The sequence below is a fragment of the Antechinus flavipes genome, chromosome 6 (genome assembly GCF_016432865.1).
Source record: "Antechinus flavipes isolate AdamAnt ecotype Samford, QLD, Australia chromosome 6, AdamAnt_v2, whole genome shotgun sequence".
In the NCBI taxonomy this organism is placed as follows: domain Eukaryota; kingdom Metazoa; phylum Chordata; class Mammalia; order Dasyuromorphia; family Dasyuridae; genus Antechinus; species Antechinus flavipes.
The window spans coordinates 156374278-156446366 of record NC_067403.1 but is presented as its reverse complement, the minus strand read 5'-3'; the positions used below and the strand labels follow the sequence as shown (position 1 = coordinate 156446366).

Below are 72089 nucleotides of genomic sequence, written 5' to 3'. Positions count from 1 at the left end.
CATCTAGATATCCAAATATAGGATGGCTTAAAGAAGAGTAAAAGGAGTATAGATACATCTCTCACTGATATGGAAGATGCAAATGGAGGGGGGTGGGTCACCTGGCCCCTGAAAGGATAATCTAGACACTCGGGCCCAGGATGAACCAGTTAATAAGATCACAAGCTGTAATAGAAAACTAATCAAATTGTCAAAGCAGACCAAGCCAGTCAATCTAGGAAGCTGTAGTATAACAAAGCTAGATTATCTCCTAGCAGAAGAAGATAGGGTCCGTGGGAAATTCAATCTGTCAACTTGCTGTATGAAAATTTATGATAATGGGAAAATAGTAAAGGAAATCACCAAAGATAGTAGAAAATAAGCTCATGTCCTTGTATAGAATTTGTTTTCCCCCTCTGATCCTGGTTTGTTGAGAGTTGGTGGAAGCATATCCTTTGGTTTTTGCTTATTGTTCTACCTGTCATTATTGTCCTACCTGCTTGTTTGCCTTGTATGATACAACTAATACTAGGATAGTAAAAAATTCTTTAGCTAAAATGGTCTCAGTAAAGACTTCTGCTGAAATAAGGGTGCTAGTCCTGAATGAATGGACAAGGGTAGATTCTCATAGATACTGAAGAAACAAATAAACTGGAAAGTGGGGATAACATGGACATCTTAGCAGAAGAAATGCATCAGGATTGGTATGAAAAATCTTCAGGTGAATATTAATAAGAGGAAAAATTGAATGAAATGAATGAATATTTCTTTTTTTTTTTTTTTAAATAACTTTTTCTTGATAGAACCCATGCCAGGGTAATTTTTTACAACATTATCCCTTGCATTCACTTCTGTTCTGATTTTTCCCCTCCCTCCCTCCACCCCCTCCCCCAGATGGCAAGCAGTCCTTTACATGTTGAATGGGTTGTAGTATATCCTAGATACAATATATGTGTGCAGAACCGAACAGTTTTCTTGTTGCACAGGGAGAATTGGATTCAGAAGGTATAAATAACCCAGGAAGAAAAACAAAAATGCAAGCAGTTTATATTCATTTCCCAGTGTTCTTTCTTTGGGTGTAGCTGCTTCTGTCATCTTTGATCAATTAAAGCTCTCTGTAACGAAGAGATCTACTTCCATCAGAATACATCCTCAAACAGTATCGTTGTTGAGGTATATAATGATCTCCTGGTTCTGCTCATTTCACTCAGCATCAGTTCATGTAAGTCTCGCTGGTCCTCTCTGTATTCATCCTGCTGGTATGAATGAATATTTCTCAAAAGTAGGATATATCTTAGGTCTGAGCCTTAGGAAGTCACATGAACCACAGGAAGTAAACAGCATCATTGACCATTGGTCAATAGTTACTTCCTTTTCAGTCCATCCAATGAATTTAAAAATCAACAGGAAGGGGGAGTGTACTTCCATCTTGGTGCTATATAAGTAATTTCCAGCCCTCCTCACCATGCTCCACTCTATTCTGGATTGTCTGGATAGCATGTTGGCTCTCTTGCAAGAACTGAATTAAAACTTTCTGTTGTATCTAGAGATGTCTCTTGAGTAGTCAAATTGGGTAAGAGGGTTTAATACTCCACCCCCCACACAACTGACTAATTTGGAAATATGTTTAAAATTATTGTACATGTATAACCTTTATCAGATTGCTTAGTGTCTTGGGGACAGGAGTAGTGGGGTAAGAAAGGAGAAAAAAAGAAGAAAAAAAATCTTATAAAAAGAAAACCTAAAAACTATCTTTACATGCAATTGGAAAAATAAAATGCTATTGAAATAAAATTTTAAAATAAAAGAATTTTCTTGTTCTTGACTTTTTTTCCCTGTGAAGTCCACAAAGAATGCCTGATTATCAATCTTAGTAAACTCTTTGCCTTCCAAGGCCTTGTCCACATATGCTTCTATCTTAAATTCATATAGGCAATATATGTTTGGGTTTCTCATGCTTGGTGCAGACCAGTCTTTCTTCAATATCACTTTCAAATGCTTCCTTGAAATCCTTCTGAGTTAGTTGATAAAGCAAATTTTTGATGAAAAGAATCTTTTAATTTCAGTATTTTGGTTTTCTTTTATCTTTTCCATTTTCATTTAAGAGCCAGTATTATGACTGAAATTAAGGTAAATTGAGCACAAATTTCAAAGCACCTTCAATTCGTTGGTAATGTTAGCAATTACCAAGTACAAGAGAACAAAAAACAGGAAACATAAAACAATATGATTGGTTACAAAATCTGAAGTAGCATGGATTATTGAAAACAATGTGATTAGATCAAAGGAAAGCAGGACCAGCAATAACCTTTCCTTTTCTCTTATTGCTACAGAAAGCTAATTAACGGTGTCTACTTGCATGAACCTACCTGCATATTTAGAGTTACAGTGATAACAGTCCAGGTTTTGTTAAAAGTCAGCCAGTATTGCAGAGAAAACAGACTACCTGGTGCCCACCTGCATCTAGTTAGCAAAATTTCCCTTAATTGTACATGGCCACTAAGATGTGTAAAACAAAATATTTTGGTTCAGAGAGGAATTTAGCTCAGAAAGGAAAGCTAAATTTTGCACTTAATTGAGAGACAAAGAAACATGGCTTAGGTAATTTTATAACATATTGGAGGTAATACAGAATAGAATCAATTACAAAATAGAATCACAACCAATTTGTTTTTCTCACCAAAGACTTTAGAGCCACTGGGTTTCAGAGCATTTCCATTTCTTTTAGGATCTAGATCCAAATTCCACATAGCCAAAGGTCTTGGTGGTATCAATAGGGATGTACACAATTATAAGATCTCTTTTTTTTTTCCCAAAGAAGGCCATGATACTAGTTTTTGGCTCAGAAGTGGTTTAGTTGAATACAAAAGACCAGCAAAGAGATTAAAATTTGTTGCTGTTTCAGCTTCCAATTTCTATTTCTTAGCTTCAGGGACTTCATTCATTTCCTGTTCCCTCTTCCTTGGTGCTTCTTTAATGGGTCTTCCTCCTCACCCTCCTTACATTCCTCTCATCTTCCTTCTCTTCATCTTTTCTTTTTCTTTGATTCTTTGTTTTTCCCAACTTTTCAAGGAGCAGCTTTCATAGAAGTAGCCTTCCCTTTGGTAGATATAATATCTATAGCTTCTTCTATAGGGTATTTGTCATTGACTTCATCTTCATCATTTTCCTTTGTCTTCAAAGTATGGAACATTTTTAATATTGTTTGCTATTGGCTATTGTTAGAAGTAGGTCTTTGGCTGGGGAGGGGGAGAGGGAGGGATAGTCAAGAAGGTAGAAAAAAGAGGGATTTATCTGAGCTCTCCCAAATTCTTTTCCAAACATGTTTGAATAATACCTCAAAACAAATTCTGGAATGGCAGAATCCACAAAATGGCAGGGTAAAACAATTTTCTAGCGCAAGATAACTTAGAAGGTTTGTATCACCTGGGTGAGAGAGGAATGCAGGCTGATTCCCCAGCAAACTAATTGCAGACTTTGGAAGCTATTGAATCAACAATGGTAGTGGCTGTTTCTGGAGCTCTTGGTCCATGGATGGTAAGGGGCTTGGACAACTTGTCAGAAGGAGATTACAGGGAAGGAGATTCCTTTGCTGACATTGGGTACAAGATTCTATTGCTTTGCCCATACTTGGATGCAATTCATAGTCCTATTTAACACTCTTAGGATGAGAAGGAGCCCTAGGCATTTGCTGCTCCAGGTACCCTAATCACAGTTCCAGGACAGAAAAAGAATGCTTATGGTCACTCGACCAGAGCAAAGGCAAAGAGTACTTTTTAGTAAACATATCTCTTCTTAGAATATATCACCTTGGAAGAACTGAAAGCTTTTCGATAGCCCTTCTTTCCCCTTTGAATAGCTTTGAAAACAGCTGCACAAAAACCTGTAGTTTGAGACAGTGTCCTCTCCACCTTAGGAGCAAAATCCAACTTTAATATAAAATTCAGTCAAGAAATTGGTAGGGAAAATGAGCAAACAAAAAAAAGATCCTGACTGTAGAAAGTTACTCTGGTGATAGGGAAAATTAAAACACAAACTCAGGAGAAGACAATCAGGAAGTAGGCCTTTCCTTGTACCCAAGAAAAATTTGGGAGACCATCTTGGAGAAGTTGTTCCATAGTTATCCCATTTGGACACAGATTTGCAACAACATAGCAACTCTTTCTCTTCTCTAGTGGGATGTAAAGAATATCCTCTAAGTAATTTCTTTCTCATATGCATGAAACTATTGTCCCCTTTCTCCTTCTCCAGAATGGATTTTGATTTGCCAAATTCACATAGAAATGTTAGATGGCTTGTAAAAGTCTCATCTTATTTTAGCCCCAACCCTAAAACCCTGTCATAGCTGGAATCATTTGAGTGTAGTTAACAATAACCATAAAAGTATTGATGGACACCAAAATCAATTACCAAAAAAAATTACCAAATTATTACAAATAAGCAAGAATATACCCAAGAAGAAAGGGACCCACATGTGCAAAAATATTTGTGGCAGCCCTTTTTGTAGTGGCAAGAAACTGGAAACTGAGGGGGTGCCCATCAATTGGAGAAAGGCTGAATAAGTTATGATATTTGAATGCTATGGAATATTATTGTTCTGTAAGAAATGACCAACAGGATGATTTCAGAGAGACCTGGAGAGACTTACATGAACTGATGCTAAGTGAAGTGAGAAGAACTAGGAGATCATTGTACATGGCAAAAAGATTATATGATGATCAATTCTGATGGATACTTGGCACAAAAACATTTGTTGTTCATTCTTTTTGTCTGATTTTTTGTGATCGTATTTTTGTTGTTGTTGTTGTTGTTGTTGTTTTTGACAAAGATACTAGTTTTCTATTTCTTTCTCCAGGTCATTTTACAGATGAGGTAACTGAGGTAAACAGTGACTTGCCTGGGTCACATAGATTTGAACTCAGGAAAATCAGTCTGACTTCAGAGTAGCACTATGCCTCCTAGAATAAGAGTTTGATTAAGACATATATTGTACTTTGATCTACAAATTGTTGTATTTTGATGGATGTGGCTATTTTTTTTGATGGACATGGCTTTCTTCAACAATGAGATGATTCAAACCAGTTCCAATTGTTCAGTGATGAAGGAGCCATCTACAATCACAGAGAGGACTGTGGGAGCTGAATGTGCTAACAGCATAACATTTTTGCTTTTTTGTTGCTTGTTTGCATTTTATTTTGCTTTTTTTTTTGTTTTGATTTGATTTTTCTTGTGCAGCACAACAATTGTATAAATATATATGCAAAACATTAGATTTAAGATATTTCTACCATGTTTAACATATATTGGACTACTTGCCATCTAGGGGAGGAAGTGGGGGAAGGGAGGGAAAATTGGAACACAAGGTTTTGCAAGAGCTAATGTTGAAGAATTGCCCAAGCATATATTTTAAAAAATAAAAGGCCTTAATAATAAAAAAAAGAATATACCCAACAAAATCCACCAGAATGTGATGTACCAAATCAAGGGCTCAATTAATGTCAGCTAGAATATTTGTTATAATGTTGATATATAGCGTTAATGTATAATGTTCAGAAGAACATCGTGATGAATTTTCTTGTGAGGAATGACATATTGCTAGGCCCTGGCTGACAGAAGTCATGTTATAGACTCCTGGTTGTTCTGCCTATGTAATTTGATGTTCCTATGTGCCCAGTAGCTGAAGTCAGCTAGCTTCATTTAGACAAAATGTGCAAGATTCTCCTAAGTGTAATCAATTTAATTAACTTCTTTAATCACCATCACCTTGTAGTTGATAAGGGGGTTGCAATACAGGCCATCCATTTCTAAGGTCTCCCTTTCTCATTGTTCCCTGTGAACCTCTCTAGTAATAACAATCAGATGAAAGGATAGAAACCCTGAGCTTAAGATATACACACACACCATAGCTGGAGTTTGTACTTGTCCATGCATCTGGAGAGCTGTAACCATTCATATAAAAGACTTTCTGATGTGTGGTGTTTGATTGCTGTACTCCTTTTGTGTTCTGCATCCATGATTTCCCACCCTTCTGAGAGTCTTCATTTTACCCACCTAGGTCCTTATAGAGACCAAACTTGTGAAAGAATGATGAGTATATAGAATATAAATTTTTCTTTTATTGTTGATACTATATATATATTTTTGGAAAATACAAGCGAAAACAACATTTATTAAAAGATGGTATATTTTTTTTAAATCTAAAGTTATGTAATAGATATTTGATACTTGGCACAAAAACATTTATTGTTCAGTCTTTTTGTCTGACTTTTTGTGATCTTTTTTGTTTTTTTGTTATTGTTTTTTTTTTTTTTTTTTGGCAAAGATACTGGAGTGGTTTTCCATTTCTTTCTCCAGGTCATTTTACAGATGAAGTAACTGAGGAAAACAGTGATTTGCTTTGGGTCACACAGATTTGAACTCAGGAAAATCAGCTAGATTTCAGACTAGCACTATACCTCCAATTGCTCACAAAAACATAACTGTTTTGAAAGGAAGTAATTAGGAATAAGAGTTTCATTAAAACATATATTGTACTTTGGTCTACAAATTGTTGTTGTTGTTGTTGTTTTTTAATTCCCTCAAGGTAAAACTTCCCAGATATGTTGTAAGAGTCTTGAGAATTCTGATTCATTTTTCTGGTCAGCTTTCATTCTCAAATATTTGTTGTGGCTAAATATTCCTGGGAGTAGGATTAGAGAGAAATCTTGGTTGTCTAAATAGAGTTGGGGTTAGATTTCCAAATTAAATGATGCTTTTATAATTGATTCTCTCCCCTCTTTTCTGAAATCAAGGGATTTATGGAAGTAGAAGGGAAGGAGAGTGATAGAGGCAGGATGATATTGGTTGTAAGATAGAAATCTTGGATATTAAAATGTCACAGAGAGGGTGAGGTGAGGTATTCTGATTTCAACTAAATCATGTGGGAGGGAGAAGATAATAACATTGTCACCTGAGAAAGAAAACCTTAATTTATTAGTATAATGTCCCCTAACTGCAAAATTTATTTATTTAAGAGTTGTGCTTTTTATGATCTGCTTGCCTGTTTAAACTTCATTTAAGATTTCCAGTACTCAATAATGGAATCATAGAATTAGAGCTGGAAGTGACCTGGGAGACCATTTAGTCTTTTAGAGGAAACTACAGCCCATCAGAGGTGAGAACTTGCCATTTTGTCTATATTATACAACTCACTGGGAGACAGCTGATCTAACGGAAAGAATCTTGGATATCTAGGAACTGAATTTAAATCCTACTTTTGATGATCCTATCTGTGTGACAAAGCACTTAATATTCCCGAGACTCAAGTTTCTACATCTTTCAAATGGGGATTGGACTAAGTGATCTTCAAAGCCCTTCCCACTCTAATTCCACAATTCTTCTGTGAGACTTAACAGAAAAAATATTTTTGTTCATTGTGGTATGGAAAGGACAAAAGTAGAATAAAAATGATTGCATGAAATAGAAATGTAATAAAATTTTGAAATCTTAGATTTTATCTCAAAAATAAAGATAAAGATATCAATCCTATATGCATAATCACTCATTGTTCTTCTATTTTTATAAAACTTCCTAAGATTTATTGCTGGAAAGCATCATACAGCTACTTGAATCCAGTGTCTTAATTTTTTGTGTGTTTGTAGCTAACCACTGCTTCAAACTGAATGTTTTGTACGCGGTTTATCGCTGCTAATGCACGCTCAGGAAGAAATCTGTGGGGGGAAAAAAATGAAAGCTTTTCAAATTAACAGTGTTTTAGAATACAGACAATAGGGCAATATGAAATGGGTAAAAGTAATAGATACACAGAATATTAATCTAAGGATTAGTAGCCCTGCCAATAGTTTTTTCATTGTCAAATTTTGTTTTTCTGATGATTGCCTAGCCTGGATATAGTTTCTTTTCTTAATTAATCAATTAATCAACAAGCATTTATTAATCATCAGCTTATTCTTGGTGTTGTGCTAAGTGTTGGAGATATAAAAAAAAACAAAAAAACAAAAATGAAATACTCTCTACCTTAAAGAAGATTGTATTCTACTGGGAAAGAAAATATTAATGGACTTCCTTCCCCCACTTCTTTTGATATTTATGTTCAGAATCTCCAATATGTCAGTCCTATATTTTAGAAGACTTTCAAATAAATAGCACATTTAGCTTTATTGAAAATTGTGCATAGTAGATTTGCAGTTTCATGTGCAATTGTCTTTTTTTATTGTCCTATATTATAGAAATGCTTGTTTTATCCCATTAGTTAAAAAAAAAAGAAAAAGAAAGAAAAAACGATTATTAAATGTGAATCAAAGTAAAAAATAACTTCCTTCATTAGTCAGGGAAAGTCTACAGAGTAAGCAAGATGATTATATCAGAATAAACCACAAAAGAAAACTTGTAATATCAAAAATGCTTAAAAATAAAAAGCAACATGTAGTATTTGATTCTGAAAATAAACATTTCCCCATTTTGTGATAGTTTGTAATATTTTCAATGGCTATTCAATGTTTTTCTAATGAACAAATTGTATGTGCTTGTTAAAACCTTCATGGAACTAAACATACGCAGCAGAGTGAATGCCTTATTTAAATAGACATCTGCACTTGAGAGAGAAACTTCACTTTAATTGTCAATGAAAAAGGCCAATCTGATTTTCCTTTGAATAATCATAAAAGAGATACCTGGAAATATTTGGTAACCATTTTTGTGTTCTTTGCATCTCTAGCACTTGGCAAAGATAGTTATATTTCAGACTATAAAACACTATGTTCTATTAATATTATGCATAATATATTATATATGTTATATATAATGTAACATCATATATGTTATATATATAATATAATAATAAGATATAAAATAAGTATAAAACTTAGATATAGGGTTAAATTATCACTTTGGACACCATGGCTTCCTTTCATCATGGCTTAAGACTCAAGAAAGAAAACATTTATTTGTGCAATATAATATCAGCTCTAAATGTTTTTTGTTGAGTATTTTCCCATAGCGGAAGGGACCATAAGGCTTATTGAGTCTAATCCTATCCCAATCTTCTACTTTATAGACAAGGAAACAGACCCAGAGAAGTTAAATAATTTGGCCCAAACTACACTTTTCCAAGTGTAGTTAATGGGGATGGTTTAATAAAATTGTCTAACTATATTCTTTATTTGTCTAAATTATCAAATGAGAATAAATACATTAGAATCCAGTATTTTCTTGATTAAACTGAAGTTTTCTTGCTTGAAAAAAAAAAAACCACAAAAAAACCACAGTTTTTTTTTAAGACACAATTTAAGAGTATAACAGTGAGATTATTTTACAAGTAAATCTTTTTACTTCCTGTCCCTAGTTTGTGGGGCTTAATCTGCACTCATTTGGCTCTGAACTGAATGTCTGCCTCTTTAAGATCTACTACATAGTATTGATACTATCTTTGTCTTAGATTCTCCTTTGCCAGTATCACTCAACAAATCTTTTCTCCTTGAAGATTCACTCCATGTATATAAAATAAACATACTATTCAGATTTTTATTGTGGCTTACTAGAATCCATTGATTACCTCCCCTTCTTGTCTGGTTCATAGTTTTGGTCTAGCTGAATCCTTGGTCTCATTCTTAAAGATACCGAATATACATAATGTCCCTTCAAATTTTGACCTGATTTTCTTAACACATTAGCTTGTCCGTGTCACTCCTTAACTCAATAAACTCCAGTGCTCCCCATTATTTTTAGGATCAAATGCAAAATTCTCTGTTTGGGATTTTAAAGTCCTACATAATCTGACCCTTTCCCTTTCCATGATATTTCCAGGCTCATTGAAATTACTAGACTCCCTTTTCCACGCTCTGTGATCCCGCCAAATTGGCCATGTCTCAGTTTCTCATACATGGACTTCCATCTTCCATCTCCATGCTTTTGCACTGGCTGCCCCACATGCTTGAAATGCCTTTCTTCCTTACTCTATCTCACAGAGTTTTCTTTAAGAAGATTGAACACTCTATTCTATGTGAAAGTTTTCCTGATTTCCTTGACTGCCAATATTCTCTCTCCCAAACTACTTTGCAATGAACTCTTTTGTATTCAGCTTACATTTATGCTGTTTATATTTATATATCTAACTTCTTATCTTCCTCCTTAGAAAGTATAAAGTATTATGTATTATAGTTTCTTATGCTTTTATTTTCAGACCTAGCACAGTGTCTGGAATATAGGAGGCACTTAATAAATACATGCTGAGTGATAACTCTATCTCCACCAGCCTACTTGTAGTTTTTTCCACATAGCTTTCCATTTTTCATTTCCAAGCTTTTAAATTAGCTGTTTTCCATGCATGGAAAGTCTTTTCGTGAGTCTTCCAGCTGTAATGGCATCCCCCATGAGACTATCTTCCTTGTGCTATCTCTGTATCTTGTTATTTGCATGTTATTTCCCCTTTTAGAATGTGAACTCCTTGAAAGCAGGGACTGTGCTTTTGCCTTTCTTTGTATCCCTAGTGCTTAGCACTGTTTGGTGTATAGTAAAGAGTTAAATACTTGTTGCCTGACTTGATGACTAAGATGAGAGTGGATGCTAATTATAGAAAGGGATCATTACTATTCTCATGAAAGGATCATGGCCACAGACTGTTTCCCCCCAGGACTAGAGTACATCATTGACAAAATGTATAGTTGTATAGTGTTGATGACTTCTAAAGTATATATTGTAGAGCACTGGACCTGGAGTTAGGAGAGCCTGAGTTCAAATATGTCCTCAGATACTTACCAGCTGTGTGACCTTGGGCTATTCACTTAATCCCAATTGCTTCCCTCCCTCCAAAATATATGTATATTCTACCATACTTACTTTTCCAATATCAAACAGAGATTTAAATATGATGGAACAAAAATCATTTTCTTGTCAGTTAGAATGCCTTCCATCAGTTTCCTCACAACATCATCTGTCTCCAAAACAGGCCATAATCTTAAAAAAATGAACTTTTATTGGTTAAAACAGAAATCAAGAAAACCTTATACAAATAAGCTCCCTTATTTATTTTCAATATTAACAGTTTGCTTTGTGTCCCAACTATACAAGGATCACAATTTGTTTCTATGTACTTACTCTTTTATATGGAAAAAAAAATATGAAAAGAGTTAGACTTGTTCTGCTTGGTTCTAGAAGATAAGATTTAGCCAAAGGGTAGACCATTGTGAAGCTAATCATATTGCAAACATGTGTTTTGCTTCATCCAGCCTGGCACTTTGCATGATGTATTATACATATAAATTAACTAAATAAGATGATAATATATAGCCTTGTTGCACTCCTTTTCCAATTTTAAACCTATCGGCGGTTCCCTGTTGAGTTCTAACTGTTGCTTCTTGGCCAGCATATCAGAGTAGAGGATCTCTGAGGTCTTCTCTGTTTTGATTCTAGACTTTCAGTAACCTATAGAAGAAACCTTAACATAAATATGGGAAAGTGTAAAAGACTTCATTTACTGTTCCTTTTGGAAATATTTTCATTATAAAGGCCTTCAGGACAATGATTCCCTTTCAATTCAATCAATCAACCAACATTTTAAAGTTCATACTATGTGCTAGACACTGTGATGGGTGATATGAGACCAGACAAAAATGAAACAGTTTTTGCCCTTACAGGGCTTGTTTCTTATCAGTAAGTCTTTATATAGTTATCAGTACTGAAAGTGAAATGGTCCACAGAACCACAGAATTTTAGCGGTAAAAGAAACCTAAGTGGCCATTGGGTCTACCATTATATAGACTCATCCTTGTTCTTAGGGAGTTGAGTTGATAGTGTTAATAGAGGAACTTGAATCATAAAATTGCCTGTCAGACATTTGGTGAGGATAATTTGCTTATTTTTGGAAGCTGAATATTGCCATGGATATATAGGACCTCATTTTTCCTTAATTCATTAGAAGCTGATTGCTCACTCCTGACAGTTTTGTAGTGCTCTCTAGCTTCTTACTACTACTTTTATCAGAAGGGCCAAGGGTTACACTTATTTGAAACTTTATAAATTGGAAACTCAAACTTTTGATGCAAGAAAGAAGCTGATTTTCTTTAAAGGGAAAGTAAGAAACACCCAGGGCCTAGAAAGCATTTTGTTTGGGTTTTTCATTTAAAACCCTGAAGATTCACCATGAAACTGAATGCAAAGGCCACACAGTTGGGAATTTGAAAACAACAGTTCCGACAGATGGGGGAAGTTGTAAAGCTGTCCAGCTGCAGAAAGGGACCTTTTAGGGTCAACTTTTCAATGTGTATTCCAGGCCAAAAATGAGCTGTGTGTATAGTGGCTAGCCTCAGGGATAGTTCCATTCCAGAAAACCAAAGAATTAAGTTGGAACAAGTGATCCATTATCTCTTTACAACTGCTCTTTGACCTTTCCTTTTATTCCAGAGTTGTCTGTATTTGATACTCATTTCTGATTTCTTACTTTGCTATATTATTCTTTCATATTTACATTGTTTTATGTTTTTTTAAAAAGTTGTTTATTTTTCACAAATATCTGTAGTTGAACCTGAATGTTATTTGTTTGCATTTTCTGAAATAGTCCTAAGGTAAGAAGAAGCACATTGCCTAATGGAGATTTTTGCAGTTTGTAAGATGATTCAGGGAGATTCATTCCAGTGTCTGTCCAATGGTTACAAGATATTTCTACTCCAATCTCTAAAATTTTTATTATTCATTATTTTACTTATAGGTATTTTGTTATTAAATTGTTCCATTAATGATAAATAGTCCATATTTTGTAAACTTTCCAAGTAAGCAGGGGAAAAGATCTTTGTGAATCTGGAACATGTTTCCAGCAAAAATTCTGACAAAATCTCTTTGTTCCCTTGTAGCTTATGCTGCTTTGAACAGGTGGGGCAGTCTCCACCTCTTAGCTTTGATCCACATGAAAACCAGAATTCTTTAGCCCTGTGCCATACTCTTCTGTTATCCTTACCTTGTGCTTGGATTCTTGGTAAATCCAGTATTCACAAAAACAGGACAGAGACAAGAGGTCTTGATACCACTTTTTCCCATGGCAGCAAGTTCTGATGTTAGGGCTCTGTGAAACCCAACAGCAGCAAATTTACTGGAACTACAAAAGATTTATGAATAATTATCATCAATAGAAAATATGAGGTTCCTTTCTTTATCAGAGTTCTACAGTGTAGAACTTTGTTTGTTTGAATGGAAAATAAACAGAAGATGCTATCCAACTTAAATTCTTCTACATTGAATTTTCTTAGGTTATGAAAAAAAAAAACAATTTAGATCCCTTACATGCTTAAATAGAGTGCCTATATAAAAGAAAAAGTTTAAATTGGCAATTTCCCAGGGACAAATCATGACCATTATTCACAAATCTCAACTATAGCAATTTTTAGGCAGTCGCAAATTGTCTTCACAAGATCTATGAATACAGTCTCTATAGCTTTAGTTATTTTCTCTTACGTAGGAAAAAAAATAAATGTTGAATGCAAAAAAGCTATAAAGACAATCGTTCTGAAATATATGTACTATATAACGAAAAGTATCCTGGCTTTGGAGTCAGCAGATCTTAGTTTTAATCCTGGATCCTGACTTAGTAGCTGGATGGCCTCAGGAAAATCTCTTCATTTCTCTGGGACTCAGTTTCCTCAGATATAAAATAAAGAAATGGGATTAGATGGTCTCTAGCTTTTAGAGGTCTTTTAGCTCTATAATTGCTGTATACATTTTCCCTTTTACCATTTGCACTTCAATTTCTTAATTTTGTTTTTAATATTCTGTAATAATAAAAAGAAAAACATTAGCTACTTCTATCACAGGAGGTAAGGGAGAGTAGCTAAAATGCTGGACCTAAAATCAGATCTAGTTCTGATCTCTGAAGTTCTTTAAGATTCAATTTCCTCAAGTGCAAAGTATAGATGATATTACATATATTACTTATTTCCCAGCGTTGTTGTGAGGAAAATATATTATAGACTTTAAAGTTTTATATAAGAATATTGTTCTTTAGAGGAGAAGAGAGGAAATTCCTACAAGTTTGGATTTTTTTCAAATATTGAAATAGTAGCTGTGTTTTAAGTTGTCTAATTCCTATATATATGTCTTAAAGACAGAAAGGAGCTTGAGCTTAACCACATGTACATATTCCTTTGCCTGCACAGTCTTTTCCTCTTTCTTTGGGAATATTTATGTTATCAAGGAGAGCACAGAAAATAGCCAAGAGTATGGAACCCAGCTCCCCTACTGCAGCTCCTTACAAAGTCACTGACATATGCTTCCATTATTACAACATAATGCAAGTGAGTAAAAATCTTGTCAAAATATTGATAAACTGATGCTATTTATGGTATAAGGCAGAGGGAAGAAATTGGTATAACTTTTGACAGAATTTACTATGTGGCGTTTCATATAAGTGATATGATACTATAAGCTGGTTTTCAATGTTTTCTTCCACAGTTAGGCATTGGCAACATGCTTATTGATCTAATGTCTACCTGGCTTAACATTATTGTGTAAAGAGATGATAGAAAAATAAACAACTGTCCACACACCAAGTCATTTAAAAATCTCATGACAGAAGTACAAACACAAATATTCTGATGTAAGACATTTCCACAATGGCTAGGCACTGACCCTGAAGCTATCACATGTATTTACATGTGATAGTGGCCTATTTCTGCTTCTGGTGTTCTTTATTTTATGGTCAAGAGCATTGTTGATTTTCCTATGGTTATCTCTGACTGACACCTATAATTCAAGTCTATACTGTTTCCAAATTTAAACATAGTCCAAATATACATAAAAATATCTTTTCTGGTACAGGTAAAGACATTACAAACTGTATTTGCTCTAGAGTTCTGAAATTACTAGGAAGAAGATGGAAGAATACTTCAAAATAAGAAAGTAGGAAAGTACCTTCATAGAAATCAATACATACCAGTAAGGAATAAGATAAGGAATCACTCCATGACCACATATGGATGCCACAGTGATGATATGACCATGGTTTCTTTTCATCATGGGAGGCAGGAGTGCTTTAATAATCTTAATAATAGTTCAATAGGGAGAGATAGAGAAATTGCTTTCAATACAAGTTTTTAATTTTATTCTTTGGATAATCCAGTCAATATTAGCAAAGAAAAATGTCAACATAAATGAAGTAAACTTTTCACAGGCCCATATTTGTGATTTGTACTTACCCAGAAGTGACCTAGGATGTTGACTTCAAATGTTTTGGTAATTTCCTCATCTTTGGTACTCAGAAGATCTGCTGGATAAATTGTCCCGGCATTATTTACCACGATGGTCACATCACCAATTTCCTTCTTTATCTTTTAAAATTTAAAGAACAGATTAATATTGTGTATCACAGTATCTTGAAGGTTTCAGGTAAAGGTAAGCAAGGACTAAATTATTTCTTCAGTTTACATTGTGAAGAAGTACCTCTTCTGGCCCCTGACACTCTCATCCCCCCCACCCAGCATAAGCATGAAGTATATTAAATGCAAACATTCATTCATATATTATTTATTTAATTTCTAATGTCTACCAGGTATTATACCAGGCATTGGAAATACAAAGGAAAAAAATTAATCCCTGCCCTCAAGAAGCTTGAAGGGAAACAAAAGAAATTTATTTGGCGGGGAAGATAGGATAAGATATAGGCCTTGAAGAAACTTAAGAAAACTATGGGGTTGAAATAAGGAGGGAATATATAAGAATTATCCCAGACAAAGGCATGGAGCTAGAAGACAGAATGATGTACACCAAAAACAACAAATTGGGAACTATAAGGAAGATCTATAAAAGAATCTATAGGGAGCAGAAGACAGGCTGAAGCCATCAGCTTTTAATGGACTAAGGGAAAAGGTCTTTATTCTTAAAGTTAAGTACCCAATGCCTGTTTATCCACATACACTGCTCAGTAATTTGAATTTTAACTTAATCACAAAGAGGGCAGAGGTTAGTAAGAGAAAGATTTAAATAGAATTAAGGCAGAAAATCCATCTTCTGCCTAAATAAGTTTCCTAACTGGGGGGTTGGAAGAATTTTGGTTGAACTTAAAACTTTTCATTGAAAAGAAATTTCTTCATTATACAGAGAAAGGAACCATATTATTATATTGCCCTTATACTTAAAAATGAACTTATCACTATAACAGTATTACATCTATCCAAATTTATTTTATAAAATACTTATCACCAAAATTCAAAAGAGCTTTTTTTTACAGAGTAGCAGACATGAAAAATATTATGTCATTAACCGTACTTTTATCACAGTATCTTATAATGTGAAGTTAGAGAGACCTGGGTTCAAACCTACCCAAAGCACTCTGGGCAAGACATTTAGTTTCAATACGCTAGATAATCCTTTAAGTATTTTGACTCACATTTGACAAGGTAATTTCCTCTTCCACAAGTTCCCTATATAAGTGAAATTAAAGATCCAGTCTCTATCTGTAGACAATATTATATGTAATGCTTTAAACTTCCAAAGAAATTTACATATATTATTTCTTATGATCCTCATAACAGCCCTGTGAAGTAGGTCCTATTAATATCCTCATTTTTCAATTGAATAAACTAAGACTGAGTAAGTTAAGTGACTTGTCCAGGGTTACCAGTTAGTAAGTGTTTGAGGCAAGAATCAAAGTTGGATAGTAAATATTTAACAACCAGCTCCCTTCTCCCCCCAATGTACACAAGACACACTTTTATGTATAACCAGCATTATTAACATTTTCTCTTTCATTTTCTCAAATCTAGACAGTCAACAAATAAATAAATCTGATTTGTATTATTTGCCAGTTTTTAAGTTGTAATGGTTCACTCTGAAAACATAACAATGCAGTTCATCCCTGTACCCCCCCAGCCAATACAATGCAAAACAGGAGTTCCTAAAAACAAACAAACAAAAAAACTAATGGACTCAATAAAAAAAAAAAAAAAAAGGATTGTTTTTGTTGGAATATAATCTTGTCTTCAGTCAAGCTCCTGTGCATATTTAAGGTCAATAGTGAGAGCCAGATCAGATAGTGTTAGATTGCATATATATGTGTGAATGTGAGAATGTGTATATGTACGTATATGTGTATTTTTGAGCTACCTCTACCGACTGGCAAATTGCTTGACCTTTTGATGTACCAGGAAATTCACTAAAATCTAGAAGAATAGCTGCATTAATAGATAGAGTTTCCTCATTCTCCTCTTGCCCATGAAAATCACAGTTCCAATAAAAACACAACAAAACAAAACAACAATGTTTGGATAAGATATGTAGCTAAAGAGAAAATCTTATCACAGAACATGATTTCAAGGTTAAGAATAATGCAAAAAAAAAAAAAAAGGCATTGGAATAAGTTTTTTTTTTTTTTTTTTTTTTTTAAGATCAGTTCTTTCATGTCTTCTGGATCTCCTGTAATTGATTCATTAAGAATTTGTGCAAAGATGTACTTAGTCCTTACCTTGTCTATCATGCTATAAATTTCCTCTTTTTTACTGCAGTCAACCACAAAAGCATGAGTTGGGGCTCCTAGTTTTCTGCATTCAGCAGCTGTTTCTTCAATACCATGCTGCAAATAGAAAATGAGATGGAAGGGGGAAAGTAATAAACACTTATATAGCCATACTTTATAAACATAATCTTATGAATCTTATTTTATCCTCACAATAACCATATTGATAAGGACAATACAGCCTCGTCCAGAAGAGCATCTGCATTCCCTGGGAAAGACTCTGTTCCCACACATTATGCACCTTTTGGATGCAAAACCTACATTCCCAGGGAAAGATTCCTTTCCCACACCCTATCTCAAGTATGTTCCTTTTGGATGCAAAACCCAAATTGTTTTGTTTCTGTATAAGAGTAAGCCCTGAGAAAATGTCTTTGGGCAATTCTTTGACATTGCCCACTAAGAGAACATCTTGGTATCTCTCTCTTTAATAAAAGCCTTTTCTTATCACGGCCTTTTGTGTAGCATTTCTGACTGCCAACCCGACCTAACTTAGTGTTCTGGAGAACTAGGAGACCCACCCATTTTCCTGCCACGATCCATTACTCATTATTTGGTGGCCCTGTACGGGGATGTCTTATTACTGAGGTAAGAAGCCCACTATAATTTCTTTTATAGCTGGGGGCAGCTGTGGTTCCCCGGGATTATAACCTAATCTGCTGACAGACTCGGAGTCTGGTCGAGGAAATTAGTTGCCCATAGGACGCTGTGGGGACGAAATCCTGTTGTGTTTTTTTTGGATGAATTGTCTTCTTATGAGAGGGCCTTTTGTTGACACCTTTCTTGAGATGTCTAGAAAGGTTACGCTATAAATATAAACTGCCTGCATTTTTGTTTTTCTTCCCCGGTTATTTATACCTTCTGAATCCAATTCTCCCTGTGCAACAAAAGAACTGTTCGGTTCTGCAAACATATATTGTATCTAGGATATACTGTAACCTATTTAACATGTAAAGGACTGCTTGCCATCTGCGGGAGGGGATGGAGGCAGGGAGGGGAAAAATCAGAACAGAAGTGAGTGCAAGGGATAATGCTGTAAAAAAATTACCCTGGCATGGGTTCTGTCAATAAAAAGTTATTAAAAAAAAAAAAAAAAGAAAGGTTACGCTATAGAATTGTAAGGTTGTTCAGGCTTGTGGCAAAAATGGGTCAGTTTTTCTCTTCCATCCCTAGAGATTCTCCATTGGGCTATCTCCTGAGAAACAAGAGCAAACTGGGCTTAAAAGACTTAAAGTCGAAAAGCTCATCCATTTTTGTAATACTGTCTGGCCTCATTATGAGTTAGACAACCACGAGGCATGGCCAGTTCATGGCTCCATCAGTTTTACCACTATTAGAGAATTGGACTTATTTTGCAAGAAACGAGAGAAATGGATGGAAATTCCTTATGTCCAGGTCTTCATGGCCCTTTCCCAGAACCCTGAATCACAGTTAACTTGCAGGATGCTGCTGGCTAAGTCTATTGTGGAGGAAATGGAGAAAGAAGCTGATCCTCTGACTTTCTCCTTCCTGCTCCTTTGGAGGTGCAGGGAGCATCTGCCCCTCCTTGAGGCCCTCCTCAGGCCGCTCCTAATTCGCCTCCAAAGCCACCTCCTTACCAGATGGAGGACGCTATCTGACCTCTCCCTCCTTCCCCTCCCCCAGAGTGGGACTCTTAGCCCTTCTCAGACAAGAAGCAGCACTCCCTTTTCTTCCTGCTCCCTCCCTCCTCCTCCTCCTCCTTCTTCTCCTCTTCCTCCTCCTCTTCCTGGCCCTGGCCCCAAGCCTCCCCCCTCCTGCCCCTCCCCCAGAGCCTGATCACCTCACAGCTGTGGCTCGGGACTCTGTGTCGGGGATCTCTTCTAGACTTTGCCCCCTAAGGGAAGTGGCCATACCTGGGGTGGGGGGAACGCTTAGAGTGCAGGTGCCCTTCTCCATGTTGGATCTTTGCCAGATTAAGGAGAAACTGGGCAGGTATTCTGAGGATCCCACTAAGTTCACTGAGGGGTTTAGAGCTCTTGCTCTCCAGTACGATCTGTCCTGGGGAGATGTTAACATCCTTCTCTCTGCTTGTTGTACCATAGAGGAGAAAGAGGACCTGGGACCTGGCCCAGAAGTGTGGAGACCAGTTGGCCTTCACCTCCCCTGTAAATATCAGGCAAGGGCTGCAGCAGTGCCTGTCGCAGACCCCGGGTGGGACTGTCAGGAGGGGAGCAGGGATAGAGAGAAAAGGGACCATTTCCTAACCTGCCTCGTTGAGGGTATGAAAAAGGGGACTAAAAAGCAGGTGAATTACGATAAGCTGAGAGAAGTTACCCAAGCAGCTGACGAGAATCCCGCTTTATTTCAGGGGTGCCTGGTGGAAGCCATTAGGAAATATACTAACCTAGATCCCACTTCCTCAGAGGGGACTGCTGTCCTCAGCATGCATTTTATCAGTCAGTCCTCCTCAGATATCAGACGGAAGCTGCAGAAATTGGAACTAGGGCCCCAGACTCCCATGAATCAATTAGTGGGAATCGCCTTTGGGGTATTTAACAACAGGGATCGGGAGGAGGACCGAAAAGTCAGAGCAAGGAACAGAGGGCGCAGCACGCCCAGTCTCTGGCTTTTGCCATTTCCAAGGGTCCCCAAAGCTTGTGTTTCAGGGGCAATCAGCCAGGTCATTGGGCAAGAAATTGCCCTCAGAAGAGCCAGCCTCCAGGCCTTTACCCCAGATACAGACGGGAAGGTCACCAGAAGAGTGACCTCCCGGAGAAGGGGAGGACCATGGCCCCCAGTCTTGCCCTCCAGGCCTCTCCAGGCCGGGACTGATGGGCCCCTGGGCTTGGCTATGGTCCCCCTACCTCCATCAGCGAAGCTGAGCCCAGGGTGACCTTGGACATAGGAGGTATGCCAGTCTCTTTCCTCTTTGACACGGGGGCTTCTTTCTCTGTTCTGCTCGAGCACTCGGGTCTGCCTCCCCCATAAGGTGATGGGCATTGAAGGGAAACTTAGACATTGTTTGGAAACCCTCCCCCTGCCTTGCTGGTTCGAGGACCTATTGTTTCCACATTCATTTTTAATTATCCCTTCCTGCCCCAGCCCATTGATGGGTAGGGACTTGATGATGAAACTGGGAGCCCAATTCTCTCTGATGAGGCCTCCAGATAATCTCTGTGCACTCTTCTCCAGACCCCCCCCCCCCACATTCCCTGTGAAATCTGGGGGGAAATAGACTCTTCCATGTGGGACTCAGGGCATCCCTGGGAGAGCCACGCAGGTCAGTCCAGCCCTTGTCAGATTAAGGGATCCTAGTGTATTTCCTCACAGGCACCTATACCCAATTAAGCGGGAAGATAGGATAGGGCTGCGGCCTTTGATTGACAAATTCCTCAAATTCAAACTCCTGATTCCCTGCCACTCCCTTGTAATACTCCAATCCTTCCTGTCAGAAAGCCCAACAGAGCTTACTGGCTAGTGCAGGATCTTAGGCGATTAATGAAGAGGTTGTCCCAATCCATCCCATAGTGGCCAACCCATATACGATTCTCGCACAAATTCCAGGGAATACACAATGGTTTTCCACCCTGGACCTTAAAGATGCCTTTTTCTACATCCCTCTACATGAGGACTCGAGATTCCTTTTTGCCTTTGAATGGGCTGAGCATGGGGTACTTCCCCATCAGCTCACTTGGACTGTTTTGCCCCAGGGCTTTCAGGACAGCCCACATTTATTCGGCCAAGCCCTAGCTAAAGATCTGCGGGACCTTAATCTGTCTGGCAGCAGTCTTATACAGTATGTGGATGATACATTACTTTGCAGCCCCACCAGAGAGGAGTCTCTAACAGCGGCCACAAAGACCTTAAACTTTCTAGCCTCGAGGGGGTACAGGGTCTCCCCACCAAAGGCCCATATTACCCACCAGTCAGTCAAATACTTGGGTCACAATCTCACCTCCACCTCTCGATCTCTAACTGAGGAGAGGAAACAGGTTATTTTAAGTCTCCCAGAACCTGCCTCAAAAAAAGCAGTTGAGAACCTTTCTCGGCATGGCCGGTTTTCTGCAGGATCTGGATTCCTAATTTGGGGATTATTGCCAGACCCTTTTATGATTCTATTCAAGGTCCTGATAACCTCCCTCTTGAATGGGGACTGGAGCAGGTCAAAGCTTTTAAAACCCTGAAAGCCAAACTGACCTCTGCTCCTGCTCTTGCCCTGCCTAACTTACAGAAACCTTTCACTCTGTATGTCGATGAGAGGCGTGGACAAGCGTTGGGAGTCCTTACTCAGCTTCTAGGGCCCCACCATAGACCCGGGGCTTATTTTTCAAAGAAGCTGGACTCAGTTTCCCTAGGATGGCCTTCCTGTCTTGGAGCAGTGGCTGCCACAGCCCTGTTAATTGAGGAAGCCTCCAAACTGACCCTGGGTCAGCCATTAGAGATTTTGACCCCACACGGAGTCCAAAGCATTTTAGAAGCCAAGGGGCATCAGTGGCTCTCGAGTGGGAGGCTCACTAGGTACCAGGTTCTCCTGCTGGATACCCCTGACCTGTCCCTCCAAGTCTGTTGCACTTTAAATCCTGCCACTCTCCTCCCTGAGGTCTCTCAATTGGAAGAGATTGTCCATAATTGTGAGGAAGTTATAGACTCTGTCCATTCCAGCAGACCTGACTTAAAGGACACCCCCTTGAGAACCCCGATGGGGAGTAGGTCACAGATGGGTCGAGCTTTCTTGAGAATGGGGAGAGAAAGGCCAGCTATGATGTGGTGTCTCTTCACAGCACCCTGGAGGCCAAGCCATTGCCTCCTGGCACCTCTGCACAGAAATCAGAACTCATAGCATTAACCAGAGAGTTAGAACTTGGGAAGGGGATGAGAGGCAACATCTACACTGACTCCAAATATGCTTTCCATATTTTACATGCTTACGGAGCTATTTGGAAAGAAGGGGGCTTGTTGACAGCAAAAAACTTCCCATTAAACATGCGGAAGAAATTATGCACCTATTGCAAGCTGTTGGGAACCTAGAGAGGTCTCAGTCATATTCTGTAACGGGCACCAGAGGGGAGATTCATTTCAGGCCAAGGCAAACAGGCTGGCAGACCTAGCTGCTAAGTCTGCTGCCCTTTCACCACTGACTGTGGCCCCTTTAATCCTCCAACTGCCTGAGTCTTTTGTTCCTTCCTATAGCCCACAGGAAAAGGCTCTTGCAGAGGAAAAGGGGTTCACCCTTTCTCCCTCCGGTTGGTTTCAGATGCCTTCAGACCACCTCTTAATCCCGGAGGCAAGTCAGTGGAAACTGATCTCTGGTCTCCACCAGGCCAAGCTCCTGGGGAGAAATGCATTCCCTGGTGAAGCGCGTTTTCACAGGCCACAAGCTGGGAGAAACAAACAGGTGTGCCAGGCCTGCCCAGTCTGTGCCCAGGTAAATCCCGAGGGAGCTGTTAAGCCCCCACCTCTCCCGAAGCCAGTCCAGAGGAGAGGCCGGACCCTGGTGAGGATTGGCAGCTGGACTTCACGCATGTGCCCTCTTGAAGAGGTTTTAAGTTGCTTTTGGTATTTGTTGCTATTAACCTCCCAACTGATAGAATGCTTTGGGACTACACTCATCCATGGGGCCGAGCAACCAGGAGACTGCTTCAGAATCTCACCTCAGGTACCATCTGTGCACCTAAGGGATAAGCCTTCCTCTGCAAAGTAAGTTCCCCATCCCCCTCCAGCACCTCTCAGAGGCCTATTAAGAGAAATGCCCCTGATTGGAACTCACTCCCACCTGTGATTCTCTCCACCCGGTGCTTGACGCCCTTCAAACACTACGGGCCTTGCACCTTGGGCCACTTGATTACCCCTTTCACTGTCTACAATGCCAGTGCCCCAGATGCAGCCCCCACTCCTCTAAGGAGACATAAGCGGGGATTTTGGGAGAACACTCTGTGGTACTTGAAGAAAGGGGCTGGGATGCTCTTTCCTTGGGTTGGATACTTAGAGCATGAAAGCGTTCTCTCCAACCTGATGGCCACAATCCACCAGTTTGCCAACGAAACGGCTCATTCATTGAGGGAGATTCAGGAATCTCTTGACTCGTTGGCTAATATGGTTTTGGATAATGGCATGGCCTTAGATTATCTTCTAGCCTCCAGCGCAGGTGTCTGTGCTCTGGTAAATACCTCTTGCTGCATGTATATTAACAACTTAAGGAAAGTTGAGCTGCGCACAGAGAGAATCTTGCAGAAGGCTGCCTGGATGCAAGACATCCATGAGCAGTTTCTCACACCCCCCAAATCCTCCTCTGGGTGGGGTTCCTAGATATGGTCCCTACTGGCACCTATACTAACCCCTCTTTTGATTATTATCCTTCTGCTCATATTCGGTCCTTGCATTTTCAGATTGCTCATGAGATTTGTTTCTTCTAGGCTACAAGCTGCAAACTCCCAACTTCTCCTGCGACCTGGGAACCCTGAGATAACTGATGGGCAAACTCCGCATCCACTGGACACTATGGCTGCCGCTTTCAGATCTCGCGTCTCTCCCCCAAGCACCACTTCCCCTTCTTTCCCACTTTAGGTTGAGTTCTACGACCTTTTCCAGCAGGAAGTGGACACAGAAGATTTGAGGCCATCAACCCTTTTCCAAAAGAATCTGTGTTTATTGTTTGAGGGGGGAGATAATGAGGACAATGCAGCCTCGCCCAGAAGAGCTTCTGCATTCCCTGGGAAAGACTCTGTTCCCACACATTATGCACCTTTTGGATGCAAAACCTACATTCCCAGGGAAAGACTCCTTTCCCACACCCTATCTCAAGTATGTTCCTTTTGGATGCAAAACCCAAATTGTTTTGTTTCTGTATAAGAGTAAACCCTGAGAAAATGTCTCTTGGCAATTCTTTGACATTGCCCACTAAGAGAACATCTTGTTATCTCTCTCTTTAATAAAAGCCTTTTATTATCACAGCCTTTTGTGTAGCGTTTCTCGCTGCCTCCCTAACTTGGTGTTTTGGAAAACTAGGAGACCCACCCATTTTCCTGCCATGATCCATACCTCATCAATGTGAGATAAGGTGCTCATTTTACAGTTGAGGAAACAGACAAATCAAAGTTAAGTTGACTTGCCCAGCAAAAACTACTAGGGGTCTGAGGTTGGTTTTATACTTTTAATACTCAGGTTTTATAAAATACTCAGTTTAATACTCAGGTATTCCTGTATTCAGATCCAGTTCTCTATCTACTGCAACGCCTAGATAGAAGGTAAAATGCAACAGATAGAGTTAGGAGTTAAAAATAAAGAGGGATAAAACTTCAGACAGTGCCATCTTCCTGGCACTTTTGTATACAATAGTAATTCTTATGTTTGTTGTTCAGTTGTTTTCAGTTGTATTTAACTCTTTGTGACCCCATTTGAGATTTTCTAATGGCAGCAATACTGAAATGGTTTTCCATTTCTTTCTCTAGCTCATTTTTTTAAGAGATGAGAAAACGGAGACAAAAAGAGTAAAGTGACTTACCCAGGATCACACAGCTAGTTAATATCTAAGGCCAGATTTGAACTCAGGAAGGTGATTCTGGTGCTCTATCCACTATGCAACTTAGCTGCCCCTAATTCTAATGTAGAACCCTTTAATTTGTTTTTTTTTTTGGGGGGGGGGAAAGAAAATGGGGTTAAATGACTTGCCCAGAGCCATATAGTTAATTAGCATGTGAAGCTGCATTTGAACTTAGGTCTTCATGATTCCAAGGTCCAGTGTTGAATCTTAAAGAGAGATGAGACTAAGTTAAAGACTTAATGAATTGCAGGTATTGGAATGTGCCTGTGTAATAAGGATTTACCTGTGTGAAGGCACAGAAATGTGAGATGTATTGTCAAAACTGGGAGAACATGCAGTCATCTAATTTGTCTAAAATGTAGAGTTGGTGAAGGAGATACAAACTCAATCTAGAAATGCGGAAGTCTGACTGTGTAAAGCTTTAAAAGGCTGAAGGGTGTACATTTTATTCTGGAAACAACAGAGAACAGGTTTTTCCCTCTTTATTTTCTTCACTCATTTTATTTTTTATAGTTCCACATTAGCTGGTTCATTTCCTTCTGCTTACAAAGGTGCCTATTATCTCCCCTATCCTCAAAACCTCTTACTTGATTCTTGTATCTCTGCAAATATCCTACATCTCTCTTGTTCCTTGTAGCTAAACTCCTTGAAAAAAAAGCCTTCTTTTATAGGTGCCTTTATCTCCCTCATATTCTCTTTGATTCAGTGAGCCTGGCCTCCTGGCTGTTCTATAAACAGGTGCCCTATCTCTCATCTCAAGGCATTTTCTCTGGCTGTGTTCCAGGGCTAGTATACCTCCTCTGTTCTGACTACTGATGTCCCTGGCTTCCTTTAAGTCCCAACTAAAATGCTGTCGTCTTCAGGAAGTCTTCCCCACCCCACTTAATATTAGTGCCTTCCCTCTGTTATTTCCAATTTATTCTGTATATAGTTTGTTTTGCTTATATTTGCTTACATATCATGTTCCCCATTAGATTGTAAGCTCCTTAAGGATAGGGCCTCTGTTTTACCCTTTTTTGTACCTTCAGCATTTAGCACAGTGTCTAAAACATAGTAGGTAATTAATAAACACTTATTAATCACTTGATTGAGAAAACCATAGATGTTCAGGAAATGTTAGTCTAGAATCTTCACTCACAGCAGTGCTATATAGTCAGCTATTATATTCTCTAGACATCATTCATATATGAATTTATTTTCTTTTTCCTATAATTTTCTATTTACATTCATGCTGAAGATAGGTAGTGGATATGGTGTTGGGTCTGGAATCAATCTGAATCTGAATTTCAAATCTAGCCTCAGACACTTAACTAGCTGTATAATAGTGGGCAAGTCACTTAACCTTTATTTGCCTGAGTTTCCTCATCTATAAAGCAGGGATAATAATCGCACCTACCTCTTGTATTGAGAATCAAGTGAGATAATTGTAAAAGGGCTTAGCACAATTTCTTATACTAGTAAATGTTCTATCAATGTTAGTTATTATTATCATGTTAGTATCCTCTGTTTTCATGTCATATTCATTTCTATACATATTTTCTTCCCACTTCCCTAGTCAATAAGCAATCTCTGTAAGTAAGAGCGTAACATTTAAAAAAGAAAAAGAAAAATTATTGAAATTCATTTTGTCCTATGTACATTATTAGAGTTATTGGGCATATTATTTCCTGGGACTATTTATGTCATTCTAGATGTTTGTATAGTTTTTACCAATAACTTTAAAGAATGTCCTTTTAGCACTTTTTTCTTTTCTTTTCTTTTTTTTTTGAAGTCAATCTGAATTAAGTGATTTGCCCAGTATCACACAACTAGTCATTGCCTGAGGTCACACCTGTACTCAGATCCTCTTGACTTCAGGACTGATGCTTTATCCACTACACACCTAGCTACTCCTTGAAACTTTTTCAAAAGCAGATTGGTTTTATAACTTCAAGAAATTCCTGTATGATGTGCCTTGCAAGGCATAATGAAAAAAGTTTATTGACATTAGGTAGAATCTGGATAGGAATCGAAGAAGCAGCAAACAATGCTTCCTATATATATTCATTAACTATATAATTATGGATAATGAACTGAAATCCGCATTAAAAGGAAACAAAAAAAGGAAACTGAAAGCATCTTCTGGTGACTTTCAGCTTTAAGCAAAATTGGTTCTCTTCTTCTGATATAATTACCTTGATATTCTTTCATTAATATTTCAGGAAAAATGGTACTTTTATTAGGCCTTTCAATTTAATCTTCCAATGGGGGAGATTTACTTGCTGCCTAACTCTGGATAGTTTTTATTTACCATGTCTCCTCTTGTGCTCTCTTCTTAACAAGAGAAAAGTAAAGTTCAATGAATGTTGGTTTTATCTATGAACATGGGTCTTATTATGGTTTCCTTTAGCATTTTTATGACCTCCCCAGTTTAGTGTGTAAGCCAGCCTTAAAAAATGAACAAGCTGTCCCAATTTATAGGGTTATCAAGTTAAGATCCCTGGTAAGTCAAAATCAATACCTTCCAGTTGTGGAGCTAACCTTACTTCATTGCCCTTTTTTGGGATCACACAAGTAAAACTATAGGAGGGGTAAATCTTTCAAGGAGTCAAAGCTGATTGGACTCCATATGATCCCGTGGTTATCCATTTACTTCAACAGATCATCTCTGTTGGGAATGGGGAGGATGGGAGAAAAATCTCCTCTTAAGTCATTTTACCTACCTTGCTACCCCAATATTGATAATCAATTATTAAGATGAACCTGAGCTTTCATTATGAAAACTCCCTCTAGAATTACAAAATAGTCATTCAAACATAGAATAGACCTGCAGACTGAGTAGGGGATTGTGAAATATGATGTTGGTTTTACTTGAAAGGTCAAGTTTATCTTCAATCTTGACTATTCTTTCTGTGTTATATTTATTCTTCCTATCACATTGCTTTCCCAAGGTAACAATTTGTATCGCCAAAAACAAAATGAGAATATGGCCTTCAAGTTGTAGGAGTAAAGAAACCAGGTGCAATGGAAACTCAAACAACATCTCCCAGAATTGCAAAATGTCAGAGTCGGGAATTGTCCCAAATTGTAAATCACAGAATCCCAGGGATCAGAGGGATTTTATGAGATTCTTTTATTTTTTTATTCTCCAGATAGGAAGCTAACTACACAATCTGGTACAATTCAACTAAATCTTAGTTTCCTAAAAAGACATATCTAGATAGATATCTTGGAGATTAGTTTATAGTAACTGTTTTTCATGGATAGAACCATGTTTTCCCATTCTCTTTCTTATTTTCTTTACCTCTTTGTTTCCCATCTTTCTCTTTTTGTTTGATTCTCTCTGTGACTATATCTCTTTCTACACACACACACACACACACACACACACACACACACACACTCACACACAGAGCTAAATACCTCAGATCTACACATTTTTTGGTTTTTATGTTGCTGTCTTAAGTTTCTTGGGGACAGAGATTCCAGGTAATCATTTTAATATTTATCAAAGCATATCCAATAAGGATCTAACAGTTGTTAACTGATAATATGCCTTACCTTGGAGAATTTCTTATTGGTTGGAAGAGGACTGGTTTCATGAAACTAGAATAACTTTTTTTGAAGATTCTATTACTTTAAGATACACATGTAAAGAGAATGAGTTAACTATGTATCAACAAGAAAATATTCCTTTCTGATTTGCCATATGCTTGGAAGATACATACAATCATCTAGTGGCAAGTCCTTTTTTCCAAACAAATACTAAGAAAAGATTATAGAGAACAGAAATGTCTATCTTGGGTAGGTAGGGCAGGGGTGGTGGTAATGGTATTGGGGTGGGGACTGGACAGTGGGGTTGGCAATTGGCAGATTAGGGTGAAGGGATGTGGTGTGTAGATTCTGAATTTTTTCTTCTGTCTCCTCTCTTTTGATTAACATGAAATTAAGGAGATTAAGGAGTATATGAGAAGGTAAATGAACTATATATTTGCCTTGCCTGTGTTTGGGCAAACTTGACCTTCAGGAAGGATTATATTTGTTGGAATTAGTGATACTTTTGTTTGTTGCTGCTTAATATGGCCAAGCTTTAATTCTTAACCTTAAAAAAAAAAAAAAAAAACACTGAAATATGAGAACTAGGTTATTTATCCACACCTGGGTTTCTGGGTATAAATGGGGAAAGATTTTAAGGTATTGTTGACACAGGAAATAATAAGACAGTGCTGAAGAGATTGTAGCCTCTAAGGTTTTGCCAACTTCCCATTACATAAATTGTATAATGATAGAGATATTTAGTTTAACAAGATAATTTATAATGAAAATTCAACTGATTTAAGGAAATCTGACTCCTCTAGCATATTCTATGATTTTTCCTGAAATTCATAATATGTTATTAAATGTTTGGTTATTATGTTTAATTTCATGCATCTCTGTTTGGAGAATGAAGAGGTTCTAGTCTACAAAAGAAAAAGAAATATGGAATGTCAAGAAAATATGGCTACGAAGAAAAGTATTTTTTTTCCAATTGAAATTAAGTTTCTCAATTTTAAAAGAAGTTCTTTGTTAACTTCTTTGGATATCTTTAAAAATAAATTTCTATTTCATGACTTCACTGAAGCAATGCTTTTTAAAAAAATATTCATTTGGTAAATTAAAAAGAAAAGATAAAATCCATGAAAAGTTAATGTACTTTCTATTTTTAAAAAATAAAAGAGATTTTTCTGGGAGCTCTATCAGTGTTTGAGAGAGTGAAAGAATTGTATTAGAACATTTAAATGAAGTGCAGTTTCTTTTTCATGTCACAGAATTCTATGAAAGCTATATGGTTACAATAATGTTTCTTAGCTCCAGCTGCAAATTTATTTAAATTTCTTTTTATTTTTAGTATCCTTCTCTTTTTAAATTTTGAGTTTCAAATTCTTTACCTCTCCTCACCCTCCCCAATCACTGAGAAGGCAAGCTAAATGATATCACTTATAAATGAGAAAACATGTAAAACATTTCTATCTTTGGCATATAATTATTCTCTCCCCGCCTCTGAAAAAAAAAAGCAAAAAAAAAAAAAAAAAAAGGTGAGAAAATTATATTTCAGTTAGCACTCAGAAATCATGGTTCTCTCTCTGGAGGTAGTTAGCATTTTTCCCATTATCAGTCTTTTAGAATCTTCTTGGATCATTGTATTGTTCAGGGTAATAGTCTTTCATAATTGATCTTTCTTAACATTGCTCAGTTGCAATTTTTTCTTTTCTTTTCTTTTTCTTTCTTTTTTTTCTTTTTTTTTTTTTTTTTGCTGAGGCAATTGGGGCTAAGTGACTTGTCCAGGGTCACACAGCTTTTTTTTTTTTGAGACCATAAGACAAAGCAAGTATCATAAAGACATGACTAGAAGAAAGACTGTGAATCTAACAGTATGAATGGTAACTAAATCCAACACTGGTAACTGAAAATTCTCCACAAAAATGAGAATATTATAAGGGTGGTGGAATTATCCTTTAGAAGATAGGAAGTTTGTTTATCTCTCCTTCTAAGGCTCACTGCTGACAGTGGAAGGAGCTGGATTGTTCCACATCTTGTGTTCTATGAAAGCGAAGCTCAGTGATCCTGATGGGGATCTCACATAGAACTCTAAAGCTCTAAGATATCATATGTAAGGGAAGAATATGGCTCCAGAGAGTTTATTTCTAAAGATGTTTCTCCAAATTTTAAAACTGAGAATGCAAAAAAAAAAAAGCTAAAACTCCCTCTTAGTTTCTTAATAAGGTGCTCAGTTGGTAGAGCAACTGTTGATTGTTACATTGCTTTTCAAGAAGTGTAAAGCACTTGACAGATAGTGTCCTGTCCTTTGATCCTCCCAATAGCTATGTAATATAAATGATACCGATATTATCCTCATTTTACAGATGAGGAAATTAAAGTTGAAAAAGGTTTAATGACCACAGAGGATAATATAGGAAATAAATATCTGAAATTGGATTCAAACCCAAATTCTCTTGCCTCTAAATCCAGCATTTTTTCCTCTGGTCTACACAAGTTGAGAAGTTGAAAGAAATAAAAATGTAATATGCTTATATTGTATTTAATTTATACTTTAACATACTTAACATGTATTAGTTAACCTGCCATTGGGGGGGGAGAGGGTGGAGAGAAGGAGGGGAAAAATTGGAACAAAAGGTTTGGCAATTGCCAATGCTGTAAAATTACCCATGCATATAACTTGTAAATAAAAAGCTATAATAAAAAATATATATTTCATTACCTTATTAATATCCCATAGAACCAGTTTGCTTTTGTGTTTGGCAAATTCATAGGCAGTAAGTCTCCCAATTCCATGTCCAGCGCCAGTAATCAAGACAATCTCTCCACTGACAGACTTTCTTTTTACTGGAATAAATAGCCTCACCAAGGCCTCCAGGTAGGAGTAGATGACAATGGCCAGAAGCAGGAAGAATTCTGCGATGATGTTCATTGTTTCAGCCACAGTTGTCTCTCCTAACCAATTTTTTCCCTTCAGTGGAGAGAGCTACTGTATGGAATGGTAAGTGTCAAGGAGGCCAGAGCTCTAGACTTTAGCTGTGTCCCAGCTATTAAAGGGAACTGGAGGTGATAAGCAAGGCTACAAGGGCAGGCTTTCTCCTCATGTTCTATTGATTCTCCTGCAATAGACTCATTTGAAGTGGTGCCAGCTGCTGACAGAAGCCTAGTAGAAGAGGTGAGGAGGCGTTAAGCTATTCATAGCATTTGTTTGTAGAACAGCTCTTAAAAAAAAAAATCTTTAGATAAAAACAAAACAAAACAAAACATGATTTTATTGATAGTTAATATTCCTTCGATTGTTCATTCCATAGGATAATTTTTTTTTTAGGGAGGAAAAAAGTCAATATCACTGAAAAATTCCAGAAACATATGCTAATAGGCCACCCCTGTAGCGTGTGGACAGAAGGGTGAGTTGGAAGAATCCTCTCCTCTCTTTTCATTTAAGTCCTTTCAGATCTATTCTAAAGTGTTTGACATAACCGGAGAATTAGATCTGGAGAGACTCTTAGAAATAGCACATAAGTTCATGGACGTTGACTTTCTTTTTTACACAAAAATGAATATTTACATTAAAGGAAAGAAATGGAAAAAGACTTTCAAAGGAATTTTAAAGGGAAAAAAAGCTTTTGGACTTCAATTTTAAAGTTTTACAAATGAAACTCATTTGTTTGATTAGTTGATGGTTATTTCTATGACATGTTTTCAAAGTTCACAACTCATTATATAGAGAAACTAGACCATGTAATTCATAAACAACAACTATGTGATTATTTATTTAAAATATAAATTTTAAACAATTGATTTATGCATTAAGAAGTATAAAGCTTAATAAGGGGAGAATTCTGGGGCCTTATTTAAAATAAGAACAATCCAGTTTATAACTTATTGGTAATAAGAGGTAGATTTGTTAACATTTGACATCCAAAAAGAAAAATCAGGGCATGAATATCTATTAAATAGAAATTGTTCTCATAAATCTGCAGAACTTCAGAGTTTAGTCTAATTCTGTAGACAATCTTTATTAACTTAATGGTTATTCACTTTGATTTATGATCTTTAAAACACACTGAAATTCTAAAAGGGAGAAAGTTTGTTTTGATTTATATCAACATAATTTAATTTGCTCAGAAATCATTTTTGTAATGTTTATTGAATATCATTTCAATCTGTACATTGTTGAGCAAAGAAAATGTTTACATAATGCTTTAAATTTTGCAAAACTCTACACATAATTTTATCATTTGATTTTTACAAGTCTTTTTTTTTTTGAAAGGCAAAAGGGACAACTTTTATTATATTAAATTAAAAAGGGGTTGCACAAACAAAATCAAAAACAAAATAAGAATAAAAAGAAAGTACAAAGCTGGGAAAACCCTTTTACAACCCTTGTTTCTGATAAAGGTCTCATTTTCAAAATATATACAGAACTGTGTCAAATTTATAAGACTACATTTCATTCTTCAACTGATAAATGGTCAAAGGACATGCACAGACAGTTATTAGCTGACAAAAGTAAAGCCATCTATAATCATATGAAAAAAATGTTTTAAATCATTTTGATTAGAGAAATGCAAATTAAAACAACTCCAAGCTACCACCTCACATCTCCCAGACTGGCTAAGATGGCAGGAAAAGACAATGATAAAAGTTGGAGGGGATATGGGAAAACCGGGACACCAACGCAATGTTGGTGAAGTTGTGAGGTGATCCAACCATTCTCAAAAGCAATCTGGAACCATGCCCAAAGTGCAATAAATCTGTGCATGCCCTCTGATGCAGCAGTGTCACCACTGGGTTTCTATCACAAGGAAATTATAGTAGAGAGTACAACAGGCTCAAGAAGTGAGCCTCATGTCCATGATTTCAAAACTAATAAGTATTAAAGATGAAGTTTGAATGACTCCTACTATGTTTTAGGCACATACACCTGTTCACAACATTTTATATTTAAAATTTGTCAAACATCTAAGTTAAATGATGTAGTAAAGCACTGTTGAAGGAATGATTAAAATTATTAAGAATTTAACTTAGGTTGTTGAATTAAATTTTTATTGACTAGAAGAAACTCTAATCTCTGGAAAAGAGGTAGAAAAATAAAAAAAGATAGGCTAGTAATATGTATTAAGTTTCAAAGTCTTTGTGAGAAGAGAACAATTTCTCAGATAGATTAAAATACCTGCTTCAGTGGAATTTGATGACAATATACACTAATAACTTCAATTAGATATGGACATTAGACTGTATTCACACCAGAGTGAATCCCAAGCTAAGAAGTTTGCCCAAAGGAATTGCCACACTTTTTGGGGGAGCCTTTAGACCTGGCTAGGACATAAAAGAGAAACAAATCAGTGGCAGGGCCTAATGTGGGAAAATGAAGTAGGTGAATGGAAAGCCATAGGACCAGCATTCAATCTCATACTTGGTCTAAAATCACCATGGTGATTTCATAGTTAGTGCTTACAAATATCAACAAGGTCAAATTGAGCTTCTGTCCATTTCATTAATATTTAGAAGCATGAATAGAAGAGGCACTCTTTGTGTTACATGTTATATGTGTTATATATATAACACACAGACACACACACACACACATATATATGTAATATAGTCTTTATCAAAGGAGAAGTGAAGGTGGTAAAAGGAGGCACTGACAGATCACAGTGAGTAAAGGTCTGCTTGACAATAAGAATTTATCAATTCACTGAGTCAACTTTAAGGGGATAGAAGACAGAATGGATAAGACTAAGAGATGGAGAATAAAAGTCTGAGAAGATGCCAAAAGGTCTATGAAGGAGAAAACTAGCTCTGAATGGCTTCAAAACTTCATTTGAGAGAGAAAAAAAAGGTGATACACCATTCTTAGTTGCTCAGAGTCAAAGGTGAGAGCTCATCAAAATGTTAGTTACAAAGTGAAATGATAGCAATATCTGGAAAAACAAAAGATTATGGGAACAGTGGTTACAATCCTAATGAGATAATGAATGTAAATAACTACATAAATATGAACTAATATTATTAACTTCTGATGTTAGACTAACAGAAGGAAGGTATATGCAAATAAATAGAAATATATTCTGTTAAAATTCTGGATATGTACTTCAGAGGTGAATGGAGACTTGGTTTATCAGGTGTCCATTAAAGAACTATTTCTGGTTCCTTTCTATCTAGTTAAGTAAGACTTCAGGAAATAACAGTTGTGAAAATTAAACATGTAGTGTCTTTCTAGGCTGTAGGGGAATTGTATTTTAGTCAGTTTATGAAAGATATTTGTAAAAAATGCCTATACAGCTTACCAAGGAGTTAAACATCTGTTGGGGAGGAAGGAGGACACTTTGTATGCTGGATACATCAGTGTGAGCTTGTAGTTTCCTGAGTTAAGTCATAGGTTTTAGCAAGAAGATAAACACTGTAACTCTGGGATGCACAGACCTGACAAACATCTCTGGATTGTACGCTTCGTTTGGGATCAGCCCAGCTTATTCAAGATATTAGTAGAATACTTCAAGCATTGATATGGAGTTCAATACCTAAATATGCTGAGACTTCATGCCTTCTCTGTAATAAGCAAACAGCAGAAAAACTGGAGCAAACCATGATATCATCCATGGGGCTTCTCCACTAGACAATGGATCCAGAGAAATCTATCTTTCTTGATTCTAATTCTTGAGGAATGGAAGGAATAGTTGAGGATTGGTCCAGAGGATCAAATGAAATAATAATTGTAAAGTCCTTACACAGTGTCTGGCACTTTGTAGTTGCTATCTAAGTGTTAGTTGTGATGATTAGGATGATGATGTCACCTGGGTCATATGTTTTCTCAGTATGGAATGAACACTGTACTAGAAAAGATATAAACACTTAGTTTATCCTACTTATTGGATGTTGTGCCTCTGACATTCTCCCTTGTAGATATTTGGTTGAGAAAGATCAAAGGTGAGGAAAGACAGTCTGGCCTGACCCTTATAATACTATTTGGAGATTACTGAGAAGATAAATATGAATAGGCTTCTAGGATGAGGTCAGTTGCTTCACATATTCACCTGTGTTAGCTTATGCAGATGTAGTACATGCAAGCTCATTTTGTTCTACTCCAGAATATTATGTTCTATCATCATGAAATCAAAATATGATGACTTTGAACACCTGGGTCAAGAGAAAACATATGAGTTGATTAAAATTAGATTTTACTGGCCTAAGATGGTAGAATGTAAGACCCATGCTCAAAGGGTTCAGAGTAAACTGCTCCTAACTCATGTTAGTATGATTTGGAGAGTGTAAGAATATATATTTATATATATATATTGAAGAATATATATTTATAAAGTTTAATCACTGGAAGGAGGAAGGAAAATCATGAGCATTATCCTAATGATGACACACCCATAGTAATTCATCTGGTATGTCAAATCCTACCCAACCATCAGAGTGGAGAGAGAGCTGGGTTTGGAATTGGAAAGATTCTTCATCCTGCATTCAAATCTGGTCTCAGACACTTACCAGTAAGTCAGTCTCAGTTTCCTCATCTGTAAAATGACCTGGAGAAAGAAATAGCAAACTACTCTATCATCTTTATCAAGAAAATCCCAAATGGGATCAGAACTGGATATGACTGAAATGAATGAACAATACCACCAACCAACCAAGAAGGAGAATGTTTCTATAGTTGTTGAGGTATTGAAGGAGGAATATTTTTCACTGTATGGCTTCTCTTTCAGGAAGTATAGCACTACTATATTTCAGCAAGATACATATTGGGGCAAGATACACATTTCTTGCAGCAATCCTATTGTCTGCACACAATGGCACTAATTATATCACAGACTTAATTCACTGATATTTGGACAGGAACCATGGCTTTGTCTGAGGATTGATAGAGGAAGCCTATCACTTAGATATAATCTTCTCTCAGAAATGCTCTGATAGAAATAGAAAGCATAATGTAACAGACATCATGTCAAGAAAGTGACAGCACACTGGTTGAATTTGCTGACAAGAACTTAAGTAAATTTTGGTATTCAGGAAAAATACATGATAGTGCATCAGTGGAAACTATCCCATAGCAAGTAGCTGAAAGATTGTATATAAAATAGCACCAGAGAGTGGTTGAGACATACTTAGGACAACACATTACACTTATTGCTCCTGGGAGAATTAATTGGATTCCCTGGTAAATAAGAAAATGATGGAGTTAACCAAAGAGGTAAAAGAAAAAAAAAAAAAGAGAGAGAGAGAGAGAGAGAGACCTCATTTGCTCTATACAGATGGACTTCTGAATCTAGACAATGATTTATGTCAATGACATAAGACTCAAATTGCAGGTAGCATAATGACTCAGAAAATCACAAATTAACATTATGTTGTTTGGTATTTTTGTTAAGTATTTCCCATTTACATTTTAAGTCTGAGTTTTGCAGTTATAAGTGGTTCAAAAGTTTGACATTTCTGGTTTATGTGATCAAGACCAGATATGATTATGAGAAAGCTAAGTGGCACAGAGAGTACAGTCAACTAGCATTTATTAAGCACCACTATGTGCCAGTGTGCTAAGCATTAGGGATAAAAAAGGGTAAAAAAAAAAAATTCAGTTCCTCAAGGGAGCTCAAGAAGCTCACAGTTTAATAAAGGAGACAACACACAAACAACTGTGTATAAGCAAACTAAATACATAAATAAATTAGAAATGATCACAAGGGAAGATACTAAAGGTGGATTGGGAAAGGCTTCCTATAAAAGGTGGGATTTTGGCTGGAATTTGAAGGAGTCCTGGGAAATTGAAAGGTAGAGATGAAGAGTGAGAGTGTTCCAAGCATGGAGGACAGCCTATGGAAATGTTCAGTCAGAAGATGGAAGTGCTTGTTGAATGAATAGTAAGGAGACCATTGTCATTGGATTAGAGTACAAGGTCAATAAGGTGTAGAAATAGTGGAAGGGCAGAAGAGGCCAAATCATAAAGGATTTTTAAAGTCAAACTGAGGATTTTATATTTGATCCCAGAGGTAAAAGGGAGTCACTGGAGTTGATTGAATAAAGGGGTGATATGATCAGACCTCCACTTTAGAAAGATGAATTTGATAGATGAATGGAGGATGGATAAGAGTGGGGAGACTTGAAGCAAGGAGATCAACAAGTAGACTGTTGCAATAATGTAAGTGTAAGGTGATGAGGGCCTGAATTGGGTAGTTGCAATGTTAGAGAAAGAAGTGTAGATGAGAGACATTATGAAGGTAGGAATGAGAAGATCTGACAACTGACTGAATATGGGAGTGGAGCTTGAGTGAGGAGTTGAGGATGACATCTAGGTTATGAGCCTGCAACAATTTCAGCATTTGATAGTGAATAGGGAAAACTGAAAGACTGGAGGATATGGCAGGAAACAAAATGAATTCTGCTTTGGACATGTAGAAAGTTGTGAGACATCCATTCCTAAATGGCTAGTATGCAGGTAGAGATGTAAGTCAGGAAGATCTGAGATCAAATTCTGCTTCAGATACTTTCTAACTGATTTAAAGCACCACTTACCTGCTTTGTGCCTCAGTTTATCCATAAAATCAAGGAGGTGAACCTAATAGTCTCCAACTTCTCTTCCACATCTAAATCTATCCATCCTATGGTCTAGCTAGAAGGCCTAAGGGAAAAGAAAGCTTCCATCGTGTTTGAAGACTGCGGTATTCAGCCTGGACCATCAATAAATTCAGGAGTGGGTGCAGAACTATTGGCTGATCATGATAAAGGTGATAAAAGACTATTCATCTAATAATGATGAGGAACAAAGGAAGAAGTGGTGAGCTCTACCTTTTTAAAGTATTCTACTTAGCAGTCTACCTAATCTATCTAAAAGTCTAATCTCTTATCGGAGAATGACTTGGATTAGTTAAGATATGACTCATATGAATGTGGCTCTTCTCAACAATGAGACAATTCAGGCCAGTTCCAATGATCTTGTAATAATCTGAGCCATTTATACCCAGAGAGGACTGTGAGATCTGAATGTGGATCACAACATAGCATTTTCACTTCTTTTGTTGTTGTTGGTTCAAATTTTATTTTCTTTCTCCTTTTTTTCCTTTTTGATCTGATTTTTCTTGTGTAGCAAGATAATTGTATAAATACCTATGCCTATATTGGATTTACATATATCTTTACCATGTTTAACATATATTGGATTACTTGCCATCTAGGAGAGGGGGTGAGGGGAAGGGGGAGAAATTTTGAATACAAGGTTTTGCAAGGATCAATAAAGAAAAATTATCCTTGCATATGTTTTGAAAATAAAAAAGCTTCAATTAAAAAAAAAGATATGACTCATTCACACACAAAGATGTCTTTGGAATGTATAAATTTCAAAGCCAGGGAACTGCAAATATTTAGGGAAATCACTGAATGAAAAACATAACCTAACCAATTAAAAATATATCTGTGGGCATAAACAAATAAGTAAACAAACACACATTTATCTATCTATCTATCTAAGGGGGAAACCCTGAAATTGTCCTGACTTTGGGGGGGAAACCATGAGGGTGAACTCTGAGAAACTCTCAGAGGCCCAACTCAGGGAATTAAGATAAGTGACTTCATTGTGTTATTTTGGTGGTGACTAGCTGCACCCTCTACTGAGTTGAAAATTCGTCCAGGACCACTCCCTACTTAGCTCAAATTTAAGTGGTCTCATTCAGCTGGAGATCTGGACCTGATGTAACTTAAGTGGTCTCATTCAACTGGAAATCTAGGCCTGGGGGCAGTGACAACATTGAAGGAATCTCATTCAATTGAAACCCCAGTCTCAGATTTCTTATAAAAAGATGATTTTAAAATCATATCTTTGCAGAAGTCTGAAATAGGAATTATGCTTTGCCAAGAGACCTCTCCTTTTTGCACAGCTGCCTACCAGGACTCCTGCCCGCTGTGAAGAGATCTTCTCAGTGATAACCTTTTGTTATATTTTTGCCTTCCTAGCAAAGCTGGCTTCTCAGTGCCAACAGAATAAATTTCCCTTTTGTCATTCAAACTTTTCAGGTTCATGAAATTTTCTCCCATTGGACCTGCATCGAACAGAGAGGGTTCCCACAACTCTTTGTACTGCCACTAACCATATATATATATATTTATAAAGAGAGAGAGAGAGAGAGAGAGAGAGAGAGAGAGAGAGAGAGAGAGAGAGGAAAACAAATCATTTCAACTGTCAATGAAAGTATAGCATGTTAAATGTAACAACAACAAAAAGTACAGCATGTTATATGTACTTATAAAACTTGACATTTGCTCTATATGCTCTTGGTTCCCAGTTCTATTGAGCTTAATAAAGAGTTGAAACTGTTATTATTTTGTACCTCCTATCTCTTTAGTTTTCAATCACTTCTATTAAGATTACTTGATTCAAAGGTAGCAGATGCATTAGGACGTCACAGGACAAATCATAGCATAAAAGCTTCTTCAGGAAAGGGGTTGTTTTTGCTTTCTTTTGTTAAATATATAGGAAACTCTTAATAACTGCTTAATAACTGGCTGATATAGAATAAGAACAGCCATTAAGTCCAAACCTTAAAATCTGGATGATGATCTTCTCCCTCCTGATAGCATCTTTAAATGGCAATTATCAAGAATTGTCAAGATGGGTAGGTAAGCTCTTCCATCATGTCCATTTCAGAACTCTGAGGGTTAACGTAAATCCTCATATTCACTTTGTGGGGTGATTGTTTGGCATACCTTTGCAAGAGGTTTCTTTAAACAAAAACTTATCTAATTTATCTTCTGTTTCACTTGCAACTTAACTGTTGCATTATATACTGTTAACTATATAGGTAGGTAATATATAATTACCTATCTAGGAAGCTTCTTTAATCTTGAAATTTTTTCTTTACAATTAAAAAAAAATAGAATATTTTGGGTCAGATTCTATCCTGGAGCTTGGAAACATCAAAGAACATATAAGTACAAAAGTTTAGTTTTAATTCCTTTATTATCATTATTCATAAAGTATATTCCTTGCCTCAAGTCCAAAAGTTTATTGTTGAGATATTTACATTTCAATAATACATCTATAGTTCCCTTAGGTTCATACTTGGGACAAAAAACTTGTTATTAGAACAGAGATTTCTCTTTAAAAAATTTTTTTTATTGTTTCCTTTTGTTTTACCCCAGTCATGTCCTTTCAATACCCCAACAATTTAAATCTCTTTGTAAAAAAAGTTATTTTTTCAGGAAAAAAAGGCTTACTGAATTGTTTGAATTGCCATTTCTTATTCAAGGGAAGTTCTGTCTTCAAATGCACCTACACTCAGATAATGACATAGCTCTATTTTTGATTAGAGACACAATAAGATGCGGTTTCAAGCCCAACCTCTGACACATATTGCTTTGATGATTTTGCATTACAGGAAAATTTAAAAAAGTTAAATGATCAGACATCTTCAGATCTGCAGGGGTACAAAAACTTTCCTGATTAAGAGTTCCCTCTGACATTGATTAAAAACAGGTCTGGGTAAAATAACGTTTTGAATGATATAGAGAAAAGAATGAGTTGTCTCTTCTAGAATCAAATTGTTAGAAAACTTATATGTAATTGAAGTATAAACATTTGAATGTGAAATTTGAAGAATTATCATCCCATGTTAGAGGATATTGTGAGACATTCTAGAAGTGGAATAGTCTGTGATGAGAAGGTGCAAAAATGAGAGTACTCTCCTATCATTTTGATTTACTGTCAGGAGGCAAATGAAAATTAGTGTAGTTCAAGAAAAATTTATTACTGGAGAAAGAGAATTAGAAAAAATAGAAATCCTCAAATGTTTAAGTCTCTGATAAGCTGCATCTGAATCATATCAAACAGCAGCTACTCTTCAGGAAGGGAGTCCAAGGCATTTATTGTGTTTTGTTTTTAATTCCAATCACTGCATCAAACTTAATATTGAAGATTCTTCTCATGGCTTTCTGGAAACGTTCTGGAAAGATTCTAAAGGAAAGACAATGCATGAAAGAATTTAAGGTATCAATATTAAAGGTCTTCTAGGCAATATGTGTATAACAACTAAGTGTCCTTATGTTTAGCTACCTTTCAAAGATGCTTTCATGTTCAAATATCTATATGGTACAAGATCAGCACATTCTCTGAACCAGACAACTAAGATCTCACCAAAGGGAGGCTTTGAACTGCTTTTTAGGACAATGAGGGAAAAAGCTTAAGTCTCCAGATTTTAAAACTATATATATATTAATAGGAGGAGAGGGATAACTTGAAATTTAATAAGTAATATTTTCTACTTAACTATAGATTTTTCTTTTCCTTCTTAATAAACTATGAAACACACAATTTCTTTTGCTGAATTTCGTTGGTAAATGAATCCTCTCTATCACCATATATTATCAGCTGCAGAGACAGGACATGTCAGAAATAGTCCTGAATCCAGTCTTTCTGTTCTCCAAGGTTGATTCACAACATTGTGCCACCTCTTATTGAATACATTTAATTTCTTTAAAGCAGAACACTAGCCCCTGAACACAGTAAGCATAAGGCTACAAATTTTGAGAAAAAATTCATACCTAAACAGACCAGAAAGTGATTAAATAAGTTGCATTGCTAAATGTAAATATTTTACCTGGTTGTCTATTTGTTCAGAAAGAAGTCAAACAAGTAGATTAATCAGTTCAATAGAATATAAGGTATGAAGAGATTTTTATTACACTTGACTGAGTTCATGAAATCATAGACTTGGAGCTAGCAATGACCTTAGAGATCATTTAGTCCTACAGGCTAAGGAGTATTTATTTCCTTTGTAATACCTCTGACAGAACATGCTCTTCTTGAACCTGCCTGCTTCATACAGCTCTTTCCATATTTCTCTGGAACTCCCTTTGTTCATTTCTAATAGCATAAAAGTACTGCTTTATAGTCACCTACTGTATTTATTCATTCTCCAAGTAATGGGCACACACACACAACTATAAATATTTTTGTACTTTTCCTTTTTCACTGACCACTGTGAGGTACAGGCTTGGTAGTGGAATCATTAGGTCAAAGGGCACAAACAGTTTAGTAACTATGGATCATAGTTTCAAGATGCTTTTCAGAATGCTGACTAATTCATTCCTCCAACAATCCATCAATCTGCCTGTTTTCTTGCAGTTCCTTCAATATTTATTATTTTCTTTTTCTTTGGTCACTTTTGATAATTTAAGTGAGTATAGGGTAGAACAACAGGGCTGCTTTAATTTATAATCATCAAAAATAAATGATTTAATTTATTTTAATTTAATCATTTGCAACATTTTCCCATATAGATATAGAAAATATAGATTTCTTCCCATGGATGCTGCCACCTTTCAACTATTTATCATTCAGAAAAAGGCTCTTATTCTTTTTGAGTCTGTTTTCTATATTTAGAAAATGAATTTATATAATATTCCCTCCACCTCTTCTATATTTGCATACTTCTACCTATGCATCCTAAATGTTTCCTATCCTCTCCCTCTTTTCCACAGTGTGCTCTTTCTTCACCCCCTTTTCTTTTGTTTTTTTAGACATCATCAAATATTTATGATTTTAGAAATATTCCAAGGTCTTCAGTCTCATGTGTTTCCCTGTGACCCCCTAATGAAATTAGGGTTTTAAAGGGACTTTTAAATTATCCCCATCTCCATCAGGATGTAAAAGTTCAAACTCATAAAGTCTGAATGTTTATTGTATTTATGTCTTTATGTTTCCCTAGATTTGTGTTTATATTTTAATGTTTGTATTCAACTCTGTTCTTTTCATTGCAAATGCTCATAAGTACTGTATTTCACTGAAGATCCATTTTTTGCCCTCTGAAGCATTTTACTCAGTTTTGTAAGGTAAGCTATTATTGGCCTAAATCCTTTGCCTTCTCTAACCTTCTGGTTGTAAGGTCTAGGCAATTTTGTTTTAATTCAGGAAATATGATATCCAGACTTTTAAAAATGACTTTCAGGTAATACAATAGTGAATTAATTCTCCTTGATCTGTTTTATTGATTATTTGTTTATGATATGAGATACTTTTTTATTTTCTTCTTCTTCTTTTTTTTTTTTAACAATATTGTGACTTTGTTTTAATATTTCTTATTTTCTGGAGTCATTATACCTTTGGTCCATTCCAATTTTTAAGCAGCCAGGTAACTTCTTGTATTAAGGTATTATATCTTTTACCAAGTCTCTCTTCCATAGATCTCATTTTTTTCTATTTTTTCCCTCTATTGTTCTCATTTGTAATATATTTAAAAAACTTTTAACTCTTGAATAATTTAATTTTTACTAAGAACTCTACTTAGTCTTTTTCTTTGAGGCTTTGCTTATAAGTATTTTGGAATTATTCTTTTCCGGGTTAATGTCTCAGAGCCTCATTGATATTATAATAGTGTTTATTAATATATTTTTATTCATTTTTGGTGCTGAGATCCTCTTACCTGGGAATATAGATCCTCTCTGGATCTGAGTAACTTCATTGAGACCCTTTTCCTTTTTTTGGGATGGGGTGGGGGTAAAAAAACCCTTCCTTTGTCTGGAGTTTGAGAACCTTCTCTTCCAGAGATTGGACAGAGTAGGAAAGAATTTTCTTTCCCCAGCAGTTGTCAGAGTTCCTCTCTCTTCCAGGTTTCTTCACCCTGGTAGCTGAGTCTTAGAACCTTCTTCTTCCTCCTATGATCTACATTGGAGGCCTGGATTGTAACTGTGGTTAGTGGTTGAGTTATGTTGTGGCCCAGGGGTGGACAGACTGAGCTAGTTTGCTTTCTTTAACTTTGCCATCTTGGCTGGTCCCCCAAAACAGGAATCATTTCATGGAAAACCTCATTAGAATGATGAACCAAAAAGAGATATTGACTCTTTTGGGGTCAACCATCAGTACCATATTCAAATATGATACGAGCCTTTGGGAGCCCCTGGTCCAATGGGTAATTAAGTCCATTATTAAATATATTAACGTTTAGTAATTTAATTCCAAGCTAAACAAATAAGATTTTATCTAAACATTTAGTGTTAAATCTGACATAAACATCTAAGTTTAAATTTCAAATGCTGACTCGAGTATAAAATATGCTTACCTTTCCAGCAGTGTTATAACACTTAAAGAAGATGGAACAAAAATCATTTTTTGTTCAGTTAGTATGCCCTTCATGAGCTTGTTTACTACTTCCTCTGGCTCCAGTGTAGGTAAAAATCTGAAATTAAATGGAAAGCTTTAAAAACTATTTATATTCTATTAAGGCTTTATGCTTAACTTGGTGACAAATATAATAAAAATAATGAATAATATAACTAAAGATATTATTTGTACTATAGAAATAACTGTAGAAGCTAAACATTACACTTGCTTTAATTTTTGAGAACTATTAATTACTAATAATTAATTATTTATTTTAATTTTTATTCATGATTATATTAATTATATATATAACATATAATAATAAATAATAACAAGGCAAATGATTTTATAACAAACATAACTTTTACTATACTATTCTAAGATAGGACTTAAATTATATATAAACATATAATATATATAGACACAGATTGGTATGTATGTATGTGTACGTATACATACATATATCCATTTTATCGTTTTTATCTTATGCTATTTGAAAAACTTTTTTTATTCAATATGCATTGCCTAAAGGGGTGAAAACTACATCTAATGTGACTTACTTTCTTCCTCTGTCAGGAAGAAGCTATTATCAGAAAATTCCCAGACTATTCTCTGAGTATCTTCAAACAATCTTATGAGATACAGATTAGCATTCTTTAGCTAGTTACATTTCATTTGGCTCCTGACCCCTCCCTCTAAGCTTCCAGGTCTGGCCCCAGACCTGTGAGTTTCTCCCTTTATTTCTCTGGGTAAGCTTTCCCTATAAAAAGATCTGCTTACGATGAAAATCTTTGCTAAATTCTCTTCAGGACTAAGCCCACTATGAGGTACTCTTTCTCTCTCTCTCATTGTCTTCCTTCTAATGGCACCATTCTCCTTACTCTAGCTAACTCTGGTCAGTCTAACCTGCCAGACATGGCTTTCTTCTACCTCATGGAGCATTTTCTTTCTCTTGGTTAATTGTGAGTTCCTCTGGGGAACTTGTCTTTTCCATTGCTAACTATAAGTTTTACCAACTCTATTTCATATTTGCTATTCCTGGTGTGCCTATTTTATCTCTTATTTTTGTCTGCAAAATTTTCTCCTAAATAATTTCTTTTTGGCAACGAGAATGGACATTGTGGATTTGTCACATGTTTGTTTCAAACTAGGTATTGCTACCTTGACCTCATCATGTCTTTCTTGGTTCCTGAGTACAAAGATTTGCTACATGCAATTTCTAGTTACCACCCATAGTACTGTCATTATTTTGCGAACTAGGTATTTTCCTTCAATTAGAGGAAAATGAAAACATAACACCAGTATATTATTTCTCATCTCAAAAGTGTAAATAGCAATGCAATACACAGGTCATCTTCAAATTTCCTTTAAAAAATTCCTTATGGAAAGTTAGATATCCTTCACACAAATTTGAATTATTTTTGAGATTTTCTTATTCTACATGTTAATACTCATACAGGTAAGTTTGCAGTACTTGAACATCTGATTTGAAATAACTGCTCAGTGTCTATATTCAGCTAGTATTGGGTGGGTCTAATAATATTAATAGCTAGAATTTATATAGATCTGAAGTGACCACACCCCGCTTCAGATCTTTTGAGACTAGTATAAGCACCGGTATTCTAAGTTTTATGCAATCTGATTCCACTCTCCTCCCCTTCTCTTTGATTCACCTGAAGACCAATCACACAGGTTCTTATCTTTTTTCTTTCTTTTTAAACTATTCTCTGTGGTTAGAATTTGTTTTGTTTAGGACTAATCCTTCCTTAATCTATACCTTTTTGTAATCCTCCTCTTACTTCTCCCCTTTCCCTCCAGTTGAGTGAAATGCATTTCTGCCCTTAACAATGTGTTTGTATTCCACTCCTTCCTCCTAGTTTGTATGATTTTGTATTTGTGCATATTTGAAATAACTTCCTCCTATTCCTAACTCTGTCTTCTTCCCCCCCACCTCCCACAGTGTTCCTTTTCCTCTTCTTTTTGTTTTAGATAAATATCAACAACTGCTGCACTCCCACCCCTAACAAAACAAAATAAATCAACCCAAAAAGCTACTACTAGGTCCTTTATCTCATATGACTCCCTTTATGTCTCTGCATTATTGTAGGGTTCCAAAAGGATATATGTATCATCTCGAATAGAAGCAGGTAAAGATTTCTCAAAAGTCTATGAGATGTAGTATGTTAGACCCTAGGTCTAAGCTTCAGGAAGTTATATAACCCATAGGAAGTTATATAACCCACCATTGCCGACTATTGGTCAATGGTTACTTCCTTTACAATCCATCCAATGAATCCAAGTCTTTTGCTATTTAATTCACTCTCTGTTTGCAGCTTGGGACTACACACACCATGCTGGGTTGATTAGTTGGTGTGTTTGGACCTTTCCTTGCAAGAACCGAATAAATGCTTACTCTTTGTATCTGAAGATGCCTCTGAGTAGTCAATAGAATCCCATCACACACAATCTCTCTATATTAGAATATGTATAGTTTATCCTTGCAACCCCCTCATGATTGCTCCCTAATATTTATATGTAAATATTTACAGAATACATTCTCTTGATTCTTATGTTCATATTTCAAAGTTTCTATTCAGCTCTGTTCTTTTCATCTAGAATGCTTGGATATTATTTCATTTGAGGTCATTTTTGGAGCTATTTAAGAATATATTGTTTTCCTGGGGAAATTATTCTCAGTCATAATTCTTTATTTTTTGCCTTTTTGAATATTGTATTCCAAATTTTCTGCTTCTTTAAAATAGTTGATGCTAAATCTTGTGTGATTCTGACTGAGATTTCTTCATACTTGAATTCTTTTTTTTCTAACTATTTGCAGTATCTTTTCATACCTGACTGTTCATTTATAGTTCTCTGAGAATCAGTAATGCTCCATCATTCATCTCTACTTTCTTCTATGGGGCAGTGCTGGTTATAAAGTTCAGAATTTGTGGATATATCCTCTGACTTTGGCTATAACTCATCCATCATGGAGTAGGATGGGGCAGTCTTAGTGGCTGCCATTAAAAAGGAGAAGCCTGCCATCATTAATACTCTTCCTGGCGTTCCTCTGACCCTAAGCCTGAGCTCCACACCTTCAGCCATAATCACCTTATATCCCTTCCTGTGTCTAGCTCCTTTCTTCCCTAGCTTTAAAAACCCTGTTGATCTAAGCAGCAATTGGGAAGGACAGCTGAAGAATGGGATAATTACAAATCCATTAAGTACAACTTATGAAACCAAAAGTTTTTTTCTTAAACTAATTTATTAAAATAGACCAAACATAAGCTGATGAAATCAAGATATATCTATATCTATATCTATATATCTATCTATATATATCTATATCTATATCTATCTATATCTATCTATATCTATATTACATAGAGCTATATATAAACATATTAATGTTTTAGGAATCTACTTAAATTGTTGCACTGTTATAAAAAGCTCCAGCTTCTTTTCTCTGCCTCATCATAATGCTTTAGCATAGGGATGGTTATTTGGGACTGCTGTATCTATACTGCTTCATTTCTCCAAATCAGACTCAATATCATGGTTGGTGGTAATGCACGTAAAACATGTATCCTTAATGTCTTTAGTTCACTAAGTTGGTTTGGATATTATCAATAAACCTCACTTTTGTGAGACTGATTGTGAAGTTAGACACAACTGACTTTTTCTACCACATCACAGAAAATTCTTCACCCTGAAAGTTCGCTCTACTTCTGGATTTCACAAATTGGAAATACTCTCCATCTTTCTCTTTCTCTCTCATTGGCTAATTCTTCCTAGAATTTTCAGTTTAAGAATGAGTTTAGGCTAGGTCTCTCCAGGTTGCACACTGGACTCTTTCAACTTTTACTGAGTACCTTCTCCTATTTCCACTCTCCCATTTTCAACTTCTTTTTTGTGTATTGTCTTCCTTCATAGAATGTAAACTCCTAGAGAACAAGAATACTGTCTTGAATTTGTATTCCCAGTGCTTAATACAGAGCTGGTACAGAATTGTCACTTAGTAAGTCCTTGATGACTTTGAAATTCCTGACTAAATTGGTAATTTATTGTCTGATTTTTCCTATTCTTCTGGAATCTCCCCATCTTTGAGGTATTTTGAAAACAAATCTCTGAATTCCATTTTGTTGCCTCCAGCAAGTTTCTTCTATACCTGTGTGATTGGGTCCTGTTGTTCATCTTCATAATTGTCATTTTCTATGGCACACTGAGTACTTTGTAGTAGAATATCAGTAAGAGGATTCCACTGTAATTCATGAAGATAGCATAGATCACTATTGGCAAACATGTTCCATTTCATGTTTTTTTACTTCCTCTAGTTTTATCTGTAACTGTTCTTGGGATAATTTGTTCTTAGTCTGGCTTTATGCCGAGATTCTTTGCATGTTTTTCTCCTTCACTGATTTTTGTGATCTTGTGACACAATATTACTCAAAATTTTCCACTTACTTCCCTATAATAATTGAAAATGATCATGTTTTTAAACTGGTGTTGCTCTTAACTCTTATATCTCTCTTCTTCACAAAGAAATCAAGTGTTCCTGGCTGAGACAATTTCTTCGCTTCAGTTACTTTTTATGTTGCAATAACTTGTAATTTAGTAAACTCTCTGGATAGTTAACTTCTCCTTTTTTTCTTTGTGTTTTGGTTAGAAATTGTACAAGAAAATCCTATTGGACTTAGAGACTTGTTCTATTAGCCAATCAGTATCTCCCCCCATTTTGGTTTACAAAAGCAATTAAGTTTTTCTAATCTTAAACTGTCAGTTGTGGGTTCTTTTAATTATGATATTCTTTCTTGTCTTTATTCTAAACTACAGATTTTAATACACACATTGTGTATTTCAACACATACACATTGTATACATGCATGTTTATTTAGTATCAATGTATATATGTGTGTATGTACATATATAGTGTGTGTGTGTGTGTGTGTGTGTGTGTGTGTGTGCGCGCGTGTGCTTTAAAAATAAAAAGGTTCTATGGTATATGGATAGAATGGCAGACAAACTCAGAAAGGCCTGTATCTAAATCTTGCCTCTACAACTTATTAGCTGCGTGACCCTAACAAGTAAATTACCAATCTTTTTAAGTCTCAGGACAATCTATATCCAATAGCTGTTTTTTCCCTGACTTTTCAAGGGGCATCATGTAACTACAAGACTTCCCAAAAAGGTTAGGAAAATGCCAGTCTTTCTGCTCTCCAGCATCATTTTGACCATGGTAGCTTATGCAGGGGAACTCACAACTAAGCAAACCTATTCTTAGGTCCTAAACTGTCTTTCCCATTTTTGTGTTTGTTTTTTGCTTATGTTAGATCAACAAAGAAGCATTTACTAAGTGCTTACTATATACCATGTAGTGTGCTAAGTAAGCACAAGGGGAAAGCAAAAACAGTCTTTCCTCTCAAGGGACTCACAATTTAATGGGTGGATGAATATCCCACGAAGGATATGTTCAGGCTTGGAGGTGACTTTGTGGGATCAAAAGGTTCATAAGTCCTATCAATGGAGGCAAAACTCTTTTGCATTTTTGTAGAGGATAGTTACCAGGAAGACGATTGATTCTAATCTGGTCACTTCATGCATAGACATTGATAGAAAATTGAACATGGAAAAAGTCAAGGCAAAATGGAAAATACCTAAAAAAAAAAATTTAAACCTATTTTTTGTTCTGGAGGGGTTTCTGTATCAGCTTCCCCACCAGATTATAAAATTAATTATAAACTGTTACTAAATCCTATTTTAAGTTGTTCTGTTAATGCTTGCTATGAGTGATTTTTGTGCCTTAATAGATAGCGCTGGACTTGGAATCCAAATTCAGATCCTGTCTCTGACACCAACATCTTTGTGCTTCATTTACTTAACTTTTATAATGAGAGGATTAGTCTTGATCCCCTCTAAAGTTCTTTAGAGCTCTAAATCTGCTGTCCTAATCTTAGTATTTCTTTTATGTTTAAACACAAAAGAATTATCTCTTATCTATCGCATACCTGATTCACATTGTATAATCAAATATCTTTTTAATCTCTCTTTTTGAAAAAATCCTGGAAGCCATAACTTAAGCTGTAAGTAAATTTTTTTCTGGAACATTGAGCTGTAGACTTAACAAGTCCAAGAATATGAGCACAGCACCTTTTCCTCCTCCACTTCAGCAATTAGAAGCTAAGTTTCTCAAGAATGAATTTAGTCCAAATTACATATCTGGATAGAGAAAAGGGAGAGAACATAAAACTCAATTCCCTATATGCACCTAGTAGCAGCTCCTTAATATTAGAAGGAACAAAAGGGATTGATTAATGTAGACTCTCATCTCTATTTTTAATACTTGTGACATTCTCTTAAGCAAATATGAGCTAAGATATTCTATATAATTTTATTATAGTACAATTCTATGCTTTATACGATATATAAAGTATTGTTGTTGAATTGTATGCCATTCTTCTATAATAAAGACAGAATTTTGGCTGAAGCAAATTATGAAAGTCTATAATTATTGTAAAATTTAAGAGTTAAATGATTATGGTCAGGGGTAGCTTGAAGCTAAGTTGTGAAATATGTATTTAAAAGATCTCTGTTAGAAGGCTGAAATAGGAGAGCTTTAGAGAAAGGGCTATTCTTACTCAACACAGATGGATTTTAACTAATCTCTTTCAGAACCAACTTCTTATATTTCCTTGCTTATATCATTAGGGGTAGTACTTGAGGATTAAATGGGATTCCATAAACAGTGCACAATCATGTCATATTATTGTTGTAGTTGTTATTGTTGTTATCATTATTGTGTCAGTCTTTTTCTGGACTCCTAGTAATTACTTCTTCATTCTTTCCTTTATCTCCCCTTGAAGTAAGTGGTGATGATGGTGTGTTCTAGACAGAGTTTGTCCTATCTCTGATAAGGTCAAACATATTATTTCTTTGTTTGAAAAATATTTTGTCATAATTGCTAAGAACTAAGGGAGGATATAGGGAATAAATAGAATTAAAAACCTGCTATACACATAGGTAAGAGAAGGAATTTAGCTTGGAACTCACCTGTAGGATGAACTTCCATGTTCCAATGAGGAGAGAAGATATAGTAAATAAATTCACTTGTCACATGATATTCTTTTCTGAACTCTTTTTTTTTTCCTGCCTATGTCATCTATGCTCCGACATGATACCAAACCTAAATCTTTGGGCAAGTTTCTCTAAAGTTTACCTAGGATGTTGTGATTTCCATGAAGCTGATGGTCATAGTAACTTACCGTTTCTTTTTTTTTTTTAAACTATTCTAAGTTTACACCTACCTGGTATTTGGATTTTTGATGAAGCCTGTGTTTATGAAATTGGGGCAGAGACATGATGTTTTGATTCCATTTTTTTCTAAGGCATCCATTTCTGCAGTAAGAGCTCTATGAAATCCAACAGCAGCAAATTTGCTTGAACTGATGAAGAAAATATACAAAAGGAACAATTTTAACATTGACATCTCTCCTAAATCATTTCTGCGACATCATATGCTCTTTTAAAGATTCACATTCATGTATAGGCTCTCAAGTGGTACAGCTCTTATGAAATTTTTTTTTCTTCATTCTCCCACAAATCTCTTCCAAGGCAGTCACCTATAGGACTAGGGATTTTCCTCATATCTTTTGACCATGTCAGAATATCAGTGGGGCCCAAGCACTGTCCATGACTTTGTACATGACTAGTATATCTCCTTTTCTGATCATACATCTCCCTAACATGTGATTTGTGCCATTTCACCTGTATAATCTTTGATGGTTCCATCATATGACTTGAGTAGCCTTGTAGAGGGCTGAAACTATTGAGTGGATGCACTGAAGTCAGGACTGCTGAGCACTTGAGGCTAACTAACGATTGGACAATACTCTATGGGCATATGCTTGGAAAATGGTCCTTTCCACTATCCTATGCTGACTCAATAATTGGTGTATAGAGGATTGTAGGAGGGACTAGGGGATGGAATAAGACTAGCTAGAGTCAGTCTTTGGCGGTAGCAGAGGGAGAAAGAGCTTGTGGCGATTCTGCTTCCATCCTGTTCAATTCTGCGTCTAAGACTAAGAATAAAGATTGAGGACTTTTGCTTATCCTGACTCCGGCTGATTCTAAGGTATCCTGGAGTGCTAGCGCGGTCGTCACATAGCCTAAATCTCCAATTCTTCACAGATTATATTTCATGATTCATAACTAAATAATATAACTTTAAGAATACCACTGCTGAAAAAGATGAACCTTTGTTTCAGAGAACTTAACTTGTTTTAGTCTTGAAAAGAATGGTAAAGGCAATACAATCTACTCTTCTCATTTTGTTTAATTGAATCAAGCTATCTGCCAAACTGAAACATTTCTTCAAGAAATATAGTTCATAAAGTCTAGCTATATAGATAATCCATCCAACTGAATATCAGAATCTGGACAATAGGCATTCTTTATCCAATTAAGCTTTCCTGTATGAATAATTAGGCTAAACTTTTCAGCAACTATAGATCTCATTTAGGATTCTCTGAAATATTCTTTCACTTGATGTAATCAAAATGTCACCCACAGAAACATCTTGAAAACTTCACCATCTCTATTTCTGTTCTTCACTAGATATATCTCCCATGACAATAGCAAATACCTATTTTATGCTTTGTTTGACACTAAGAAGCAAAGCCTGGCAAAATAAAATTATTTTTGTTTATAAGTTGTTTTTGTTTTGTTTGTAACAGAGTTCAATAAATATTACTTTATAGGAGATACTTTGTTTATTTAAGGCAGTATTTTGCTCCACTGAATCAAATAGCTAACAATCAATGAATATACTTTTTAATAACTTGTGCAACTGTAAAATATGGTGTTCTATGGAATACCATCCACAAAAAATCCTTCTCGAATATTCAGTAGGTTTCCTTTTCAAATGAATTCCCATTCAAAGAATGCATTCAGCTATTCTTATAAAAATTTTATGGAGACAGAAAAGTAGAACTATAAAATATTTGAATTTTCTCATACAGTTTTTTTGGAGTAATAGTAAGACCCATGATTTTATCATCCTGAGATATTTCAGTCATTTTGAAAATTGATCTTTCAATACTTATTGGCTCAAAATTTGTTTCATCTCCTCTTTGTATACAATTGGTCTAAGTCACCAGCTCTTCAATTCATCTCCATTTTGAGTATTATTTTTACTTTCTTATAAAGCATATCAAGGACTGTGATATTAGAGTCCAAATATTGAGGGAAAAGAGTTTGTTATAAAAATCTTTATAATTCTTTTTCATTTTCATCTATTCATTGTCTTTCCAATTTCATCTTTAAATGATCTTGGGATGATCTGGCTAACCCTTTCACAAACTTTAGACAAAACGCTAGAGCACTAGTTCTAGAATCAGAGAGGGCCTGAATTCAAATACAGCTTCAGATACTTACAAGCTATATGACCAAGGGCAAGTCACTTAACACTAATCATCTCCCAAGAGAAGAGGAGAGTAGGAGAAAAGGAAGGAGAGAGGGAGGGAGAAAGAATACTTCACATAATCTTTTATTTTCCTTCTCTATCAGATTTTTTTCAAATAAGATTGCATTCTAAATCAATGTTAATCCAGATGTAGTATCTCTTTGCTTCATAGGCAATATTTTCTGGATGAAGTAATTGTTAAGCCCTTTTGGTCTCATCAATGTGGTAACTGACTTATATCAGCTAAACTTTTAAAAAATGTTTTATTGTAATATCTTTATTCTTATGATTTCTTTATATTTTCTTTTTTATGATAATAGCATTTTATTTTTCAAAATACATGCAAAGATAGTTTTCAACATTTACTATTCATTCCCTCTTCCTTCCCTAGACATCAAGAAATCCAATATAGGTTAAATGTGTGCAATTTTTCTAAGCACATTTCCACATTTATCATCAGCTAAACTTCCATAGGAGAAGATGATAACCTGTATTGATATATACTTTATCCATTTCTCTTTTTTTGCTTGTGGCATTAACAGCTTATTTAAATTGCTTAGTTTGGAGGAAACTCAATTGCATGCAATATGTAATTTTTATCCTTCTAATTTGGTGTTGATTTTTATCTTTTTTATCTTGCTCTGTGATTTGCTTTTTAATAGATCGCTTTTTAAAAAGTGACTGCCACATCAAAAACTAGTTACCTGTTGTGTTAGAGGATATTCGGATTGATTTTGAGTTGTGTTATTTGGTACTTGACTTAATTTCTTACCTTCTTTTAGATGGATTCATCATAAAAAAAAAAATAAGGCTTCCTGTATTTTCCTGGGTTCACTCACTTTTGCATTTGAGACCTCAAATTTCTTCATTAGTTTTGTTTGTACAAAAACTTTTCAATTTGATATTATCAAAATTTTCTGTTTTGTAGTCAATAGTGATCTCTAGTTTTTCTTTGGTCATACATTTCTTCCTCTTCCACAGGAGACCTCAAATTTCAATGTTTATTTAGTTTTATTTTATCTTCAATAAATGTTGGCACATAAGCTTCAGGTATGATGTGTGATGATCTTTTTGGACCAATTATAAACTCTTCTATTTGGCATTTAAAGCTCTTCACAGTTTGGCCCCTTTGTATCTCTCCAAGTGTTCTTCCACATTACTTTTCTTTCTGCAGTCTATGGTATAGCCAAGAAAACTTGATGATACAGACATGAGTTTCCATGTCTTGCTCACTGGCCAATCCCATTCCTGGAAGAGTGTCTCTTCTCCTTTGCCTTCCAGAGTTTCTATTTCCTTCAGGACTTAACTCAAGGGCCGACCTTCTAGAGGAAGGTTTTTCTGGTGCCTTTTCCTTTAGTATTACTTTTTGACTGATTGGTATGTATCTTGCTGTATATCAGATGTACATGTGCACATTATCTCTTCAGCGAGAAGGCAAATTTCCTAAGGGCAGAGACAGTTTCTCTTTTTTCTTTATGTCCTTAATCGTAGCATAATTTTTGTCACATAGTAATCATTTAATAAATATTTGTTGACAGATTTGACTAAATATCTAGAGGCATATATCATTCATAGAGCACTGAATATGACATCAGGCTGACGTGGGTCTAGATCTCGTATGAGATGCTTATTGGCCATGTGATTTTAGACAAGTTTCTTAATCTCTCTGTGCCTCTGAAGGTTATACACTAAATAACCCCTATTGTCCCTTCCAGCTCTAAACCTATGATCTTAAGAACCTATTATAAGTATTGCAATACAAGATAATTAAGAATCTCATGAGATGATGCTTTTGCTTACTTGGCCTCATGACAGATCCAGTTCTTTTATTTGTCTGTCCCAGGAGGATCTGGGAGCTATCCTTTTACTCAGCTATAATTTTCCTTTTGTTCTCTGGTTTCACTTATAGTCATAATATCAATATTAATATTAATCGCACTTCAGTAGTATATCTGATCACTGCACAAGAGCCCCACATCTATGGTACCAACAATTAAGTTATTGTTTATATATGCTTTAAAAATGGTATAATTCTTAGCAATGTTTCTGTCATGGCAAAAGTTCCATGGAGCTGCTCATAAGACTGATAATTTCATTATTTTATTGGCAAAGAATTCATCACCAAGTGACTAGCACCTGTTGATAAATCTATCATATCTTAATTAGGTTAGGATTTGGAAAGTAGACAACGTCTATCAGTAGGACTATATTTTACTAACCTTGCAAGCATGACAGAATTTTTAGGAATTTGTTCTCTCCTGGCAGAGCATTCTAGCATCCAGGGTCACCTTGATGTTATGATGAAGCAACACAACAGGACTCTGTAGATGAATTATTTACCGAGGCAGCTATTTTGTAGGTCAGAAATATAGCCACATTGTAAGAAAATGGCATCAATGCCCTAATGATGACTTAGAGTCATATTGTAATTGTCACAGGAGGTTACTACTATAGTAGATTGCTCATTGTACTCCAGTATATTCAATAAACTTGGTTTTCCTTAATGCTCATGACTTATTAATGATCTTGGATTTTCAAAAATGGTCAGTGGAATACAATTTCTGGAAAGCCCTGCTGTGGTCAGAAAGCACTGACTATAGACCTAGTGACAGACCATCTGGGAATTGACAGCTACCAGGCTATGATTTGTTCAGTCACATCAACTCATGAAACGATCTACTAAAATGTGAGATTATGATTGCTCATCATTATCAAGGAAGACAGGAATGAAAGAATGGTAATACTATAGTAACATATCCACTATCAAAGAATTCTGGAGATTAAAGCTTAAAGTGGTGCTTCACAGGATCTAGGATGAGATGCCTTTTTTGTGTGTAGGTATTTTCATAAGTGAAATGTAGAAATGATGCTTTTCAGTTTTCCAAAGCTCTGTTGAAAGCAAATCCCATAACTGTAAAAAGAAACACAGGAAAGGTGCTGCTATCTAATTGAGGATAATGAAAATATTTAGTCTTCAATTTTTTTTTTTGTTCAAGAAATATCTCCTAATCACTGTCAGAAAAGGGATACAGAGCAACTATCAAAAGGGGCATCATGCAGGTTCACTGATTCCAAACTTGAGAATTCTTTAATGTAGGGAGCTCCTGGAGTATGGTTAGAAGATTAGGAGAATTGCTCACTTTAACCAGTCACTCAATTACAACTTTGTCTCTTCCAGGTGCTCCTGCTTAATCTCTATGTCTTTGTTTCAGCAGACAGAAGGTCAATTCAAGTAGATCAAGACTTGATCAAAAATTTCAAAGTATTTTCAGATTATAATTGTAAATGCTTCCTTAGCAAAGGAGGTTGGATTGGCTTGGGGAATGTGTACCTCCTACTCTGCTAATGTGCTTTCTGCACTTTTGGCATGACATTGAATTAGAATGTTAGTTCTTGCAACAAAGGGAAAGCAGACAACACAAGCCCATTCCATAGTCTTATATTTGGTTATTCTTTTATTCCTAGCAATCATAGCATAGCTGATAGCAAGATGGATTTGTTATTCAAGATAGCAGGGAAAACTACTTCATTACATTAGCCCTTAATAAATGGATACACATTGATTATTTCCTGTAGTAGTATACACTGGAATGCAAGAAATCCACAATTTGCATCCCATATATGTAATCAATGGCTCACTCATCAGAACTTTCTTGAGAGTAAAGAACAATGTTTATGGTACAAACAACCATTTACCTCTGACTCATCCATGTTGAAAGGGATGAGAAATGTTATTAGATTTGTCTTATTTGGAAATGGATTATTGTCTTTTAGTAGGGAAACCTAGAAAAGGTTTACATGTATATAATACATAACACCCATGATAAAAATGACTTTGTGTGACTGTCACTTCAAATTAGCTATCTCGTAACCATTAACAATAAAGATACTATTTCTTAAGTAACTGGGGAAACAATATACAATAATCAAGAAACAAAATAAAAATGATAAAAATAAATTTCTAACATACCAATAAGCCAATAAGAAGGGGACCACTGTGTGTCCTGCAGCTGAAGCCACTGTTACAATATGACCATGATTATTCTTCATCATTGCAGGAAGAAATGCTTTTGTAGTCTTGAATCAAGTTTTTTAGTTTTTTTTTTAAAAGGAAAAAAAAAGATGTTATTATCTATTCATAACATGCTTGTAGAGATTTAAAAAATTAATATTTTCACAATTTGATAAGATCAAACATTATGTTAAATAAAAATGAATGATAAGTGTAGGTTATACTTGATTAGCCTGTGTAGTATAAAAAATTAAATAACATAAGAAAATCTAAAAAATATAAGCATCTATCTTGCCTCTGCCTCTAACTTTGATTTACCTTCTTTGTACTTGAATTTCCCCATGCAAAATGGATCTACTTAGAATTGTGACTGAAAATGTTTTTTAAAATTTCAAATATTTCTTTTTAGTAAATCTTGTCTTACTATGGCATAGAGTATGCTCTCAAGAATATGCCAATGAAACATAAGTTCTAGGAGGTATCAAGAGGAAAAGGTTTCAAGAAAGGGTCATTTTGCAGTGATGAAGAGAACCATTTATACCCAGAGAGAGAACCATGGCAACAGTGTGGAACACAACATAGCATTCTCACTCTCTCTATTGTTATTTGCTTACATTTTGTTTTCTTTCTCAGTTTTTCTTTTTCTTCCTTCTTGATCTGATTTTTCTTGTGCAACAAAATAACTGTATAAATATGTGTGTGTGTATGTGTATGTGTATGTGTATATATATATATATATATATGTATGTATGTATGTATATATAGGATCTAACATGTATTTCAACATGTTTAACATGGGCCAGCTAGGGGAGGGGGGGAAGGAGGTTATGTAAGGGTCAGTGTTGGAAAAATTACCCATACATATGCTTTGTAAATAAAAAGCTTTAATAATAAAAACAAACAAATAAGTAACAACCAAACAAGTAAATAAATACATAAATATGGAGAGACTTAAGCCCAGGGGGAAAAAAAAAGAAAGGGTCATTTTAATAGATGGTCTCACAGAGTTATCTAGTATGTGATGAATTTAGTGGGACCATATTAACTCACAAAGGCATAGAATGGTTGAGAATTATATGGGATCACCTGCATTGATGAAATTATAATTATTTTGAATTTTAAATGTTAGTAAATATTTAAACTTAAAAGACTAGATAATCTATAAGCAATGCTATTTCATGATACCATTACTTAGCAAAAGCAAAAATAGAAGATGGATTTTACAATGTAACATAAAGGAGTAAAAAGTTCTTAAGAGGGAGTGGGATATCCTAATCTGTTATAGGTAGTCAACGAATGGAAGCACATGATACAGAAAGGAAGGGAAGAAAAGATTCATTAGCTACTTGCTAAAATAAATCTGAAACTCTTTCTGAAAAAAAAAAAAAAGGATCTGGATACTCTAGAGAACAGTTACTTTTCCTCCAATGAATTATAAAGCAGATCCAAGGGATATTATCAGGTGAGAAATCATACAGTAAGTTAGAAAAAAAAGAAAAGAATAGGGGTAACTAGGAAAAAAAAAGAAATTATAAGATATACATACATACATATATACACACATATGACCTTGGACCTTTTCTTGGTCAAGAAAAGATCAAAAAAATCATTAGATTACCTGGAAATCATGTCTCACCTTATCCCCCCACCATTCCAAATGCCTAAACACAAGAAATTATTACCAAACACTGCCAAGATCTAATGGAATCACTGGACAAAGGGAAAATAAGCTACCATCTGAAAGAAAATTTCAAATAAAGCTTTCAAGAATGTCATAGCCAAAACCCAGAGTTTCTAGGTCAAAGAAAAAAAATGTCACAATTAGCCAGGAAAAAAGATTAAAAACCAACTAAGAACTAGAGTAAGCATGGTGTTCTGGTAAACTCCTGAGAAGGAAAATGTACTCTGGCTTTGGCTTAGTATTACCTGTATTTCCTCAACTCATTTTTGCAGCTAGATGGCATTGGAATCAGGAAGATCTGAGTTCAAATCTGCCTCAAACATTTACTAACTATGTGCTTCTTGGGCAAATCATTTAACCTGTTTCAGTTTCCATCTGTAAAATGGAGATAATAACAGTACCTACTTTATGGGGTTATTTGAGGACCAAATGAGAAAATATTTGTAAAATGCATTGTGGCACATAGTACATAGTGGCTTTAAAAAAGCCACTGGTGTATAGTAGGATTTCAAAAAATGGTTATTTCCTTTTTTACTTCTCTCCCTCCTCCCCCCAACCACCTTTTTGATCAGAGGAGAATCTTACAAGATTAGAATGATGTTAAAGATATTGGACTTCCCATCTTTCCATTGGTTTCCAGACATTAATTAGCTGAAAGTACCATCTGTTTTGTGAGCCAAAGAACAAAATCATATCTAAGGGGAACTTCCAGAACCATCAACAAAGTTGGGAGAAAGATCTTCCAAGAGCTAGGAAATGAGAGTCATTCCTCTGCCAAATATGTTTTCCAAAATTGAGTCTATTTTCTTTAAACTCTGTATTTATGAGAGAGCCAAAGTTTTTTTTGTTTGTTTGTTTTCAGGAGCGGGAAAGTGGCACTTAGAAATGGGAATAGGACGTTTTGTAACAACTATTTCTACTATACTCCTTTTAAACTACTATAATCCTTTTAAAAAGCTACTTAAGACAGATCTAGATTTAAAAAGCCCTGCCTGTCCCCATTCAGGCTCTTTGTCATTGATCCAATTTAATGATTATTGACAACCTAACTAATAAATTGATAAGCTGTAGTGGGGGACAGGGTAAACTACTTAAGGCTGAATGATTAAATTGGTTTTCAACTGATAATGATAGAAGGCACCTCCCAGCTTCAATATTAGAAAGCTAATCTCTAGAAAAGCTATCCCTAGGACTCTGAGAGAAAGAGGTAAATCTCCTTGCTCTGGGAGTGGAAGGGGCTGACTTAAAGAGAATGGTAGTTGAAATAAACACCTCAAAGGTCATGCTATATTTGTATTTATTTTTCTGTGTATGTGGTGAAGGGAAATTTCAGTACAATGTAAGCTCTTTGAGGATACAGACTCTATTCTTGTTTTAATCTCTTCAGTCCCTAAAGAAATTTAGCATTAACTAGCTCATATCCATGTAGTATACTCTGAACTCATAAAGTGTGGCTGTGTTGAACTGAAAAGAATCCAGATTATTATGTGTTCAGCTCTGATAATCAGTTCTGACTAGTTTCTGTCCTTTCTAAAATGCCCCTGTAAGTCTGGTCTTAAGACAATTTCAAATGAAATGATTTTATAAAATAAATTATACTTACCCAGAAGTGAGCCAGAACATTGACTTCAAATGTTTTTTCAATCTGAGGGTCCTGAGTGGAAAATAAATCTGCTGTGTAGACTACACCAGCATTATTCACTAAGATGCTAACATCTCCTACTTCTGCTTTCACCTTTTAAAAATAAAGTAAATGAAAATTTTATTAAAGAGTTACTAAACATAGGATTAGATATAATGATTATCAAAACAATACCTCTAAAATAATATATTTTTCTTTCAGGTAAAAAAAATTCCTAGGTTTACACAATTATCTTTTATTTTACTTGGCTATGTTTATTTGTTACAAGATTCTTCTCACCTCCCTGCAATGTTTTAATTTGGGCAACATGTTTTGAGAAGAAAGGAAATCAGCTATAATAATGTCATTAAAAAAGAGGGTTATTAAGACATTTTTTTTTAAACACAAAGAAGAAAGGAAACAGATAAGCAGAGCAGTTCTGAAAGTCTAAAGATATTGTATAATTTTTTAAAAATCAAATTATGGAAAATGGCGACTAATGGTTTCATATACAATTTTCTTTTTTGTGCTCAATTTTTTCAAGTTTAAATTTGGAATAAAAATTATCTAAAAATTAGAAATTAAAAGATGTGTATGAAAAAGACAGCAAAGAAAGAGAATAGAGGATGAATACATAAATATGGCAGTTATGTAAGAATAATTTCAGGAGTCCTACAGCTCACAATAAGTTAAAAATGGTGAGGGAAACTGAGGACAATAAAAAGAGAGTTTGCTTTTTTGTTTTTTTCTTTATTACAGGAAAGAAGAGAAACAAAGAAGGGACTAGGACACTTGTGGCTGTTTTCTTGGGGTGGCCAGGATAAGATCAACAGAGATAGGGCTCAGTTATTTAGCTTTTAGTTTGCTTCTAATTTCTCTTTCAAGGAAAATGAACTGCATACAGAAGAGACGAGAGTAAAAATAGCTGTAAAGGAGTTAATAGTAACGACAACTAAGGAAAGCACTGAGTAATCCTCAATGGATTCAAGTTATCTGGACCAGATGAACTCTATCCCTTGGTACTGAAAAAACAAAAACAAAACTGAAGGACAAGTTGCTGAGCCAATGTCAGTGACATTCAAAAGTTATAGAACACAGGAGAGGCCCTGTAGGAAGAGAGGACAAATGTCCTCCGCTTGTCAAAATGGAGAAGAGAGCATATTCTGCAAACTATAGGCCTGATGAATTGAATTTATTTGATGGGGAAATTCTAGAATAGATTATTAAAGAAATAAGTAGGGAACATCCAACAAAAGAAGGGATAATCTAAGAGACTTAGTTAGCCCAGCTTCACCAAAAGCTTGCTGTGCCAGATGTCTCTTTTCCCTTTTTAAAAAAAAAAAAAAAAAAAAAAAAAAAGGATTAAAAAACTAGTAGACCAAAGTAATACTGTAGATGCATTTTACTTAGATTTTTTAGTAAAGCATTTGAAATACCTTAATATCTCATATTATTCTTGTGAAAAAGCTGGAAAGGGATGTGGACCAGATACAGAGCAATCATTAAGCATTTGATATAAACTTGGAAGGAGGCCTTCAGTTGAGTGAGCCAAAAATTTGTGCTTGGTTCCAATGCTGTTGACTATTTAAAAAAAATTAATTGTATAGAATATTTACTAAATGTGCAGGTGACACCAAGGGAGCTACTATATTTTACTAGGATTTACAAGGGCCTTGACAGGTTCAAGTAGCACTGGTGTGAATGTGAACACATGAAATTTAACACATGAAATTTAATAGGTATAATTACAGTCTCAAATTTAGGTTAAAAAACTCAACTTCTCAAGAATGGACATGGCTAGAGAACAAAAGATCTTATGTTTTTAGTAAGCTCAGTTAAATGAGCAAACATTTATTAAGTACCTACCATATCTCAGACCACTCCTGTGCTGAGCTGGAAAGGTTAAATTTTGTGTGTTTGTCAAATTCACACACACACACACACACACACACACACACAAAAAAAAAATCTTAAAAGTCATATTTTAAAAATATGTCTATAGGCTTTTGTAGCTAACTGCCTGAGAGTAGTGACCAATGAACTCCAGATAGTTCCGAGGGCTACAAGCTTAACACCAAGAAAGAGAAGTGATCAGCAGAAGTGAAACACAAATTTGTTATCTCTAAGAGAGAGAAGCTCAGCAAAAAGCAAATTTTACTATATCCAGAAAATGTCAGTGACTCTGTATTGTAAAATACTTTGGCCATGTATGCTCCCTGACCTCACAGGCTCAATGCATGTCCCTGCTAGTGTAGTAAACTGTGTGCATGGAGGATAGCTTCTTCTCTATCACTTATTTCACTTTTGATTTATAATTTGCTTTGAACTATAGATCTTTAAGTGAAGAGACACATTGTCAGGGCTCATAAGACACGATTTTGAGTGGTTGTTGATCCAGAAAATTCATCAAGAAATCAGGTTCAATCTAGGTATCTTGGCATCTGTCCTGCAAACATCCCAGACTTCTTTTCTTTCATGTGCTGTCTTCTCTCATTAGAATATAATCTCTTCGAAGGCAGCTTCTTTCTATTTATATTTTTATCCCCAGAACTTAGTATGGTGCTTGACACATAATAAGCACTTAACAAATGCTTATTGCTGCTGTCCACTTTCAATCTGAAATATCTACTCTCAGATCTGAACTCCAGAACCAGGCTCCCTCAGCTCTCCTGGGGAACAGTGAAACATTTACCTTAAAAAACTCTTACATGTGGCTGAAAGATACTGACTGGTGAGTAACTGTGAAAACTCCCATAACAACAAATACTTGACAATGGGAAAGGAAGAGATCTTGTGACAAAGAAAGAAAATCAAATAGCTCTGAAATCTGAGGGGGAAGAAAAGGTAGCTTTATTTCAGTTATATTGTCCTTGAAGACACCATCTAGAACAAACAATGTATTGGAGAAGAAATGGTTGTAAAGGAAGAAGGAAGTCAACAGAATGATCTCTCTCAATGATCTTAAAAGCATTCATACATGTATTCACAAGTAACTGTTGCCAATTAGAATGGTTTGGTGGTCTTGGGTAAATATTCATTGTAAACAGTTGTTCAGTCACCATATACTAATACCAATATTTATATACCAATACCATATTTAGCCCTGGGTCTCTGGCCATCTATATTTATATCTACATTTGCATCTTTAACACAATGATAAATATTCATAGTGATGACTAGAGTCATATACATTATATACATTTGCATTATGAAACATTTTAGGAATATATTCATTAGAAACATTTTGAAAAATTTTGAGTATAGGGAGAACTAGCTAGAAAATTATCTTACCTAGAAAAGCTTATGCTTTGATGATTCATATAAGATATGTGTACATATAAGAATGATTACATACATACATCTATAAAGATGTAACAACTGTTAAAGTTAATAATTAAGGGTATATAAATACTTCTGTTACATAAAAAAAAAAAAAAAAACAAAAAAAAAACTATGAGAATGGCAGTGAGATGTAGTAGAAAGAAACTTGATTTAACTAGAACACGAAGACTCTACCTTTACACCCTAGGATAGAAATCTCTCTAGACAAGGTAGGCTAGAATTCAGGTCAGCTTTCTATATGTTACAAAAAAGCCAGTCAATCTAAGTTAGATGGTACATTCATCTATATTACACATGAATTATTACCTTCTTTGCATAATTGTAAATGTCTTCTTTGTTACTGCAGTCTACCACATAGGCATGAGCTCTTGCACCCAATTTTCTGCATTCTGCAGCTGTCTCCTCAATTCCATGCTGTAATCAAAGACAAAAGAGGTGAGGCTAGAATTCAAATTATTACCACATTGTATTTTGATCATTAAAAATTAAGTTAGCAATTTTATTTAAATAGATTTAGCAATCTTAAAAACTTTTTAAAAATAAAAATAACATTAAAAAATTAACTCTATTCTAAATGTAGAATGTGAAGGCTCAATGCTCTTCTCTAAACCTATCGTTTAGAAAGATAAGTATTGGCTCTGTTTGAGACTATAATTACTCAACAAAGTAATACAATATATTGTTTGTGGCTACAAACCTATTTGATCTTTAAGGGACTTTACAATCTGACTCTAGCTTAACTTTCCAGGCTAGCTGCATTTTACTCTCCTATGTAGCTTATGTCCCAGTCAAACTCACCTGTTTACTGGTTCCCAAAGATGACATTCCATCTCCCTCCTAGTACTTTTCCACAGTCTGCTCCTAGACTTATTTCTCTCCCTTCCTCACCCTTAAAATTCCCAACCTTGCTCAGCTCAGTTACCACCAGCTAGGGTGGTAAGATATTTTCTGATCAGACCCAGTGGTTATTGCTCTTCTTCTTCCTGAAATTACTCTATCCCTACTCAATATTTTTAGTATTTACTTATCTATGTACTTGTCTACCAAGCCTCCTCCATAGACTTGGATCTTCAGGTGAGTAGAGACTGTTTTTTTTTAATCTTTGAATCTTCAACCTAGTACAAGTACCTTAAAAATAGTAGACATTGAATTGATGCTTACTGAATTAAACTAAATTGTGTAGGGTCACAAATTTTTTCTCTTGTAAGGAAAAGAGAATGAATCGCATAGAAAGAAGGGCCGGAGCAAGAGTGAAGATAAAGGGTAATAAAATTCTGCATGTTTTAAAAATCTTTTTAAAAATACTTTCTTTATAACTGAAATTTCATTAGAAATTCTTTCAAAATGAATTTTATAAAAACTTTTTGGAAGTTTCCTATAGAGAATCCTATAGTTGAAAAGAATCCTATAGAAAAGGGCACTGCAATGTACACATGGCAAAACACTATTCGTCTCACACAATTTTTGTGTTCTGTCAATATGGGGAACTATTGGAGATGATCAAACTTGATGATATTACTGAAAAGTTGTCTTTGAATGGAACTGAATCAATGACTGTGCCCCCAAATGGAGGATGAACATGTTAATGTTGAAATATCTTGGTAGTAGGCTCTTTAAATAATTAGTGTCTTTTTATATAATTGTTATCCTATTATTAGATTTTTTAAAAATTGCTTTGCAGGGTCAGTATAGTGCTGAGTTTGGAATCAGAAGACTTGGATTTGAATGGACACTTATGAGTTGTGGGATTCCAGACAAATCATTTAATTTTTCTGGGCCTCATTTTCCTCATCTGTAAATTGAGGAGGTAAGGCTAGTTGACCTCTATGGCCCCTTTAAGTTCTCCATCTCTAATCTTTTGTTTCTAAATTATGATGTCACTAATTTAATGGCTATGGTAAACTCTCTCTACTATTCAATAAATCAGTCAGCATCACTTCCTAACACCTACTTTGTGCCAGACATTTCAATAAGGACTAAGCACACAAGCAATTTTCATCTGCAGAGAGCTTTTTTCTCCCCAGTTCTTTTTGAGCCTTACAATTCTATCCCCTTCCCTCAGGTAACTCAACTCTTCTATGTGTCAAAGCGAAATAAAATATTGTGAGACAGGTTTCCAAATATAAGTTTTTTTGGTAGAAAACAATGCTATTCACACTGTTAGATTCAGAATAAAATCATGATTTAAAAAAAAAAAAACTTTTAAAATGAGCCCTGTATTATCTGAAATCATTAGTAGAAAGCATTTAAATAAAATCTTTTAAAAAATGTTTTACAAGAGTTCCTCCAAAATTTTGTTTAAAGTTTTCCTCTATTACAAAAAGTTTGAGAATTACCATTTTAGACTATAGTCTAGATCTTTTAGAGAGTAAAATATGATTAATTATGTTATAAAATACGGGGGGATAAGGAGATTAAATTTACTCCAGTTACAGTATCAGCCTTAGAAAAATTACAGTAATTTTAGAGAATAAAACACTTCATCGGACTATTATTACCTTTTAACAATTCACACAAAATATTCATAATATAGCTTTACATTTAAGCAATTTAAAAAAACCTTTTTTTTTTTTAAGTAATAATCTGTTTAAGATTGAGGTCAGCTTATATTTAGGTCAACAGTAGTTTTTAAAAGGGTGTTTCCAAAACTGACAAGTGCAAAATTACTGTTAATTTAGTCAATATTTATAACTGCCCGAAAAGACATTATTTAAAAAAACAGTGAAAATGTACTAAATTGCAATGAGTGAGTCAGAACTGATAGAATTATTGTGATGTTGAGAATAGAATAATGAATCTAAAATCAGAGGATCTGGGCTTAAATCTCAATGTGGTTTACTATGCTGCCTTAGCTGTCATTTAATATTTTTGAAGTTACCCTTTTTATAAAATGTGAGATGGATTAAATGATAAACAATGTTTCAGGTAGCTCATTATATTAGATCATTAAACTCTCCCTAAACTTGTTTTCATTACTCCATGGCTATGAGTAAAACATACCCAATTACAAATCTCTAAGACTAAGCATTTTGGTTGGGTAGGTAGTGATCCTCCTAGCTGAGTGAAATAAAAGTTACCTCAAATCTTGTTTTGTATCACTCTGTCCCACTTTAAAGTTGGAATTATCATATTCTGACCCCAACACAGGAACTCCATAGGCTGAACTCAGAAGGGTAGAGTAATGTCCCAGGCCTTAATGTAATCATCCACAACCCTTGGTAAGCAACCCTTGGTGCACCTGAAAAGTTGGTTTGGGTAGGGTCAATTAGTACTCCTCACCCTAAACCTGGTTCTCTACTAGGGCATGGAGAACAACATACTCAACAAAAAGTATGACCCATAAGTCGTTATTTATTGCTTCTAGAAGATAAGGCATTTAACAAAGTAGGCAAGGAGAAATCTGAAAAAAGGTCAGCTTTAGGCTTTCTTTGTGTGCTTGGGGGCATAATCATGACACACTTTTATTTTCATCAGTAAGCACAAATAGGTTTTTATTTAAAAAGTATTCCATTGTATTTTACAGGATTTCAGTGATTTCGTCTAGATTTCTAAAGGATCTCAGAAACCAGTAAACCTCCCCGTTATTCGCCACTCCCCAGCCTCCCTCCTGCCATTTCCCATTTCCATTTTCAGAAGTAGAAATGAAAATGCAGGGGCGTTATGGGACTTGCTCAAGCTCACAAGCATCAAAGGAGGGACGTTGAATCCTGGTTCTCTAATTCCAAAGCCAGTGCCAGAAAAGCTCAAAGCACACGAAATCTTAGTTAATCTTACTGAGAGGTTCATGGCACCTGTGAATCAAGTAAGAACTGTATCAAAGATACTAATGATCGTAGGACCAAATTCTTTTTCTTCAGGCTGGAACAAGACGCTTAAGAGACTGGCTTCTCTCACTCCTTGCATCTGGGCAAGGGACGAATGTGAAATCCTTAAAATAAGAGGATCTTTGAGATCAGATACAGGGAAATGAGGAATAAGGGGAGGAGGAAGTCAGATGAATAAAATCGTGTTTTATTACTGGTGGACCGAGCCCAGGATTAAGAACTAGGAATTATGGCTTCTCTGTTTATCACATGACCCTAAAAAAACACATTTAACTGCTCTATATTTATTTTTCTTCCAACTATGCAATAAAAATAATTCTACATACATGTCTCACTGGGATGTTATAAGGTTATAAGGTTCATTCCTGCAAAAGGTTTAAAAACAGAATAGTGCTATTACCTTATTGATATCCCACAGAACCAGTTTGCTTTTAAGTTTGGCAAATTCATAAGCAGTGAGTCTTCCAATTCCATGACCAGCTCCAGTAATAAGTACAATTTCTCCACTGACTGATTTTCTCTTCTTAGGAATAAAAAGCTTCACAAAAGATTCTAGGGTGGAATAAATCAGAATAGGAAGAAGCAGAAGCAGCTCCAAAACGACGTACATTCTAGCAGCAAAAAGCTGTCCAGTAGATCAGCGCCTCGAGCTAGGAAGCTCCTCAATGAGAGAAACAAACACGGCCGAGAAAGGCTTCTTCCGCCCCTTCCGCAGGGCAGCGTTTTGTGAGGTCTTCTGCAATTGGCTCCGATGACAATGCAGACCGATTGCTCACTAGCCGGCTTCTCGCTCCAGGGAGGGACAAAGTCCTGATGGGAGCAAAGCTCCATCGCTCTTGTTTGCTCTGTTTAAAGGGTTTGTGCTACTGAAGTTAACTTTCCTTCACCTTTTTTCCAATTTTCTGAAATCGTCCTGATTGTGAGTTGTTTACTCTCACCAATATTGATGTACTGCTTCCCGTTTCTTCCAAGAAACGCGAAACGAAAACATTTTGGGTCAGAAAAACCCTTCTTTGAAGGTTGATGATTGACATCTCCATTTTATTCAGGAAGCATTTATGATTTCACGGCCTGAGTTAGTGAGGTCTATGGAGATTAAAATTCTGCTTTGTGAGGGAAAAAAATGAGATTAAAATATCTTAAAGTTTTCTGTAAATAAGTTTCTTTGCGACAAAAATGTTGTCCTCTCAAGGGCAAGTAACCAGTGAGAAGTGTGGTCAAATGGAAAAATGCAATTGCTCAGATATTAAAGAACCAAAGTGTTACTTGTCTCAATGACACCCCTGATTAAGGAATTTAACTCAACAGATTCCTTGATAAAATGAAGCTCTCGTCCTTCCCTATACCCGTGACCCTACAAAGTCCTTGCTCCTATCGAATTTAGGTGGTGATGGAACTGCAAAATAAAACTTCAAAAATCATCATTTCTACCTAACAATTAAATCCAAGAGAAAAAGATAGAAAGGAAGACACCATTCAAAATAATTATAAAATGCATAAAGACATCTCTTAAGAGGATTTTTGAGATCAGATACAGGGAACTGAAGGTAAGGAAGGAGAAAGTCAGATAAATAAAAATCAGGTCCTCTTATTGGTAGGCAGACATATTTGAGGATCAATCTCCTGAAGCACTCCAAATATTGATATAAATTTAATTACAAAATATTCCTTAAAAATATTTTAGTTGGAGACATCTTCGATGTTCAAGGATGAACATAGTAAATGACATAGCAAATTAACAATCAAGTCAATCAATAAACACTTATTAAGCATCTAGTAGGTGCCAGGCATCCACAATAAGCTAAGAGAAAACTACCAAAATTTCTTAATCGTTTTAATGCTATACCAATCTTAATAATAATACCTAGCATTTATTTAACACCTACTGACATGATCTATTGATGGGGATCATCACTATGATGTGGGGATTGTCACCAAAGGATGGCAGGGACCAAAAGTTGAGGTCTGGTTATGTGAAGAATTCACAATAGCTATTCTCTTTGGCAAAAGCTAGATTTATTTAGGGAAATAGGTTACAGACAAAATGAAGGGATACCATAGACACTGGGAATAGTAAATATGAAATAGAGTGGGAGAGCATATGAAAGACAAGTTCCTCAATGGAACTCACAATTATCCAGTAAAAAGGGAAGTACCCCAGGAGGTTGGGGCATGTCCTTAGCTGGCAGGCTAAATCTTGAAAGGAATTTAGCACCCTAAAAGAGTTAGCTGTAAGCAAGAAAAGTGAGGTTGGGAAACATAGTGGAGTTAAGAAAGATACTATGTAGCATGAGGGAAAGAGAAGGAGAGGGGGAAAAGGAAAAAAAAAGGGAAGGGAAAGGGGAAAGAGGTCTTTAGAGTACTTTGCAGGCTGACCCAAAGAAAAGTAGCAGCCCTGGGATGGCCCACAAATAGAGAAATTATAACCTTATAGAGAAGGTTTTATAGAGAAATTTTAACCTTAGTGACATGACTGGGATTTCTACAGAGCGTAGATCCGAGGCGTTTGATATAACTTGGATTTCAGGCTCAACCACCTCCCCAAAGAATGGGACTATGATTTCTATCACAGCCTTCTACCTGCTTGCCCCAGGGATCAATTCCTCTACTACTACAGCTTACAATGAAGAACTCATCACCTACTATGTAGCAGATACAGTGTACAAATATCATCTTGTTTAATCCTCCGAACAACTCTTTGAGATGATACTATTATTATCCCTAGAAACTGAGGCAAACAGATTTATTTGCCTCAGGTCACACAGCTAGGAAGTGTCAGAGGCTTGATCTGAACTTAGATCTTCTTGATTCTGGACCCTGAACTTTATTCATTAGGTCACTCAGCTACCTTCAGCCTATTAAAGTGATACTTTACATAACTCAGTAGAATAATAAAATTCATCTGGAAAAACAAAATATCTAGAATAATACAGAATGAAGGAAAACTAGCATTTTCAGATCTTAAATTATATAATAAAACAGGTGTCATCAAAACCATCAGGTGTTGATTAAAACAGAGATAAATAGATCAAGGGAGAATCAGAAACAATGGATCACAATCACCTGGTGTCTGATAAACCAGAAAACATAAATTAGGAAAAAACTCCTCATTTAACTCTTGGTGATATTGCTCTGTGAACCTAGGCAAGTCACAAGCCCAACTGCCTCCCTCCACAAGAAAAGAAAGAAAGAAAAGAAATTAGGCTTAGCTCAACACCTTGCTTCATATCCTACAAAATATTTAAAATGTATATTCAACCTTAGTTTTAAAGATTATACTACAATTTTTTTCAAAAATAGCAGATCAAATTACATTTAATAGCTATGGTTAGATGATTTACTATAACCAAGGTGATGGGGTGCATCTTCTAGGTAAGATGTAACAATAACCCTAATGCCAACTGACCTTAGTAGTGATGTAATAAGAAATGATGTATTTCTTCCCTTAGGTTATCCTACCCCACTTTACTCTGTAAGACCTGGAAGCTGTGGTCATAAATATTGCTGGTTGTCAGACCATAATCTGTTGATCATTGATAACTGTTTCTGAGACAATAATGATGTGCATACCAGAT

At 35.6% G+C, this 72089-nt stretch overlaps 2 protein-coding genes across 2 annotated transcripts; both read right to left on the bottom strand.

Moving 5' to 3' along the window:
* Positions 1-6075: 6075 nt before the first annotated feature.
* HSD17B13 (hydroxysteroid 17-beta dehydrogenase 13) lies at positions 6076-31478 on the bottom strand. Its single transcript, XM_051965072.1, has 7 exons — positions 31210-31478; positions 17423-17530; positions 15159-15290; positions 14897-15003; positions 12929-13066; positions 10816-10932; positions 6076-7688 (listed from the first exon to the last, which is right to left on the bottom strand). Exons 1-7 carry the CDS (start codon positions 31417-31419, stop codon positions 7598-7600), a joined length of 903 nt encoding a protein of 300 aa, XP_051821032.1. The 5' UTR covers positions 31420-31478; the 3' UTR covers positions 6076-7597.
* Positions 31479-41209: 9731 nt separating this feature from the next.
* On the bottom strand, positions 41210-69260 carry HSD17B11 (hydroxysteroid 17-beta dehydrogenase 11). The gene is made up of 7 exons (XM_051963884.1): positions 68915-69260; positions 64997-65104; positions 61331-61462; positions 58005-58111; positions 51879-52016; positions 44540-44656; positions 41210-41436 (listed from the first exon to the last, which is right to left on the bottom strand). Exons 1-7 carry the CDS (start codon positions 69122-69124, stop codon positions 41346-41348), a joined length of 903 nt encoding a protein of 300 aa, XP_051819844.1. The 5' UTR covers positions 69125-69260; the 3' UTR covers positions 41210-41345.
* Positions 69261-72089: the final 2829 nt, after the last annotated feature.

Coding starts and splice junctions, on each gene's coding strand:
- HSD17B13 (XM_051965072.1), bottom strand. CDS start 31,419: ATGAACATCATCGCAGAATTCTTCCTGCTTCTGGCCATTGTCATCTAC. Junction 15,291..17,422: donor TTTATAGCATGATAGACAAG/GTAAGGACTAAG, acceptor AAATTTTAAAAG/ATAAAGAAGGAAATTGGTGA. Junction 10,933..12,928: donor ACCAAGAATCCAAGCACAAG/GTAAGGATAACA, acceptor CATTTTTTTAAG/ATTATGGCCTGTTTTGGAGA.
- HSD17B11 (XM_051963884.1), bottom strand. CDS start 69,124: ATGTACGTCGTTTTGGAGCTGCTTCTGCTTCTTCCTATTCTGATTTAT. Junction 65,105..68,914: donor TTCTGTGGGATATCAATAAG/GTAATAGCACTA, acceptor CTTTGATTACAG/CATGGAATTGAGGAGACAGC. Junction 44,657..51,878: donor ATCAAAAATCCAAATACCAG/GTAGGTGTAAAC, acceptor ATTTAATTTCAG/ATTTTTACCTACACTGGAGC.